The sequence below is a fragment of the Ruditapes philippinarum genome, unplaced genomic scaffold (genome assembly GCF_026571515.1).
Source record: "Ruditapes philippinarum isolate M1 unplaced genomic scaffold, ASM2657151v2 ctg4186_1_1_1_1, whole genome shotgun sequence".
Lineage (NCBI taxonomy): Eukaryota > Metazoa > Mollusca > Bivalvia > Venerida > Veneridae > Ruditapes > Ruditapes philippinarum.
Window position 1 is genome coordinate 47,254 of NW_026862349.1, and position 72,089 is coordinate 119,342.

The 72,089-nt window shown below is 33.4% G+C and overlaps 3 protein-coding genes across 9 annotated transcripts; 1 reads left to right on the top strand and 2 right to left on the bottom strand.

Moving 5' to 3' along the window:
- The first annotated feature begins 3,263 nt into the window (after positions 1-3,263).
- Positions 3,264-14,694, top strand: LOC132718768 (calcyclin-binding protein-like). The gene is made up of 5 exons (XM_060702492.1): positions 3,264-3,314; positions 7,734-7,950; positions 8,864-8,960; positions 9,266-9,379; positions 13,460-14,694. The coding sequence occupies exons 1-5, from the start codon at positions 3,264-3,266 to the stop codon at positions 13,602-13,604; spliced, it is 624 nt and encodes a 207-aa protein (XP_060558475.1). The 3' UTR covers positions 13,605-14,694.
- Positions 14,695-17,331: 2,637 nt separating this feature from the next.
- On the bottom strand, positions 17,332-51,739 carry LOC132718772 (uncharacterized). 7 transcript variants are annotated; one of them, XM_060702495.1, is made up of 13 exons: positions 51,672-51,739; positions 50,228-50,401; positions 32,109-32,183; positions 30,472-30,637; positions 27,518-27,595; positions 25,099-25,278; positions 24,788-24,913; positions 24,022-24,137; positions 22,530-22,571; positions 21,401-21,546; positions 20,281-20,459; positions 19,880-19,957; positions 17,332-19,233 (listed from the first exon to the last, which is right to left on the bottom strand). In XM_060702495.1, exons 2-13 carry the CDS (start codon positions 50,393-50,395, stop codon positions 19,079-19,081), a joined length of 1,509 nt encoding a protein of 502 aa, XP_060558478.1. In that variant the 5' UTR covers positions 50,396-50,401; positions 51,672-51,739; the 3' UTR covers positions 17,332-19,078. The 7 variants fall into 7 exon arrangements, with proteins under 7 accessions (XP_060558478.1, XP_060558479.1, XP_060558483.1 ...); XM_060702496.1 differs by lacking the exon at positions 22,530-22,571 and having other exon boundaries at positions 51,672-51,736; XM_060702500.1 differs by lacking the exons at positions 50,228-50,401; positions 51,672-51,739 and adding an exon at positions 48,057-48,089.
- A 6,368-nt stretch (positions 51,740-58,107) lies between these two features.
- LOC132718773 (N-glycosylase/DNA lyase-like) lies at positions 58,108-67,420 on the bottom strand. Its single transcript, XM_060702503.1, has 8 exons — positions 67,324-67,420; positions 65,836-66,020; positions 64,021-64,556; positions 62,764-62,880; positions 61,545-61,689; positions 60,957-61,006; positions 59,976-60,023; positions 58,108-59,520 (listed from the first exon to the last, which is right to left on the bottom strand). The coding sequence occupies exons 1-8, from the start codon at positions 67,407-67,409 to the stop codon at positions 59,446-59,448; spliced, it is 1,242 nt and encodes a 413-aa protein (XP_060558486.1). The 5' UTR covers positions 67,410-67,420; the 3' UTR covers positions 58,108-59,445.
- Positions 67,421-72,089: the final 4,669 nt, after the last annotated feature.

Genomic DNA, 72,089 nt, shown 5'->3' on the forward strand with positions numbered 1-72,089 from the left:
CTTGCCAAATTTCAAACAAAGTTCGTGTATCCATTATTTTTATGAAAGAACTCATACCTTTCTATTTAATACAGTTTTGAAAGGTTGTATTACTTTTTTTCTTCAGCAGAAAAGTTATAGTTTGCTATTTTTCTTACTTGAGACTTTTTGCAGAATAAGTAATGTCCAAAGTAAGAACTGTTTTCACGAAAACAACAGCAACTTTTATCGAATTGTATTGAGAGAAATAAGATTATTGCTTGATATCATTACACATTATAATAATGCCTATTAGTAAAATAATCCTTAACAGAAGTCCAACACGGAAAACATGAAAATGTTGCAGGCTCAGTTTGACTAAACCTGTTCATGGACGGTAGTGGTAACAGTAAGCTACCGTCCACGCCTCTTAGCACCGGCTTCAGCAGAATTCACATTAAACATGAACTGGCACACTTCAGATTTTTTTAACATCTGTGGACATGTGTTCATATGGCGGTTATCATGGAACCTTGAATGTGACACGTTATTGCCATTCTGTGAAAAGCGGCATATTACCCACAGGTTAAAATTTGCGTGTGCCCTTAGAAACGAGAATACAATGAGTGAAACTAAACAAAATGAAATTTTGAGAGTGGATCGGATGTCATGAAGCCTGCATACCATAGATAAGCTGTCAAAAGACACAATTAACAGGCAGGCAATACCCTAAGAATTATTAAACAGTATTTAAGTGAGCAATACTGCAACCTTAAATTTTATTTTAAGTTGGAATTTTCCATCTACCATAATGTATTTTGTAAGTATTTAAAGGGGTTTATAATTATTTTCAATTTTGTTGTGTTGGAATTTCTTAAGGGATTCTGTTTAACTCTATATTGTTACGTTTGGCTTTCTTGGATTTTAAGTTTCAACGACACTGAAGTCATGTGAAAACATTTTTGCTTTAGTGTAAAGAAAGACCCCAGATACCCTTTGTGAAACATTAAAGACACGAGCGGGCACCTGACTAGAACCACCGACTTTCCGTAAATTAGCTTGATAGATTCCTCACATACAAAGAATCCAAAGTCATGATTGGATTTCAACTACAGCAGTAAATGAAATATGATTTGAAGTCGACGGTCATATCCCGACTCTGCCACTATTATGTACCTCCATCAGGTTCACTAGAGAAAATATTGTAATTGTCTGACCTTAATTTATACTCTTTAACTTTCAATATTATTTTCTTTTTCAGAAAATTGACAACTGCTATACAGGATGTCTGAAATAAAGAAAAACGACTTTTAATTTAATAATGACAAAATAATCGTAACTTCAACAAAGAAGCATTCGAAATGACGCCATAATCATGATTTGATTTGAATGCATTTGGTTCGAGATGAGAAGGGTCTTTAAACATTGCCTTTTTTCAAAATCTATGTTTTGGGTTTTCGTATCCCCGATTGCAACCGAAACCATTGCACAACTTAATTGGTAGAAAGTCATGTAAATTTCATCACATTTAGTCAAGTAGTTACTGAGCGGATGAGATTGCACACACATATGTACGACAGACGGACGAATTGCCATCGGGCCAATAAGCTCACAGAGATTTAAGTCTATGTAACATTCATACATTTTACCTAGTATATATAGAAAATATCGAAGTCTAAACTGTAACCGAAATCTGGGTATAAACTGTAACAAAATCGGATACAAGTCGCTAGGTCTATGCTGTAACCCTGCACAAATTACCTCGCTCTATACTGTAACATTGTTTATTTTTTCAAACGCATTTAACGAACAGGAAAATAGGTTCAACTGGTCATTTACTTTTATAAACGTTTCCTAACATAAAGGACTAACATTTTGCAGATTTACTTTTTCTAGGCATGCATAAATAATGTCGAAATTGCAGAAAAATGCCTTGGTCTCCCGATTCAAATTTTCAAACTGTCAAATCTGCATATTTATGAGACAATATAGCGATAAATCTGCGGTGCAGGGTCTGAAGACATATATGACCAGATACCGGATTATGTTCCTTACAAGCAAAGCACAAAAACATCTTTTAGAAACTAATCTACTTGTAGTATGGACAGGAATAAAAAATCACCTGCCTGTCCTCCCAACAAATAATCCTCCATCTTGAAAATTCTATACTGTAACCGAAAAACGCGATACTGAGTCTTGAAATGAACTTAATTTCTAAAGGTGGTTATTGACATTAATTCATCGCCAAAAGCGATCAGTTATAGAATTTATAAAACATGTATTTCTGACGATGCTATTTGTCACTGAGTATGCCTCATGCATATAAACGCGCATTAGCAAATTTTAGATTCAGTGGCCATGACTTGAAAATTGAAACAGGAAGGCACTTAAATATTGACAGAGAATTTAGATTTTGTTCATTTTGTCTTAAACGTAATGTGTATGTTGTTGAAAATGAAGTGCATTTTTTTGATTGACTGTCAGCTGTACAACAAACTTAGAAACAAACACTTCAACTTTTGTAATTGGAATGTGAAATATTGTAAACAGTAATGAACGCTTTAATACTATAATGTCAGAAACAACGAAAGACAATATCAAAAAATTAGCAAAATTTATCCATGAAGCAAATAATTTAAGAAAACTTCAAATAACTGAACAAATTTAAACATGTGTAGTGTAATGTTTATAATTTATATTTATGTGCCATGTATTTCAGTTACTCCATTTGTTGAAACGAACGTTTCTTTATACATGTAACCATACCTCTAGTTATGTTTAAATAATATACTTAAATTAATAGTTACCTCTTCAACACTGATATTAATCATATTGACATTTGTACATTATATGTTTAATTAATATAACCTTTATTTCAACTTAGATATTCAATATTACTATTAAACTACTTACTTGTAAATATACTAGCTCTTATGTTTATTATATATATTAATATCTCACTCTTTGTTAAATTGAAAATCTGATTGTATTTTGGGCTGAATGCCTTATATTACGAATAAACACATTGTCATTTTTGTTTTTGTTGTTAAATATCTTTAAAATATACAGAAAGTTAATTAATGTAATGCAAAAAATATGTGATTTAGTGTCGGAGTTATCTTCCCGACCAGTACAGTATGTTTCCAATCAAATTGACTAAATCCATTGAATTATACCAATCGCAACTACTCGGCCCTTTCCGTAAGTCTTCGGATAAGGACCGAGGCATGCAGTTCCGAATGTGAATTATACGACCTAGTCTGGAGTTCCTTCCCCTTTCGCTACGCAAAGCTAATACTTGTTAGATGCCGGGAACCAGAATAGGTCTCAACCCGGTACGGAATTACTACCAGAAAGTAGTTCCTTAAAATTTTGAAGTGGCCCAATTTAAGTCATCTCTAGTTAGATTGGTCATAATTAAAGTGTATAAATTTATTGCATGTGTGTAGTTTTTGTGTGTTATATGATGACTTTAAAAGTTTTTTTTGTGTGTATTCTCCAAGAACTCATTTGTTGGTGGAAGGATTAAAGATGTACTACCCCAAACTCTAGACTGGTCCCCTGCGCACTTCTAAAAAGTTGGATGGGAACCAAAATAGGGCAGGGAACCAGATTACCCCAAACTCCAATCGCAACTACTCGGTCCTTTCCGTCAGTCTTCGGATAAGGACCTCGAACACAATAGTATGAATACACTCTGCCAGCCCGCATAGCTCAATCGGTTAGAGCGCGAGACTTGTAATCTCGACATTGTGGGTTCGATTCCCGGGCTGGCCAACTAAAATTACTAATCAGTCTTTCGGATGAGACTTTAAATCGAGGTCCCGTGTATGGGTGCTTAAACACTTGGCACGCTAAAGAACCAGGAGAAGCTTCTGGAATTGGGGCATCTTTCTGTATCTGTAATTGCACTATTCAAAAAAATAAAATGACTAATACTCTTCTGGAGGACTCGCCCATATGGGCAACCGGTGGCGAGTATAAATAAACGCAAATACACACACACAATGAATACACAGAACGGACGCGGTATTTCGGTCTAACCTACGCTAAGAAACTAAACATGTAAACAAATAGTAATTTTATGCTGGGAGTTGTTTACAAGTTTATTTCCAATACATGTTGTAAAAGTCCACCTAAAATAAGTGAATGCATAGGTACAAATGCAAACAATACATTATACGGCACAGACATTAGATGTCAAATATATACATTTGTTTTACATTATCTCTGTTTCTGTTTACATCTGGAACCACGTGGTAGACCTACTTTTAATCCGTATTGTTTCCGAAGTTAATATTATAGATAATAGCCGAGGCAGTTCCGAATCAATCTCCACACAGTGATCTCCCCTTAATTCTTCCGAATGCCCAAACTCCACAGTTATTACCTCCCTTGGCAGAATTGTCAAACTCCTCACAGTGATTACCTCTCTTTACAGATTATACTGATAAGGGGAGATCACTGCGTAGAAGATTGCAGAATTGTCTACGCTGAAGAATTAAGGGGAGATCACTGTGTGGAGATTGGTACTACCCACCAGCAGTCAGGAGTTTTTTAAAGTGGTGAATTAAAACAGTGTTACAACAGAATGAAGATTTCTGAAAAAAGTAGATGGCTAACCTATTATATTTTGGGTCTCATATTGGACTTAGATAGTGTTAATGTTTAAGACAGTATATAATTCATCAAGAACAGTGGAATCCAGAATTAAGCCCCAAATATGACTGAAAAGAACAAATAAACAAAAAATTACGGGGCCCCCTTGAATAAGGGCCCTTGGTTTTCCGATTTCATTTAAAATTTTTAATATGGTTTCACAAAAAAAGAAACATTTTCTTGGCAAATAAATCCAAAAAACAAAAGGGGAAATAGAAACAATTAAATTAAAGGGTCGTTAAATTACTCATCTTTGTGAAAGTGAAAAGCGCAAGAATTTTTCACATTTTAAAAGGCATTTGAAAGGGGTTTACTTTCCTTTTGTTAAAAACAAGTTTAACCATTTCACTTTTTCGTCAAAACTCAATATCGCGTTATTTAAATTCACTGTAAATTGCACGTCCGCTATTTTTCGTTTTCACAAATAATTTATAAAAAAACAAATATCCCTCATTTCAAAACCCCGGTTTGTTTTTAAAATTTTTTGGGGAAATAGTGAAATTTCAGGGAACTTTTAAAAATTTCTAAATAAAAAAATAATAAAAAATAACCCCCCTATATTTTGGGAATATTCATTAAAAATATTTGAATTTCAAGTTCCTTTTGCCCTTCCAAAAGCTTTCCCACCTTTTCTTTACCCAATTTAAGACCCAAAAAACGGGTTTCCAATTTTAAGGTCCACGAAAACTGATTTTAGTAATTTGGGAAAAACGGGGAACAACCCACAATTAAAAAGGGGAAGATTCAGTCTTTGGGGGCCCTTCTAGCCGATGGCTATGGCGGAACCCCTACAAACCCTTCTATTTCAGTCGGCCATTTCCCAGCCACAAATGATAATTTGTTTTCCCTGCCTAAAAAACCACCAAATTAATTCCCTTTTAAAAATAACTCAAAGAAGGACCTTTTTTAAAAATTTTTGAATTTTTTTACTTTTTTTAAAAAAACGAAAATTTTTTACCTTTGTATAAATTTATTTCTTTCATAATGCCCTATTTTAAAATATTGGTTTTTTTAAAAACAAATTTTTTAACAAGTAATTTTAAACCAGGTGCTTTTTTTAAAATGAAAATAATCTTTAAAAATCGGTAAGGAATATTGGTTTTTTGTTTGATTCCTGTTAAATTCAAATATTAATTGGAAAACATTTGTGTGTTTATTTATTTTTAATGTTGTTTTAATTTTATTTGAAAATCTTTTACACTAAGTTCGCTTATAACACATAACGGTCTGATAGATATGGAAAGCGATGTGCCACGAATTCCGCCAAAAATTAAATATGCAAACATTGCGAAAGTTGAAAGTGGATACCATTTTTGGGAAGTTATGTAACACTTGTATGATAATAGGGATAAATTATAAAATTATTCTTTAAATTTGTGCATTAATCGAGCTATTGTATTTTTGTAATGAGATTACAATAATAATGTAAAAACAATGATAATATTTCATAGTTTGTAATTTGTTTGTTAATAACTTATTTGTTTGATTATAGTTTGTAATTTGTTTGTTAATAACTTATTTGTTTGATTACTCATTTCTGACTGTGTGATAATCATTCATAGATACAGGTAAACTATTGCCATTTAAGATCGTTTTGATATAATATGTCTTTTAAGAGATACAAGTAATATTAGTGTAATAATTTTGTTCATTTATTTTTTTATTATATTATTTTATTATAATTATTAAGCCATAAATATTTTCTCTGTATATTTCATAGAAATCAAATGAAAATATATCAGTATGGTATACATATATATAATTATATATAATTATATATATATATTATATATGTGGTACGTAACCTATAAAAATGGTACGTAATTCCTGGTACGTTACTTCCAGTAAACTTTGAGACTTTTATCATTTACATTGGATAATTTAGCATTGTTGCTCACATGTTGGTGTCTCTATTGTAAAAACATCTACCCATCACGCCATGCACTCTCTGGGAACAGTTGAGAGTTATAAAGGTTTCAAACACATACATGTGAGTACAAAATGTAATTAAGACAAACACTATGTTGGGACCGTCTTGCACAATATATCATCTGAGCAAGTGCTGTGAGTTTAACAGAATTCCCACAATTCATATACCACATTGACCTTATAGAGTGTCAGGTGAATGGATGGTAAAACTCGGCAGTCTTTTCATTCCGCATAGCGTTGATTTTTTTAATCCAGGAGACTGGCCTTGCAATATTTCCCCGCAACAATCTTGACATCGAATCTAATGGTCATCTATCTCTCACAACTGATTAAGAAATCCTGTAGGTTAAGTATATAGACGTTCATGCCTCATGGAGAGAGAAATTGGTAAATACTGGTTAGTTAGCCATTGAAGCCCATAAGGCTTTTGATTAGGTCGATCAAAATGAATGACCAAAAAAACCAAGCTTGTCTTGATATAGCCTGACACACAAAGCAGGATAATAGGCGTAGATTTTGTCATCTGATTGTCTCTCTGAGCTTTCAACAGGACTAAATTCTTCTGCCTTCTACTTGGTTTTGTACAATCCAATAATCAATTTCTGATTATGACTGGGGGGTTATATTTAGGTTTCATTGTAAATTTTCTGATTATGAATGGGGGATTGTATTCAGGTTTCATTGTAAAATTTCTGATTATGACTGGGGGATTATATTCAGGTTTCATTGTAAAATTTCTGATTATCTGATTATGACTGGGGGATTATATTCAGGTTTCATTGTAAAATTTCTGATTATGACTGGGGGATTATATTCAGGTTTCATTGTAAATTTTCTGATTATGACTGGGGGATTATTTAATTATATTCAGGTTTCATTGTAAATTTTCTGATTATGACTCGGGGATTATATTCAGGTTTCATTGTAAATTTTCTGATTATGACTGGGGGATTATATTCAGGTTTCATTGTAAAATTTCTGAATATGACTGGGGGATTATATTCAGGTTTCCTTGTAAATTTTCTGATTATGACTGGGGGATTATATTCAGGTTTCCTTGTAAATTTTCTGATTATGACTGGCGGATTATATTCAGGTTTCATAGTAAAATTTCTGATTATGACTTGGGGATATATATTCTTTGTAAGAGTAATTAGATATAATATAAATGTCAACCTTATTTATAGCTTAGATTAGATGCAGCGGAGTTAAAGAAGTTACTGGAGTCAGCCGAAAGACAAAAAGTGAAAGATATTCTAACTGTAGAACTTCGGAAGCTAGAGACAGAGATTTCTCTCAAACAAGATGCAGTAAAATCAAATTCTGATCCTGAGACTACAGGGCAGTCTTTGAAATCATCTACCACTCAAACACGAGTACCTACAGTCGATGTAAAAAATTATGGTATGACTGTTATAATTACCTTAAAGATGTATTGGAACTATCTCATCTCTGAGTATTATTATCACAAAAATTTATTGAAATCAATAACTTTCTTACTAAATATCTCTAATTTGAATAAAGCAGAGTACAAACTCTGTGTGGGAAGCTGCATTTCCTATTAACAGGTCAAGAAAGGTTGACCCTCTCTTATTACAAAACTGCCAGAGAGTTCTTTATTTTTAAGTTTTATATTTAAAACTGATATTTTGTTGAATCATCCAGCCTGTTTTCTTTGACATAATTACATAATTGGTAACTGCCAGCTAGCTGAAACTTATATGGGACGCGCCATGACAAAACCAACATAGTGCGTTTGCGGCCAGCATGGATCCAGACCAGTCTGTGCATCCGGCAAGTCTGATCAGGATCCATGCTGTTCGCTTACCAACCCTATTACAATTAGAAAAACTGATAGGGAATAACATGGATCCTGATCAGACAGCATGGATGCTCAGGCTGGTCTTGATCCATGCTGGTCGCTCACTACATGTATGTTGGTTTTGTCATGGCGCTGCTTATATTTGAAATGTTCATTTGTCACTGAATTATCCCACTTTATTTTCTTGTTTAATTTGTGCTGCTATGCTTTATCGACATTGTTGTTTTACTATAAAGATTGAGAAAAGTTGAGGGTGTCACTGTTGTTTATCAGGAAGTGCTTGTATATGTTAGGGGCCAAAGGGGTGTGGTCAGTAGGAAAATGCCTTGGCATTAAAGATATAAAGTGCCCAAAAAAATCTTTATTATACTATTTTGAATATATGTATAACAATATTTAGCAGTCATATATATTTCAACATATAAGGCATTGTTCAATTGATATGGGTCTTTATAAAAAAATAATTTAATATTTATTATATTTTGTTTTTTTTAGCTTGGGACCAATCAGAGAAGTTTATGAAGATATATGCCACAGTACCAGGAGTTGAATCTGTGCCAAAGGAACAGGTTACATGTAATTTCAGTAGCAGGTATTCTTTTATATTTATCCTGAAACACATATGAATTTCTAAAGCATAATGAGCCTTTAAATACAATGCCACAAGTACAATAGAGGTAGGCTAGCTGGCACATAAAATGCCTAGACTATATAATTTGTTGTAAGCTATACTATAATTTGATATTGTAATTCTGTATTCCCTTGAACTACCAATGCCTTGTTGGAGTTTGAACGTGGGGAAAGTCTGTTTCACAAATTTTGCTGAGTTAGGGTTTATCGTTTTGGTATGTTTGTAAATATCATATTATAAGTTAACTATAATACACTACACTTCAGATCATTCAGTCTTCGATGTAACAGTGTGAATCAGAAAAACTACACATGTGAGGTGACCACATTGATGGAAGAAATACTACCCAATGACAGTTATATCAAGGTAAATATACTTAAGTATCTGAGCAGCAGAAGTGTTGTTTTTTAGTGTTTACTTATATTATGTCCCTTTTACAACAACATCAGAGTAGACATTTTTAGTGAACAATTTATTAATGCAGATTTTATGAACATGATGATATGAAAATGAAATATCTTGTTGTAAGTTTTCCACGAAAAGTAGCTAAATACCTTGTTAATGCTTATCTTAAAAGAAAGAAACCCTTGTTAAATCGTTGAAATATTTATCCTGTAATATTGATGATGTGTACAGTATAATAATTTCATGTGATATATTTATAATGTATATATGTTTCAGGTGACTTATTGGTCCATTGGGCCGGGTGTTATGTTAAATTATTTAATTTTGTTATTTGTAAACTGTCATACACATGTCACTATAATAAAATATTTACTTACTTACTTATATTCCATTTAATATTCCAAAATGTCTATGAAATATAGCATGATAATATGCTGTACCTTCACGGTGTCACTAGTTTTTTCATTTTTCTTTTTTCAAAAATGTTCACTACCTTGCAATTTTATGTTGTGAGTGTAGTAATCAGTGTAATGTTCAGTTAATCTGTGTGTCAGTTAATGTGTGTAATGTTCAGATACTGTTGGTGTCAATTAATCGGTATAATGTTTATCTGTATGTCAGTTAATCAGTGTAATGTTCAATTATTCAGTGTGATGTTTAGTTACTCTGTGTAATGTTTATATGTTTGCCAGTTAATCAGTGTAAAGTTCAATTATTCAGTGTAATGTTTAGTTACTCTGTGTAATGTTTATATGTTTGCCAGTTAATCAGTGTAAAGTTCAATTATTCAGTGTAATGTTTAGTTACTCTGTGTAATGTTTATATGTTTGCCAGTTAATCAGTGTAAAGTTCAATTATTCAGTGTAATGTTTAGTTACTCTGTGTAATGTTTATATGTTTGCCAGTTAATCAGTGTAAAGTTCAATTATTCAGTGTAATGTTTAGTTAATCTGTGTAATGTTTATATGTTTGCCAGTTAATCAGTGTAATGTTCAATTATTCAGTGTAATGTTTAGTTAATCTGTGTAATGTTCATATGTTTGCCAGTTAATCAGTGTAATGTTCAGTGAATGGGTGTGTCAGTTAATCAAAGTGTAACTTTCAGTGTACCGATGTGTAAGTTAATCAGTGTTATGTTCAGTTACATTTAATTTGTGTGTCAATTATTCAGTGTAATGTTCAGCTAATCTGTGTGTCAATTAACTAATTTAATGTTCACTTATTAGCATAATGTTCAGTTAATTGGTTTCAGTTAGAATAATGAATTAGCATAATGTATGCAATGAATTAGCATAATGATCAGCTATTGATTAATTTGATGTTTAGTTAATTAGTGAATAATTTAGTCGTGTAATGTGGTGAGAATTGGTTTAATGTTCAGATAATTTATGTTCAATTATTAGTGTAATGTTCAAATTATTAGTGTTCAATTAAAGTCCCTTATGTTTTTGTTTGTATTTTTAATGTATGTATATAAGAAAAATATTATTTAAATTTGCAAATAAAAAATTTTCAAAATCCAAAAAATTGTAAAAGTTTTTGTCAAATATTTTTGGTTATATTTAAAAAAAAGTTAATGCATTTATTTTTTATTGGAAAAATTTGATTGGAATTAAAGAAAAAAATTCATTACCCCTTTTATTAGAAAAAAAGGGAATTTCTTTAAAATTGATTTAATTAAAAAGGAAAAATTAATTTACATAATTTTTTTAAAAAAAAATGAAAAAAATGTTTCAATTTTTAATTGTGTTATGTTAGTTAAAAGCTAATGTTCATTTTAAAAAGGTGTTGTGAGTGAAGAAGCGTTTTTTGTTCTTTTAATTGGGGTTTAAAATTTATATTAAATTTTTGAAAAAGTTTTTTGAAAAAAACGAATTTAAAAAATGGTTGTTAGGAAAAATGAAAGAACTAAGTGCATTAAATTTGGTTTTGTGAAATTATGGTTAATGTCATTTAAGGTTAATTTAAGGAAGAAAGGAATTTTTAAAAATTTTTTGTAAATGTTTTAATGAAGAAGGTAATTTTCTGAAATTTTGGTAAGTGAAAAAGCTAATGTTCATTTTTGGGTGTAATTTAAATAAGGCGTTAATGTTTCATTAAAAATTGGTTAATTATTAAGAAAGGGGAGTTTTTCAGTTTTAGGTTCTTTTAAAAAAATTAAAGTTAGGATTGAAATTTTTAAAGGGATTTTAAAACAATCTGTCCTTAAATGTTGAAGAAGAAAAATTTTAAAAAAAATGGCCTATGTAACCCAACAGAGAAAAGAGAAAGAATTAAAACCATAAAAACCTAAGGTACATAGAAATGCAAAAATTAAAAACTTCTTAAAAATTTGATTTTGTAATTTCCCCCTCCATGAACGGGAGGGGGACTATAGTTTTCTTTTTTCCCAAAACTTTAACTCAGAGTTATGGCCCTTATTAGTTTGCAGTATCCATATAGAAAAATATTTTGTTTCCTCGCTACTTCTCTGTTACTACTGGCTGGAATTCATATATGCATATAGTCGCCTTGTTCCAGTCAGATACTTATAACTCAGATTTATGGCCCTTGATTAGTAATGTAGTATGCATACATCTCATTGGCATTTCCAGATTTTACTATTTAACACAAAGTTATGGCCCTGTTATTGCCCTGAATATTTATCAAGTTCAAAGAATATTACTGTTTATGCCATGATAATTGATTAATATATAATAAAGCCTTATGTCTTCAGTTGTTGTGTTAATAATAACCAGTACTCGGCGGGGGATATAAATTCAACGAATTTGCTTGTTGTTACCGTTTTTCGAAGGTTAAATCTCATAAAGCACAGTATCAGAGCTTTCTGTCAAATTATTAGTGGTCATTTTGTCTGCATGACGAAATAATTTAACTGTTCTCCACAAATCTACATTTTTAGCTCAACTATACTAGGTAGAGTTATTGTAATCAACCTGGCGTCGCTGTCACACTTTGGATAAGTTTTTGCTTGCAAGTTGCTATCTCCAAATCTACTGACGGAAATGGGTTGAAAATTCACACATATATTTGAAAGTACACTAGGAGGTTACTGTCCAAGGATCATAACTCTAGTATGGACTTTGACAGAATTATTGCCCTTTTTGAAAATTCTAAATTTTCCAGTCTCAGTCTGACAATAGTCAAGAAGGCAGTCCTACTGATAGCTCTTGTAATGAGATATGTTAAGAGATATGTGTACATTATTCTCTAAAGAGGCTTCAGTCTGTCTCTATGGGAATCTGGGCCACATTGGTTATACTTGTACACAATATACAAGAAAATAAAAGAAATGGGACATTAACCTTTTAATGTGATATTGACCTTCAAAGGATGGGACTTGAGTCTTTAGAGTACATGTACAATAATATAAACATACACAATATCTAAGAGTGAATGGTTGACTGTCTAGTGAAGGTGTGTGCCTCTCTATCCATGATATGAGTTGCATCACGACAAAATTAACATAATGGGTTTGCGACCAGCATGGATCCAGACCAGGCTGCGCAAGCGCGCAGTCTGATCAGGATCCATTCTGTTGGCTATCAGTTTCTGTACATGTTATAGGGTCTGTAAGCGAATGCGCAGGCTGGTCTGGATCCATGCTGGTCGCAAACCCATTATGTTGATTTTGTCATGGCGCGCCTCATATTGGGATCATGGGTTTGAGCCCTACTAGGATTTCAACCATCTTTCCTCTAATAACACTAACTAATGGTTGGTGCCAGGAAGTGGACTAGAGAGTGATTTATATAAAATACAAGCTTACTTCACAATCAAGCTTAAATGTATAATATTTAAACTAAACTACTTCCTATTCTAGTTTCTTATTCTATGTTTAAATGCAATGGAGATATTTGCTTTAAACATATTTATTTAAGCTCTATTGCGAAACAAATTCTTGCAACTTATATTAATCACTTTCGAGTCTGATTCCTAGTAACAACCAGTACTAGTGTCATATGAAGAAACATGGTTGTGACTCGATTAGGGCTCGAACCCATGACCCGTAGGCATTATTTAAAACAGAGGGTGATTTCTTTATATTTATATAGGTCAATAGACAAGGACGCCGACCCAAATGATAGTATGATGTCGTTGATGAAACAGATGTACGAAGACGGGGACGATGAAATGAAGAGAACTATTGCTAAGGCTTGGACCGAATCGAGAGAGAAGAAGCCTGATATGGCTTTATGAAAACGTGTATAAACGTGAAAACGTGTATAAACGTGAAAACGTGTATAAATGTGTATAAACGTGAAAATGTGTAAAAACTGTATATAGTATAATTGGAATACAAACTCCTGAGGTGTCCAACAAAAACTGGTTATTTTGTATATCAATACAATGAAATTATATGCACTTACCATATACAAAAAATAACTGACATTACATCTTAGTTTATCACTAACTGATTGTTTGTATAAAACTATACAAGAAGATTGATTGTATATACAAATGTTCATACAAATTTGAGCAATCAGTTTTTTTTTTATTTCGGCCCCGTGTTCACAGAGATTTCAGGATCAAGATCAGGATCACATATAAAAACTCTAATATTCTTCATTGTTTATTTTCAGATTAAATATCTTATATTATTTGATTAAATTGGAATTGCAATAGCAAAGTTTATAAAATTTTAGAATAAATTTATTGTTATTTTTGCAAGATGCTGGCATTTTAAAGTTGATCCAAATATTGATCCTGATCCTAAAATTGATCCTTATTTTGATTTGAATATTTTTGTATTTGTTTTGTTATTTGTTGATTTTATCCCAAAATATTTTGGTTTCTTTGGAAATCAGCATTTTTTTTACATTTTGAATATTTAGCATTTAATTCTAGCAAATCACGATTAATTTTAGCAATGATAAACAATGAAAATAAAATCAGGATCACTTGATCCTGATCATGATTTTGTCTTAGTGAACACGGCGCAAGTTTATTGAATTGATAACTTAAAATACCTTGGATTTTACTGCAACTTTTGAACAGTTCCAGAAATATTTTAGATTTTCAAATTTATATAAATATCGTAACTAAAAAAAAAAAATTTCATATTTATATGATATGGAGATAGTTTTTGTGAATCTTACATATTCCTATTTCATGTCATTTTATAATGTACCTTGCATTGATATCTCAAGCATATAGGATTTTGCACATTTTTCCTCAAGGAATTTCTCTTTGTCTTGTAAACAGATGTAATATTATTTTGTTTTCGAACTTTTTTACTTGATTTTGTATACATCAAATTGTTTTTTGCAATGAAGGGTGAACAAATTTATAGATTTTAGAATTATTATTTACATTATTCTTTATAGGCTCACATGCAGTGTCTTTTCTAGGATTTGAAAAACATGGGGGATTTTTATCAAAAAGTGTGAATAGATTATATTTGTTGATCTTTTGTAAAATTTTCCCCCAAAAGAAGGGAATTCTCAAAAATATGAGTGAATCCCCCACCCCCTCCTAGAATAGACACTGCACATGGCAAAAAAATGCTCTAGTGAGCTTTTAAGGATTATTTGGCTGTCTGCCTCTCTGATGCTCATTGGCTTATATTTATGGAACTGAACTTGGCAGGAATTTGCCCTACCAAGTTGTTAAAATAATGCCATTCCATGCAGAATTCTTGTTGCCATGGCAACCTGCTGCAAAACAAAAAAAAATATTTTGTCCAAAATCACAAGGCCTGATATTGTGATTATAGCATGCATAATGCTGTACTCTACACAAGTTTTTTATCCCTCGCCAAAAGGCGGCTTGGGATATAGAAATAGTCTCCGTCCGTCCTTCCGTACGACTTTTTTGTCTGCAGCATATCTCAAAAAGTATTTGAGGTATCAACTTGAAACTTCTTAGGTGGATAGATCATATTGAGGAGGAGTGTAGTGCACAAGAATAATAACTCTACCCTGCATAATTTTTCAGTTATTGCCCTTTGTTATTTTTCATACTTTTTGTCTGGAGCATATCTCAAAAAGTGTTTGAGTTATCAACTTAAAACTTCATAGGTGGATAGATCATATTGAGAAGGAGTGCAGTGCACAAGAATGATAACTCTACCCTGCATAATTTTTCAGTTATTGCCCTTTGTTATTTTTCAAACTTAATTTTTGTCTAGAGCATAACTTAAAAAGCTTATGTTATATCAACATGAAACTTCATAGGTGGATAGATCTCACTCAGCAGGTGTGCAATGCACAAGAATGAAAACACTTCCCTTCATAATTTTTGAGTTATTGTCCTTTTTTTTTTCATACTTAATTTTTCACCTGAGTGGAGCATAATTCAGGGTCTTTGAGATGTCAACATGAAACTTCATAGGTGGATAGATCTTATTGAGGAGGAATGAAGTGCACAAGAACGATAACTCTTCCCATTATAATTTTTGAGTTATTGCCCTTTGTTATTTTTCATACTTTTTGTCCGGAGCTTATCTCAAAAAGTGTTTGAGGTATAAACTTGAAACTTCATAGGTGGATTGGTCTCATTGAGGAGGAGTGCAGTGCACAAGAATGATAACTCTACCCTGCATAATTTTTTCGGTTATTGCCCTTTGTTATTTTTCATGCTTAATTTTTGTCCAGAGCATAACTATAAAAGCCTTTGAGATATCAACTTGAAACTTCATAGGTGGAAAGATCCCATTGAGGAGGAATGCAGCACACAAGAATGATAACTTACCCTGCATTATTTTTCAGTTATTGCCCTTTGTTATTTTCAGCCATCAGTATTCACATAGGCTTCAAATCTGTAATCACTTCAGCCATCAGATTTCATTACCAAAAGACCTCTTACAATTGAATTATTCTGCTCTACTACATATTATATTCTTCCAATGTGCAAACACATTCAGCGAGGGATGAACATGTTGACATGGCTCTTGTTTCAAAATTATGGCCCAACAGTCCCTCTAAGGATACATACATTTACTATTTAGAAAAAAAATGTCTTAAAAAAACATAAATCTTATTATTTTATATGTATCGTTGTATAGTGGTTCTCTACATAGTGTGTTCAAATTATGCACCTAGGGTCAAAATTGGCCATTAGGGGGTCACTTAGTTAACATAGACTTGCATAGGGAAAACTTTTTTCTTGTTTGGCTATACCTTGCGTGGTGTTTAGATATTTAGTATGTCACATTGCCTTCCCTCCCCCCCCCCCATTGTGGCCGAGGGGTTTGCCTTTGCGGGTTGATGCATCGGAATGGCAGCCACCGTTTAACCCTGCTGATCCTAAGAGGCAACTGAATAGGCTCGAATTACTGGAGTCTGTCACTCTATGCAACTGTAAACTCCAGCAGGTGAGATGGTTTTGACCCTTGGTGTTGCTTCAAGTTTATAACAATCGGCGCCATATGACTTAAACTGTGTTGGTGGGCCGTACAACCAAACAAGTACATTGGCTCTGCCCTTCGTGTCATCTAATGTGCATATACATTTACATGTACCTTAACATTGAATCAGGAAAAAACATCGAGTTTTTTGTTTGACATCAGATATTTAGTGTGTAACATTGCCTTAGCGATTGGAATAGGTAATGGCACAAAACTACCTTTATAATAGGTCTTAGAAAGTTTAATCAGGTATTCTGATAAGATCTGATATTTCCGGACGTATGCCTCTTGAGTTTGCTTATTTTTTCTGAGCGGCTTTTTTGTCGCAATTTTCCGATTGTTTTTTCCCTTCCTCTGCATGTTTGACAAATCTCACCTCCTCTTTGAAATAGATAAATATTTTACTGGCATTGTTCCTCAATTGTCCAGATTTTACTCTGCGCTCTTTCTGTCAGCCTTTCTGGTTTGTGGGACTGCCGGTCTGATATAAATCCGGTTTCCATTGAATAAATTATGAAATTACTTGGGGCCAAGGTTAGCGTAAATGCTGTATGTCGTCAAAGACAAAGAACACGTGTATAATTTGTTATTTAGATCTATATTTAAACTTAATCGACTTCAAACAGAGTAAAATTATACATAAAGAAAGATACATAAAATTTAAAAACGGTTAACAGCTAACAAGATTGTAAAAATGGAATGTATTCAGTAAAAGTAAGAATATATATTTACAAAAATAGATACATTAACAAATCTGCATGCTTTGATAAACCTTCGGAATGCATGCATTAAATCAATCGCAACTTATCGACTATTTCCGTCAAACTTCGGACAATGACTACTGGTTTCTGTAATGACATTGGTTAAGATGATATTTTCATTACAGAAGTACTGTTCCTTTAAAATCACTGTAATTTTAAAGATATACTATGCTCATCTTTGAGTAAAATACTTGTATCACAGAAATTTATTGAAATACAAGAAATTCTTACTGAATATGTCTAATTTGAATCAAAGAATGAATAAATTAACTATGTAAGGGAAGCTGCATACCTAATTATGGGACATGTAAAGTTGGTCCTTTCTTAAATCAAAAAGAAAGAAAAAACTGCCTTTTTTAATGACACTATACATATTGTAACCACATATAATGAACATAAAATATCTTCATTGTGTTAAGTCAATCATCTTTACTTTAGACTGTGTAGCAATTATCAGTATTTTCTAACATAAAATTTGAGCATTAGTATATCTTTGTGAAAGTATGTAACGACTCTTATGTACAAACTGCAGTTACAACAACAACAACATCTACACAATCGTCTGGACAAGATTGGACATAGCCAAATGATTTTCAAACATACAGAAGAAAAATGGCCACCGCTAACTATGAACCAAAGTACAAACAGTAGGCTTCCGTGTTTGTTTGTTTTTTTGTAAGCAAAATGTGTTAAAACCAAAACTATCCGATTGTGAAAACAGAATATGTAAATTAATTATCGAACGAGTGATCAGAAGGTTGTAAAATTATTGTAACAGCAAAAAAAATCGGAATTATAATTTGTAAAAATGCACAGATGCGTAATTAAAAAGCCATACTGTAATTAGCATCAGTCAAGATTGTCAGAGCTAGGTAGACCATACTTAACAAATGGTGACGGAATGCTATAAAAAAATAACGGTTTTTACATAAGCATTCGAAGAAGTATCAAAATACCATTATCCGTGGAAGTTCAACTAAAAAGTTTATTTTTGTTACCAAAAATAAAATGTTTGAAATTTTTAACAAATTATCTTGAAAAAAAGAGTCATTTTCTAATAGCCGAGATTGTTTTGCCAGTTTACTTGTCGACTATATGGACAGCGCCATGTCATGAACATTACCTACTGGTATTGGTTTTCCCATGATTTAGATTAGAAACAACATCGCTTTCAAAATTATGAAAGCTCGCCGATGATTGGCTGTGTGAAAGGTCACCGGAAATGACTACGTATTTGGTCACGGTCAGATCTAAAAGCGTAGTGTTATTCAAAGCAGATTGAGTTAGGTATAGATTAAAACTAGTCGTATATCAATTTGGTTAAAGAGAATGCGAGTGCAACCGAACCAATCTAGTAGGGTATGAATTAAAATCGTTCTTGATTTGCTTAATTAAAATTAAAGGAATACACATGCACACAAACTGTCAAATATATTGCATTACCGTATTGAATAGACATACAAGTAATGATTATAGATATATGTAATCAGTAAAGATTATAGCATACACGAAGATGAAATATGTACAATATCGTTAACTTTGAACTGTTTTGATGATATGCTATTTCATTTCTTAAGAGGTGGCACATTTTCAACAAAGTGGCCGACAAGATTTCCTGCCGGTCTATAATTAGCAACAACGATGACTTTGCCCCCGGACGTTTTGGCTTTTCCAATACCCATTTCTTTACTGCCTTTCCATACCATCTGCGTGAAATGTCCTATACAAAAAACAACAACAAAAATATTGAAGACACCTCTAGTCACCATAAAACAAGATCAAGCATACATGTATATTTAAGAGTTATACTACATTTCAAACATAATTTATAGTCTGTTTCTAAAATATAACCAATATCATAAGCATTAATCATCATATTTTATTATTTATTATGGGTTATATTATGGCATAAGGATATGATATTCTATATCTAGCCGACCACGTGACATTCCTTGCATTTCAAGCACGAATTGGTCACGTGGGGCATAATTAGCTTTATCACGTGGAATATTGATATTCGTATGTTATAAGTTCCCTCATAAGAAAGCCGTCAGCCTCGTTACTAGGGTTTGAAATCGCAGACACAAGGGGAAAATATTTTTTTAAACATAAGTTTAATGGCATTAGCCATCCGATCACCATTACAAGATAATTTTGAGTTGGACGTGTGTATAATATTTAGCTAATGAAACTTCATAAATGTTGAAGCACATTCAATATCCGGTTTTGATTTTTTTTCAGGCTGAAAAAAAAAATCTCATTAAATCAAACTTATTAAATAGTATCAATTTAGATAAAGGAATATAAAACATGAACTTGAATGGTCACGTGAATATGAAAAGAAAACAAAAATACGAGATAGATACCTGATCCTAAAGTTCTGGGTTCTGAATGAAAGTCATGTTTGCTTATTTCACTGTACCATTGTTCACATGCCTCTCGTCCTGTAACAACAGAAAACATGTTGTTGTTGTTGTTGTTATGTTTATGTTTTATGTTTATAATTGCTTATGTTTGACCAGGTTTGTTTTCCTTTTTGTTCAAGAATACCTAATAAGCACAAAGACTATCACAAAAGGTTTCAAAGGAGGTGTTACTCTGGTTAGGTAATGAATTCTATTTTAAGTTTTTCTTAGAGAATGACCGATACAGTTGTTGTAAATCGGATAGTGTTTTACACACAGGGTTGCTCTGTAGCGGTTACACTGTATACATAAAAAATAAATTACAAAGAAATCATATACAACAAAAGTAATTAATATTTCACCTGTGTAATCAGCGCCTGTTGATGACCACTTACAACAAATGTTCTCTCCTATTCTTTCACCCTTATGTACACAATCACTATGCTTGAAGTCGTTATTAGCAGCTAAATTCTCCGCCCATTTCTGGGCGTAGTCCGATAGGTCTTTGGTATGCTTCAGTTTGGGTGCGCCGTGTTTTGCACTGCAGATATATGATCAACAAGTTATTTCTATCAAACCATGTTACGGTAAGCATCATTAAGCTTATTTATTTCCATAAACGAATGGGTTTACCTCTAACCTGCTAAATTTGTTTCATCGATTTGCCCCGCTATGAATTTGAAACGCTCATTTGAAAATTTTAATCGCTTCAGAATAAAGTTACAAAAATTGAGCTATACCCAATGTATAGAGCCTGGCTCAAACTGCGCAGGTGTGCTTGCAGGCCTGCCTGGCTGTGTACCACTTCCGGTTCCGGCAAGTTAAGGATAAATCCGATGAATTTGCTTTCTAATAATAAGAGGCTCCTACTTAAAACCAAACATGATAAACATTCGTAAAAGAATTCTGTGCAAATTAAAGTCGGAGCTATAAGAAAATCTGCCACTATTGCGCAAATCAAATTTAATTCAATATTTATTGCATTTATCATTGTGTATTCATTCATACATGTATTTATAACCAACAATACATGCAATAATGCAATTAATATGAATTCTAATAATCTCGCTGTATGGTGTAGATCAAATCATCAACAAAAGCACACATTTTAGGTTATGGAAAATTTCATAGAAAAACTAGCATCGACGACCAGACTCCACTGAAAATAATGTTTCGACATAGATTTGATTCCATTTGATGTACATCTATAGACCAATAACTTGTGTGGAAAACTTCAGATCATTTTATCACCCCGTTTTTCCAGATGAATCATTTGAATTGTGAAAAATGACCCTCAAATCGGGCTAAGAATAACACAAAAATGATTTTCAATTCATTTCTTAGTATATTTCTTCATTATCTGTTGCGTATCTCTCTCATTTAAGTACATCAACTGATCTATGTAAAAAATTGAAATTTTGTATTTTTATACTTTTAAACTTCAGTGGAGTTCCTTTAAATTGTATTATATATAAATCTTACCGAAGTTCATTATGAACTTTGACGGCGTCGTCAATAAAGTCTTTGATCTTTTGCGGCTTCTTTTTCTTTGATTTTTCATCATCCGAAGACGATGAAGATGAACTAGAATCCCTTTTTTTGTGTTTACTTTTTGAATCTTTCTTGCTCTGAAATGGAATTATGAACAATATACCGAGAATATTAAAGTTTTTTTTCTTTAAATACAGGAATTATAATCATCGAGTGGTATAAAAATAAATATTTCACGGTTGCCAGTAGCCACAAGTGAAATATGATAATTATGCTATCCCAAGATGAAAATAAATGCTCTATTTATAGAAATTTCCGTTTATTACAAACTTTTTCTTCTTTTGGTCTTAAGATTGAAAGACTGACCAGACCACTGTCGGGAGCATGTTTTGTTCTTAATGCAAGTTAATTGATAAAGCATTTTGACTTGCATTACTCTTTTTTAGTTCTTTCATTTGAGTGTTCGGTGCAGCATGAATGAATATTCAAGAAAATATGCGTACTAGAAATTTAAATGTTGTTGATGTTTTTCCACTTACACAACATTCATGTCCGGACTGTAACTTTGTCATACATAGAAGGATTTTAAAATAACTTGACATAAATGCCACCAAGACCCATTTCCCTACCTGCCAAGGTCAAGGTCACACTTATAGTTTGAAAGTACTCATTCTCACAAGTACACATTCGTGTCCGGACTGTACATTTGTCATGCATTGAAGGATTTTAAAATAATTTGGCACAAAATGTCTGCCACATCAAGATGCAAGACACATGTCCCTACCTTTAAGGTCAAGATGGTATGTTTGCTATATATAGCACTTCATGTAACAGAACAATTTTAAGTAATTTTTTACTTTTATTCTCTTTTTTTGGAAAGTCGCCATTTCATCTACAATGTGTTGGTGCAATATGAAACACGACATCAACAACAACAACCGTGAAACGTAAAATCAAGTACAACCTTATTCCTATAATATTTTATCAAATGGTATAGAGAATTTGGAAACTGTTTTGTAAAATAGCAAATATTTTTTTAAAAAATACACGCACAAATAAAACAACTGCAAGAAAAAAAGGAGAAAAATAAGGAGAACATAATGCGGCGGTCAAACTATACCTTTGAGTCATCGATACTAAGTTTTCCAAAGTCATCCGTTCCCTGAATAAAGAATATATTTTGATAGTGTAAGCTAATGGTACATGCATGACAAAGTATGAAAGCTAAAGGTGGGTAGTATACAACTACATGTATATCTATGTATATATCATGCTACAACTTACGCACCATTCAACTGTAACATTTGCCCCCACCCCCACCCCACCGCATTCCCACGTAAGAAAAGCCTCGGTACTGCGGCCAGAACGTATCCCAGAACCACCGTATTGACCTGGTAGAGCAGAATAAAAATTAAACTCCGGTCATTTTCCATCCTTTACCCCCACGCTTCCTCTGGGGTAAGGCATTAGTTACAATTGAAAATGTGCAGTACCTTTATTCGTATGATATATTGATAATTCTATATTATTATATACGTGCACATGAATATTCATAAAGATAAGAAGGTTTTTTTTTGTCTTTTTTTTAAGATACAGAGTTATCAGAATCATTATTTTCACACATTACTTGTCCTAAAAGAGTTTAGGAGAAATAAATTATTAGACAGTGCACAAACCTATATCTGTATGTAAATAAGTCTCTGGAAAGTGTGGGAAAAACATACATAATTAGAATTACAATATTCATATCAGCCAAAATTACGTATTTACTCCGGATCCCACTTATGGATAACACAGGCATTAGGCACATTTGTCTTGCCAATAATGGTCAAATTTTCATAGAATCTTAATCTTTATATATAGTAAACGGGTGCTTGATAGTAATTTTGTTCATGATTATCAAGGGGATATTATTTTATTATAATGTATTCATTATTGGTAAGACAAATGTGCCGAACGTCTGTGATGGAGAATTAAGCCCTAGTTAATTAAGCCCGGCCATGTACGTGAGGACACGGCATTAAAATCGTCGTGACTTTCTCCGCAAGGCGGTTTAAAATTTAAAAAGGTAAAATTAAGGCACTGTTGTTCGCTCTTTTAGCGCGAAAACAACAAGACAGTATCACACAACTTATTTCCTCCGGTATTCACCCGAACCCGTCCAGGGATAGTTACGGGGTAACAAATGCCTGGTGCAAATTGAAGTTTTCTTTATTGGCGCTGAATAAATGTAAATAGACAAACTTGAGAAAGCAATTGCTGTTTAAACGCTGCCACATAATTTTGACATTATTATATAAATGTCATGTAACCGTGTGTTTACTAATATGTCAAGATCTGCCTACGACTAAAGTTTGAAAGGATTTTGACTGATCAAATAAATTTTCGGACATTGTCAGTTCATACCTAACGAAAATTCAGGAAATATAAAGGGACGTAACCCTAGCAAAATGTTACCAAGAGTTACATGACTTCATATTTGCAGTGACGTCATATTTAAGTGTTTATATTAAAAGAAGGACCACCATGCACGTGCTACATATATTATACATCGAGCTAGTACCGATATATAAGTACATGGGAAGTTATATACATTATGTACAGATTCGTACCTTGCCAAATGGATCGGAGGAGGAACTTCCGGATGTGGTTGTCTCCCTTGTCGTGGTCACTTTGGAGCCGTCTGCTTTAATGATGGTTTCCTCAACAATTGTTTTTGTCACCCCGCCTAATTTACAAATAAATTAAATTCAAAACTTTTTGAGTTACATTCAAACGTCTAAAATAATGAATTGCTGCGATAAACCATGGTTTATCCGACCACAACAACAACAACAATATAAGACCATGGTATCATGACCCATACTTGGCCATGGTCATTACAAGATGTTTGTAGATATAGTTAACTTTTACATATATGAAATATTTATAATCGGGTTATCATATCTGTTCTTCCAGGTTACATCTATGGTAATAAAGAAGATATGAATTCTGTTCTTTTGCGGTTTTTTAAGATAAAAAAAAACACTTTTTGAATTATTTTTGTTATTGTTAATGTTGTTGTTGGGGTGTTGGTGCTTTCATTGATGTTGTGTTGCTATTTAAAAACTTTCATTAATTAGACAATGTGTATTCCATATCTGTTTTATATATAATAGGGTGCCCGTTTGACACGGCCCTTCAAATTTCCAAAAGGCCTGATTTAACCTCTAGGATTTTTAACTGAAGGGTCAAATTTTTTTCAAATCGCGGGGATTTGGCTTTGTAATTGGCAATATTTAGTCGATACTAGTGAAAATGGCATTCAGGATTCCGCTACTACCGAAACCCTGTTTAAGTTATATATATATGACAAGACCGGCTAGTCTCTCCCCGTACCTTCTGTAATTGTTCTTGTTTTTGTGGTTTTTGTTTCTCTACCGCCTCCTGTGGCCCCACCCATATCTCCAAAACCACGCCTTCCTTCCTCAAACCGACTTGAAAATGGGCTCGAGCCACTAGAATCTAAAAATATGAAGATATTGCTTTAGATATTGCTTACGATAGAAAGTATGTATATTAGAAAAGTATGCTTTAAATATTCTAAAATTGATATTTACCCTTTCTCGGTATCTTATAATGATTTTACTATCGCTTATTATATCTATATTCAACTAAAGAAAATAACATTCAAAAAGCCTAGTCCTAACCTTTCTGCACCGGAAGTATGATTTTGCCATCTTTTGGCGGGAGGACATTTTCTCCAAATTTGCCCATCATGTTACCAGCCGGTCTGTAGCTGGCTACAACAATTGTTTTACCATCTTTTGCCACGGCTTTGCCCACTCCAAATTCCTTGCTTCCTTTCCATACAACCTGCGTAAAATGACCTGCAAAAAATAATTTAATCCATTTAAAAACCGGCACTTCTCCGTGCGCAGAACGCGCATGCGCAAAATACTTCTTCCGCTACTCTGGAAATAGCGTAAAATTGCACGACTTTATTGAAATTCAGGTTAATATGTGCAGTGTACAATGTGTCGAATTAAACACATCTTAAGAAAGCTTTTCATAATTTAAATTTAAGCGCATATTATTTAAGTTTGATTAATATTTTAATATCTATTGATGTATTGTTACATGTTACAAAAACACACACCTTAATTCATAATATGTAACGAGAGATATTGACCCATGTTATATTGGCAGTTTTGTTATAGTTATTTACATGTACATACAGTTACTATTTTCAAACATTTGTTATTATTATATATATTTTGTACAATAATCTAAGATTTATGGAGATTTTTATTGGCATGTGAGACCATAAAAAATGTTGTACATTGTATTTTAAGGTACTGTTCAAATAAGACATCTTGATTTTTTGTGTTAATGATGTCTTTAATACAATCCCATTGAAACCTGTCTCGCTGTACAGATAATTTATAAATTTATCGCAAATGTCCGTGACGTATCTTTAAAGTTGTAACACTTGTGATTTCATCTAATAACCATCATTGGTCATATCCTGTTATTAAAGTGCTCACAGAACGACTAATATAATCTGAAGACGAGTTTCCCTTAAAGGGACTCAACTGAGGTTTTTGACATGACTGGATTTACAATAATTTTACGAGATATCGAGAATGTGTAGTCAAGACCAATAATTTGTGTGCAAAATTTCAGATCATTCGCCCTCTCTTTTTTTCTTTAAAACAATTTAATTGTGAAAAATGCAACCCCCCAACCGCATCTCCCAAGTTGAAAAGCGTTCACTCAAATCGGACTAAAAATAGCACATACATGTATAATACGTTTTTCCTATTTATTTCTAGGTTTATTTCTTAATAATCTTTTGCATATTGTTCTGTTTTAAATGACCCAGCTGATCTTTGTAAGAAATTCAAATCTTTTGGGCATCATTAGTGAATAGAAAAGATCATTAAGCGTTAAAGCTGCATGCCTCCAGACGAGCCAAAATATTTCAAGAACTTCAAATTTGAGAATAATGTACTATTAGTTTAAGAAAAGTGAAAAAAAATCCAAAACTAAAGTACACACTTAAGTACACACTTACAATTACTATGTACGATTTATGACTGATATTGCAGTATTTATCACCATATTTCTACTGCGTTACTAACGCAGTAAGGTCTATTTTTCATATTTTGAGCTATTTTTTTGGTAATTTACATTGGTTACAAGTGCCGTTTACAATGTAGATAGTATTTTCTTTGTTCAATTTACAATATTTTACTCTTTTAATACATTTTCATTTTTTTTATAAAAATTAGCAGAAATCTGGAGGCGTGCTGCTTTAAGACAGCTGTTACCGGCCGACAGATATAGACAAAAAATCGATGTAGAATAAAGAAAACAAAGACTGTAACATATTGTCCACACTCCACAGACACAAATCTAAAACTGTTATATTTGTGTCAGTTTGCCACTCTACAATGATAAAGATGGCAAATGTATGATTAAAATTAATAATTAACTCTTTATTATTCATCACCAAACGTTACTTGACGGCCCATATAAATCTATATAAAAAGGGGGAGCGGGTGTCCTTCTAGTAAAGGTGTCTGTTTTGGAACCATTGTGGGGCTCATGGGGTCACAGCAGTGTTTTCTTATATGTCACTCCGAGAAAGGTTGTAAAATAAGTTTGCCCAAAGTAAGATTTTTCGCCTTGTTTATCCGTCCTCCTTAAAAAGTTCTTCCTTATTCGATAAAAAAACATGCGTGAAGAATGAACCCCAAAAAAGGTGGAAAATGCGGGCCCTCCGTTGGGGCTATGACAAACATTGGGGTGATTTAAATATTTATGGAAAATTTAAGGGTTTTTCAGAATAAAAATGAGTTTGGATATAGTGGTATTCTAATCAGGCTAGGCACTCAGAAAATGTTGTTTGTATTTAAATTGCCAGTCCAAAGTAGCGACTCGTAGAAAACAATAACCGTATTTTCTTGTGTTTTTTGTTGCCTCAAGTGTTATTAAAAATCGGGCAAAAAATCAAATTTACAAAAGCGTAAGAGTCTATGAATATTTGCAATTACGAACAAGCTGTGTTTAGAACTATGGAAGAAAACGAGGGACAGTAATAAATATCTCAATGCCGTGTTGTACCTGTACTTAGTGAACTTGGTTCACCTCCGAACGTGTGTTGCTTCACCTCACTATACCATTGGTCGGTGGCTTCTTGTCCTAAAACGAACAAAAGTTCAAAATTTAACTTCAGTAAAGAGCTTTTTAGCATACACATATTTTAAACAAAAAAGCATTCATACATTCAGTGTATAATAGAGATTAAATATATGATTCATGTATAGGTACTTTTATTTACTTCATTTACAAACCAGTGATTTTTTCCTGTATTTGCCTTAGCCCAAAATAGACAAATCTTTCCCCAAAAATGCATATATTTTCCCTTAAAATGCCCTACTTAATAGCAGCTGATTTATATCGGCTGGAAGACAGACAGCTGTCCCTATAGATAACCTGTGCTATGTACCACGCATGTTAAATTTAAATGAAATTGAAACTTTTATAAAAATGTGTGGATAAATTCCATTCTCGTTTGTTGGAATTTGACTTTCCCCTTTTCTGATTTATCGCGCTATATTTTCCTCTTCATAAAGCCACAGTTTTTTTTGTAAATTGAAAAAAAACTCACTGCACTGAAACAACAGACACCGGTCAATTGCAGGTATATGTCATCATACAAAATACAATATCATAATACAGACTTGAACTTGTGTATGTGAAAAGATCATAAAAACAGAATGCCGTCCAATATAGTAACCTTAATTTTACATCGATGTCACTGTATAGAACCTGTATACTAATAAATTGTTTGTAAGAAAATGTGAGAGTCCGGGTAACTCTCGGAACGATTTTCCGACGGTCTCGGGTTCGAGTCACAGCCAGGCAACTTGTCATATTTAGCGCCAACTTGGGAATCGGAGATGGTGTTTAGCTTCGAGTCAGTTCATATTCATTATAGAAATTCGAGGACGAATTTCAATATTAAGATGGTGTAGAATTGACTACCTGCAGGAGGGAATTATGTGTAGCCAGATTGGAATCATAGACAATGATATGCTAGCAATATCTTATGTGAAAAGGAAAGCTTAATAAGTTTTCGATTTACTTTATTTCGACACACACAACCTTTACGGCAGTTTAGAAAACGAAAGGCATATGCTTACAGGAAATTACTACATGAACGAATTGAATAAAATGTAAACTCAATAATTCTGTAGATCTAGATCTTAAAGATAAATCTTAATTTATCAGAAAAAAATACATCGTTTACAATAACATTTGTGACTTTATATTTACTTCTCTTTCCTCTCAACACCCATTCACATCCGATCGTTCACGAAAGCAACATTTTTATAGCCTTAAAACACATTTTAGTAAGGTTCTGGTATTTAGTATGTAGCATTCATAAAAAAGATTGATTTACCTTTTCTGGGACGAATATTGAAGTTTAAGCTAGTTTTCTTCATAATTTTACAAATTTATTTTCCAATTATTTTGTTTCACAACAGGTTATATACACATGTATGTTCTTCCCAAAAAATAATAACAGGAAGCATTACACTTAAACAACAGTAGTATATAGGGTAATAAGAAAGGAGGACATAAATTCAGTGGTTTATGGTGAAATATGTTTTGCGTGACACACATTTCGCGTCGTGTATGAAACATCAGTTTTTACGTACATTTGAATCATTTAACTAAGTAGGAATGTATTTTTTTTTATTAATTTCGGTAGATATAATTGAAGTGTGACGATTTATGAAGTATGACAATGTGTTCTAAAAATAAACTGGTTGTGGTGAAATTTAATTATACTTTACTTTATTTTGAATTTTCTCCCTTTACAGCGTATTACAGCTTCTATATACATGTATGTAGCTGATTCACGGACAGTGTCTGACTCATTTGTGACGCTTTGTTTACATGTTATATTCAGTGCTTTTACATGTAAAATGCTTTTACATATAGTTTGTACTGTTTTCGACATGTTAGGCATTTACTTTCAATTGTGTTTTTACATGAATAATGTAAAACGTTGTAACATGCGCTCATCTCAGCGTATTTTACATGTAACACGTGCTATGAATGCGGACACAGGCATTGCTTTTCATACGTTTTTACACGAAGTGCTTTGATCATGTTTTACATGTTTGTTTTGTTGGATATTACGCCGAGATTGTTACACATTTTTGGACATATCTCATCGCATTGTCCACCTAACCGGTTTTCCTGACTACCTATCCAGTAATCCACAGACACTTGGGGTATGGAGCTTAAAACGCCTTTAAAATCCAAATAAAATGTATATTTGTCAATCCCAGCACATGTACTGATCATATATATAAAAAAAACCTAATATAAGCAGTTTTGAAAAAAATCATATTTCAACGTCTATAATAATACATTATGTATAATACATTTTATTTGGATTTTAAAGGCGTTTTAAGGGTTGCAAATGCCATTGAAAATGTGTTAATTGTTTCCTTTCGGTTACTTCACAATATTATGCTTTTAAATACATTTTCAAAATTTTCAAGAATGTCATGAATCTGGAGGTATGCTGCTTTAAATGTAATATATGCGTATTTTCCATGTCATTTGTCCTCATTTTTACATGTAAGCTGTACAGAAATTTACATGTAACTCGCAATGCGTTCAACATGTAGTATGCACTGCAAATTACATGTAATATGTCCTAATATGTCATTTAGTAATTTATGAAATATATAGAATGTCAAAACAGGTAAAACGTTAATCAAAAGTTAAAATACAATGTATAAGCACTTTGCGTAAAGCCTTGTCAGAAGTTAATTGCTCAATCAATCAATCAATCAATCAATCAATCAATCAATCAATCATCAACCAATCAGTGCGTTTTCTACATGGAATATGTAATATGTTACTAAAACTGTTTTTTTTTTCCCAACGGACGGTTACCTGAGGTCTTTCTTCACCATTTAAGCTAGAAAAATAGCTCTATTACATGATTTACGGCGTTAAAAATACTTTAAACGTCAAAAAGAAGATAAACATACCGGTGTAGGCGTCGGGTTGGGAAGACCATTTCATGGCAATATTCTCCCCCAGTCTTTCCCCTTTGTGGTCACAACTACTGTGCTGAAAGCTGTTGGTAGCTACAAGATGATTGGCCCATTTCTGCGCAAACTCCGACAAATCCTTCGCGTGCTTTAAAGGCGACGCCTGGTGGGAAAATATATTTATTTAAAATGAGTTTTCAATTGGAGTAAAATAGCAATATGAATATTGCTATCATAGGTAAAAATGTCTCACAAAATGTACACATTCCTTTTCAAAGTAATTACGATGGTGCAAAATTGCATGATAAACACTTGAAAACAAGTCCAGTAACAGAAGATATTAAATTTGGATAAAATATGGGCTCAATTTTTTTACCATGTCATTATATATATTTTCCCTTCTTTTGGCAACAAATTAGGTGTAATCTATTTTGGACTTTCAAACATTCAAGCCATGTGAGGTGCCCTTGCTGACTTAAAAAAGGGGCGGTTACAATAGAATTATCATCTATAAAGATAGAGGCAATAACACAAGTTTACCAATGAGAACTTTTTCTCATTAAAGTTTTGGATCAATACCTATACTTAGACGCTTGTAGAAACGATTATCACAATTAAAGTAGGAAAATATCGCTTTGTTTCGCCGATTCTTACATTTTTCATCTATAATTGTATACATGTATAAATTGGCGTTTTATAGTTCATTCCGTTGGTTGAAAATGCGATATTTTAATATTTAAGGTCTCACCCCGGTACGGAAAGTAAGTAACTTGAAAGTAGTTCTTTTAATTTTTGAAGTGGCCCAATTTAAGTTCTCACAAGTCTGATTGGTCATAATCATAATTACAGTGTATTAATTGCATGTGTTTAGTTTTTGTGTGTTTTAGGGTGACTTTAAAAGTTTTTTTTGTGTGTGTGTATTTTCCAGGAACTCATTTGTTGGCGGATGTACTATTCTTCAGCAGTCAGGAGTTTTCAAAGTGGTAAATTTAAACAGAGTTTAAACAGATTGAAAATTTCTGAAAAAAAGAAGATGGCTAACATATAATATTTCGGGCCTCATTTGACTTAGATAGCGTTGATGTTTAAAGTTGGAGACAGTATATTATTCATCAAAACAGTGGAATCGAGAATTTAGCCTCAAATGTGACTTAATTACTACGAAAATTCACCGGGCCGAGACTTAATCATTCAAGTGTCTTGCCCGGTATGTACCGGAATACGGTTTTTGGTAAGGTGTTCCATCTCACTCAACTTAAAGGGACTCCACTGAGATTTTTTTTTTTGACTTGATGGGGCTGAAAATATTTTTTTCCAGATAATTGTATCATTTGATGTAGGTTTAGACCACTTATCCGTATGCAAAATTTCAGATCATTCACGCACTTCGTTTTTCCAGAATAATTATTCAAATTGTAAAAAAATACCCAAAATGAAAAGCGTTTCTATACGAAAAGATAAAATATAAAAATATATTTCTGTTTAAAGTCACCCAGCTCATTTATGTAAGAAATTCAAATGTTGTGTTTTTAGGCTTTTAAACTTCAGTGAAGGCCGTGAGTTTTTGTTTATAAATGAATAGATAAAATAAAAAAATCAAGTTAATAACTCAAATAAAGAAATAAAGCACTCACTTGATGTCTTGAGCGGTACTCATTATGGGCCTGCAACATTTCGTCTATGAACTTTTTATCCGCCATCGTGATATCCTGAAAACATGACATTGTGATACATGTAGACTATCTATATAATATTATTATTATCTATTTCTATTTCTGAAATAAAAATAAGTTTGATATCATTTAATACCTTCTTTTTTGAAATTCCAAGAATTAAAAAGATGAGGTGGCCGACAATTAGCAATATAAGGGATTTTCCAACTTCCTGTTTCCAGATTAATTGTCTGAAATACCATTGATTGACGGCAGTTTGTCACAAGGGGCAAACTTTAACGGAATATAACCGATTATATAACATGTATTATTAGTCTATACAGCGATTGTTCATATAACAATGCGGTTTCCACATAAATATACTACGTGTATAAAGAACATGCAGGTGATCTTTTAAGTAACTATGGCCGGTGTAAACGGGCTGTCTTTCATACATATGATGGCCAATGTCTTTATGTTTGTCTTCAGATGCTTACTTTCCTACACAGGTTGTTTTTCAACTGAAAATTAAGTTTTTCTTAACGATAGTATAATCCAGAACCTTTATCAGTCTTGTCAAATTTTATACAGTACACGTTGTTTAACTTTGAACTTACAGGAATCGGTCTTGTGTTTTGAATAAGCTCTGTAAAGGAGGAGTGTTCTTTCCCAAAAGTGAGAATGATTCACTTTATCTTTTCGCGTATTATAAAAAATATTGTTATTGTAAAAAATCGAAACCAATTTTGCTAATATTGTTGCATAGTGTGTGTGTGTGTGTGTGTCTGTGTGTGTCAAACCTGCAAATACAGGCCTTCCAAAAGAAAGACCGCACATGGCCTTTATAGACAAGCGGTCTTTATCCAAAGTTTACTGGTTTTTTTATCAATGAACGTTTGTCAGAGAGTGGTCTGTATTTGCATGATGGTCTTAATTCGGAAGTGCTCTTTAACAAGGGTTTGACTGTACCTACTTAACATGACGTCTGGCGTTCATTTATTTAGCAAAAAAAAAAACAACAATGGTCAGATTTACCTCGAAATATGTCTCAAATCAATACATTTCCAGACAAGCGAGACATTATTGGTCAAAATGAATCCCCCCCCCCGCCGCTGCAGACATTATTATTTCACTATTGCTATAAAGACGTTGTAAATTTAGTGTATATTTACGAATGTCTGGCTGTGCTTAAATTTGTATCGATCCAGACAATGAAAATTGCATCTTTATTCACAGTTTCTTTCTGATTCATTTACATTATACATGTTGGGGGGAAATGACCATTATGTGATTTGTTAATAACATCATTTAAGTCATGACTTTTCAGTCTTGTTTTATAATTATTTCATACCTAATATTTTTTGTTCAAAAGTAACATACAGATAATTTCAAGACAGAAGATTTCACAAGTTTGATATGTTTGTGACACTTTATGTTAAAGGAAAACGTGACATTTCACTGCGAGCGTGACATTTTTGAGGTTAGCGTGACATTGTTAAGTCGTCACTGGTATATACAACGTGAAATTAACGGTTAACTAACAAAATTGGGGATGAGTGTGAATTTTAACAAAGGCGTGACATTTATCGGTAAGTGTGACATTCTAAGATAACGTGACAATTTGAAGCCGTCACATGCAATTAACGGTTACATGGAAAGTAGACAATGGGTGTGAAATTTAACAAAAGCGTGACATTTATCGGTTTGTGTGACATTTCAAGATGGCGTGACATTTTCACGATGTCAAAATAGATCCCACACAAGAGACGCTGTGAGTATTATTAATAGATAATGCGTAGGTGTAGGATATTCTTATTTTGATCTATGGGGTTAATTAAGTGATTCCTTCTGATACATTTCCTTTTTTACTGAGAACATGGCAAAACAAACACCAAAAAACTTTCAATTTATCTGAGACAAAAGACACCTTAAAACGTGTCAGTGAATGTGTAAACCCTTTATTTACAAAATATCAACATTTTTTTAGACGTAAGCGATAACTGATGGCAGGGATATGAAATGTCAAAAAATGATTAAAGATTGGAACATCGAAATCTTCGTTTCCTTGTCAAATTCTTTTTCAATTTTAACCTTTAATCTTTATCAACTGGTAGAAATATTTTATGTAAGAGGCGACAGAGGTATTCGGGTCAAGACAATAACTTATAATAGAAGCTATAAAATTATGGTGTAAACTGATAAAATTCTCAAGTGATCAATTTATACCGGGCTGATAAAAGGTTGTCATCGGAATGGCAAGGCCATAACACAAGGCAATAAGCCCATAACTCACTCAGTGGCGTAGCCCAAAAAAAAATTTTCCCTCCCTTAAAATGGGCGCTTTTGTTTTTCATAAAAAAAGCCCCCAATTTTTGGTTTTAAAAATAAAAAATACATTTGTTTTGTTTTTTTGGGAATCAGATTTGCCTTTTTTTTTTCAAGTCATAACTGTTATCAAAGGGTTTTACAAAAAAATTTTTGATAGTTCCAAAAAAGAATTTGAAATTTTTTCAAGAACACCGGGACAAATACAAAGATATGAAAAATTAATAAGAAATAATAAAAAAAAAATGAAATTCGTATGTTTCTATTCTGAGCCCATTTGAGTGAAAAAAACGGAAGTTTTCAAAATTTTGGAAATTTTAAATTGAATAATTTTGGGCAAAAAGGGACGAATGTTTGAAATTTTGACATAAGTTTTTTGGACTGGGCCTACATCAAAAAAGAACATAAAAACTTAAAAATTTCCAGTCCCCTCATAAAAGAAAAACCTTTTCCCTTTTTAAAGTCCCCTTTTAAAAAATGATTTTGATTAAAACGCGAATTTCAAAAAAAAAAAAATGAAAATTGGGGGGATTTTTAAATGCATGTTTGATACATATCAATACAACAATAGGTTTGATATAAGATATGAAATTGGCCCTGAAACTTAGTTTGTTTTAGTTTTACAATTTTATTATAAAACGATTTGATTATATAATACATCTGTATATACTTTTAACAAGGCGTTAATAAATTACTCAATATTTACAATGTAGCTTAATTAGTCCCTCTTGAATAACTTCACCCCTCTTTTAATACAAAAGCACATGTATATGTCACGTTACTCACGTAAGCTATTGATATGTAAGTTTGACGTGACCTTTACTAAATGCCGAAGCATAAAGGATTTGCAAAACTTTACAAAATTTTAGATTGTCTTGATTGTATGAAATAAAGGAAAAATAGCTTTTAATAATAAGGGAGCAAAGTAAGTTTACATGTACGTATATAATATCTACATCAAACTATGAAATATCACTCCTACAATTTACGGCGATTATACAGCACAACTCCTGCTTAGCGGGCAACACCTTTTCGGAAATAATTGATTGTTGCTAAGTGGCGTTGCTTTAAAAAGGTTAACTTTATTGTGAAGTTTTGATTTGGGGGGTTGATACGGTGCCGCTGTTATAAGGAGGTTAATGTTTTATAGAGGGGGTCGTTTTACAGAGGTTACACTGTAAAAAAGTCATAATAGTTAAACTTCTTAAAAGGTTGCTACGTTTTTGGGTTGGAATTTTGGTCACAACTATAAGGTCATTTTCTTACGAATGGACACCTCCTACTGTAGTTCATTTCATACATCCGGGTGCCACTAAGAACGTTAGGCCGAGCAAAGAGCAGGGTTGCATGGGAAAACTATGGTGGCTGATTTGGTATGCTTTTATGCGTCGCGTTGGTGCTAGCGACAACACGAAAAAGCGCCAAACGGCGCGATGTCGCGCTGTCGTCTTGTGCGCTAGCGACAAAGCGCCAAACGGCGCGATGTCGTCTTGTCGTCCTGTTTCTAGCGCGGCACTCCTAACGGCGCGTTGTCGTGCGGCGTGTTGTCGCGATGTCACATTGTCGCTCGGTTCAAATTGAAGGAATGGCTTATAAGTCAAGCGACAGGCCGGGCAATATCGTGCCGCACGACAACGCGCTGTTTGGCGTGCCACGCCAGAAACAAGACATCAGCGCGACAACGCGCTGTTTGGCGTGCCACGCCAGCAACAAGGCGACAACGCGCCGTTTGGCGCTTTGTCGTGTTGTCGCTAGCGACAGGACGAGAAGACGAAAGTCCGACAACACGCCGTTGGGCGCTTTATCGTGTTGTCGCTAGCGCCAACTAGACGCACAAAAGCGTACCAAATCAGCCACCATAGAAAACAGAGATTATAAAAATATCATTAGCATGTATTAAGGCTGTTATTAATATTATGTTGCATGTTTTAAGGATAACTGAATTCAAGTAACATGTGACAATATGTTAATACATGCATGACTCAAGTTTGTATCAATAGTTACATGTACACAATTTACAACATCTGCCGTTTACATCACCAGGAAAACGAATCCAACTAAATGTGTGTTATATATTTGATATTGTATTATCCAAATAATCTATATTAATTGTATTGCATCCGTAATATGACAAAAGGCTTGCAGGTGACAGGTTCTAACGTTTTCCTTGTATGCAACGGGACACTTAGATGAACAAAAACATGCACCCATACTAGCATATAATATTTACCGCAAAATAAAAAAAGGAAACTTATTTGTGATGTCTCCGCAATTAGAAATATTAAAAACCTTTCATAAATGATATTTTTAAATGATCCCACAATTGAACTGTGCCAATTTGCTTCGTATAAAATCGATAACTTTTGATCTCGACAACAATTGAAAAATAAATTTGAAAAATTTGCTTTTAAATCAATAAATGTGTGGAAGAAAAAGCAGTTTTGATAGACTAGCATTGAAATAGATTTCCGTTTAAATTAGTATTCCACTTAAATTTTGATTAAAGAAATCAATCCTAAATAAAGGATAGAAAATATCCGAGAAAATAAGTGAATTTCCTTACAACAGTTAATTAATATATAAAAGATATGTGTTGTAATATTATAATTCTATTTTATTAAAGTTAATAAACTAATTTGAAAATACCTTACTGCAAGTAAGATCCAAATATTTGCAAATATATATATGTATGTATATATTAACTTTATCAAAGTTGTTGAGTTAAACAGAAATCCTTGTAAATTTCTGATTTTATAATAATAAAGTCCACTTCAAATGATAAAGTATTCGCTTGTTAGGATGTATAAGAAGTATAGGGGTCACTTTAACCCCACTTACTGCGCATGCGCAAGATTAGGATGGGTGCATGTTTTTGTTCATCTAAGTGTCCCGTTCCATACAAGGAAAACGTTAGAACCTGACCCGTGCAAGCCTTTTGTCATATTACGGAATATGAATATACATGTAGTTTGAATGGTATTACGCAACCAATTGTTGGTTAGACACGTAATCAAATAGTGTGTATTATATAATTAATCTTATTAGACGCGTTTTATAACAAAGGGGTTAAGAATACGAACAAAGGTGTATTTTTAGTTAGATTATTTATATTAATTAAACGTGTATCATAATTATGGCAATGGGGGATTATTTAGAAATGTTGATTAAAATTATAGATAATGATTGCTGTTGGAGAAAAAAAAATAGAATTTTTGTACCGGCAAATTTCTATAAAAACCCGTAATCATTATGTCAAATTTGAATAAAATAAAAGCGTTATATTTAAAAAAAAAGAATAAATATGGATGAAAGATTGGTCAAATTTGATATCAAATGTTATCTATTAATATTCAGGATAGTGATATCCCTCATAAATAGATTCTAATTCTAGGTATAAATGATAGTTCTAAACTACTATACTTTTCGATGATATTTTAGCAATTATATAAACGTTTTGATTATGTCTAATTTGTAGAATGCGTTTATATTTTCTTGTAAGAGAGCAATTAAAGTAAATCTTTTTATCATAAAAGTGCAACAATTAGTTAATTTCCGGTATCAGTCATAATTACAATGGAGCTAAATTTATCCCTCTTGAAATAAGTTTACTCCCACTTTAAATACAAAAGCACATGTATATGTCACGCAAGCTATTGATTTATTAATAGTATACACACAATATAAGTTTAACGTGACCTTTACTAAAATGCAGTACCATAAAGCGTTGGCAAAACTTTACAAAGTTTTAGATTTTCTTGATTGTATGAAATAAGGAAAATAGCTTTAAATAATAAGGAAGTAAGATAAGTTTACATGAACACATATCATCTACTTCAAACTATGAAATATCACACCTACAATTGACGGTGATTATACAGCACAACTCGCTTTGCCTTGTTGTCGCTAGCGACAGGACGACAAGACGACAGCGCGACATTTTGCGCTTTATCGTGTTGTCGCTAGCGCCAACTAAACGCACAAAAGCGTACCAAATCAGCCACCATAGAAAACAGAGATTATAAAAATATTATTAGCATGTATTAAGGCTGATATCAATATTATGTTGCACGTTATAAGGATAATTGAATTCCAGTAACATGTGACAATATGTTAATACATGCATGACTCAAGTTTGTATCAATAGTTACATGTACACAAATTTCAACAGCTGTCGTATTTATCACAATGAAAACAAATCGAAGTAAATGTGTTACAGTAAAGTCTCGCTTTTTACGACCGACCCTAAATAGCGGGCAATTCGATATTACGACCGCCTCAAACAGTTATGTTTCAATGATCCCAATCGCTAATGATAACCTCCTACTCAAAATCATATATTATGGTAAAAATTAGCAATGGTCTCCAAATTTGTTTGTTCCGTTCCATACAAGGAAAACATTAAAACCTGACCCGTGCAATCCTTTTGACATATTACGGAATATGAATATAGTTTGAATGGTATTACGCAATCTATTGCTGGTTAGACGCGTAATCAAGTAGTGTTTATTATAGCGTTGGCAAAACTTTACAAAGTTTTAGATTTATTTGATTGTATGAAATAAGGAAAAATAGCTTTAAATAATAAGGAAGTAAGATAAGTTTACATGAACACATATCATCTAAATCAAAACTATGAAATATCACTCCAACAATTGACGGCGATTATACAGCACAACTCCTGCGTAGCGGGCAACACCTTTTCGGAAACAATTGAATGTTGCTAAGAGGCGTTGCTTTAAAAAGTTAACTTTATTGTGAAGTATTGTCGCACGGTTCAAATTAAAGGAATGGCTTATAAGTCAGGGCGACAGGGCGACATCGCGCCGCACGACAACGCGCCGTTTGGCGTGCCACGCCAGAAACAGGACGACAACGCGCCGTTTGGCGCTTTGCCGTATTGTCGCTAGCGACAGGACGACAAGACGACAGCGCGACAACGCGCCATTTTGCGCTTTATCGTGTTGTCGCTAGCGCCAACTAGACGCACAAAAGCGTACCAAATCAGCCACCATAGAAAACAGAGATTATAAAAATATCATTAGCATGTATTAAGGCTGTTATTAATATTATGATGCACGTTATCAGGACAATTGAATTCCAGTAACATGTGACAATATGTTAATACATGCATGACTCAAGTTTGTATCAATAGAGACATGTACACAATTTACAACATCTGCCGTTTACATCACCAGGAAAACGAATCGAAGTAAATGTGTTACAGTAAAGTCTCGCTTTTTACGACCGACCCTAAATAGCGGGCAATTCGATATTACGACCGCCTCAAACAGTTATGTTTCAATGATCCCAATCGCTAATGATAACCTCCTACTCAAAATCATATATTATGGTAAAAATTAGCATGGGTCTCCAAATTAAGACCGACTCGATGATAAGACCACTTGTATCAGGACCCCAAAGTGGTCTCAATAACGAGACTTTACTGTATATGCATTTGATACTGTATTATCCAAAAAATCTATGTTAATTGTACTGCGTCCGTAATATGACAAAAGGCTTGCACGTGACAGCTTGTATGCAACGGGACACTTAGATGAACAAAAACATGCACTTATCCTAGCATATAATATTTTTCGCAAAATAAAAAAAGAAACTTATTTGTGATGTCTCCGCAATTAGAAATATTAAAACCTGACATAAATGATATTTTTAACGTATATTTGTAATATGTCTCGGTTTGGCACATCACACAATAGAACTGTGCCAATTTGCTTCGTATAATATATCGATAACTTTTGTTCCCGACAACAATTGAAAAATAAATTTGAAAAATTGCTTTTAAATCAAAATCAATAAATGTGTGGAAGTAAAGCAATTTTGATAGACTATAGCACTCAAATAGATTTCCGTTAAAATTAGTATTCCACTTAAATTTTGATTAAAGAAAATCACTCTTAAATAAAGGATAGAAAATAACCGAGAAAATAAGTGAATTTCCTTAAAAAAATTAATTAATGTATAAATATATGTTGTAATATTATAATTATATTTCAAGTTAATAAACTGATTTAACAATACCTTTCTGCAAGTTAGATCCAAATATTTGCAAAAATAAATATGTATGTATATATTTACTTTATCAAAGTTGTTGAGTTAAACAGAAATCCTTGTATATTTCTGATGTTATAATAATAAAGTCCACTTCAAATGATAAAATAACACTGTCCGGGTTAAAGTGAAATGTTCGCTTGTAAGTGTGTATATTGATCACTTCGGCTTTCGTTTCTACATTATCTATCTAATGCCGAGAGAATCCCGCCAATAACCCAATATGAAATTGTATTGTAATAAAAAAAAAACGTTTATCACACATAAGACAATTGGTCATAGAGTAAATAAAATGGTCGCCACGTCTTTTAAAATGACTGTTACGTGGTTGTCCAAATATGTCAATAAAAATCATAGCTGTTTATTTTGGGTAGGGCAAAATTGCAAAAAAATCTGAAGAAAAAGAAATCCTACATTAAAATTGAAAAAAAAAGTGTTTGAACATAATAAATTCTAAGACCCTCCTTCAGTTTTATTGGAGAAGAAAAAATGCAAAAATGTGTGTTAAGTGTCATATAAGAAGAGAAGTAGTTGTATTTTAACTTATAAATATGTCAAGACGAAGAACGTGCACGTGAATTAAATTATATATATTTATGTTATTTATTTATCTGAACTTTGATTAATTCCGGGATAGCAGACTGTAACCTTAGGTATATAAACTGAGATGAAATTATAAATAAGCCGTGTCACGACAAATCCAACATAATGGGTTTGCGACCAGCATGGATCCAGACCATCCTGGGCATCAGCGCAGTCTGATCAGGATCCATGCTGTTCGCTTTCAGTTTCTCTACTTGTAATTGAGTTGGTTAGCCCTGATCAGACTGCACGGAGGCGCAGGCTGGTCGGGATCCATGCTGGTCACAAACCCATTATGTTGGTTTTGTCGTGACACGGCTCATTTATGTAGTAGACTGAGAGCACTGTGAAAAAGTACGAGTGACAAAAAGACTAAGCATAAGCTATTAATTTTGTGTATAATATTATGCATATAAAAAATCAAAACAAAACGAAACAAAAATTTCCCCAAATTACAATTACGTTTTCACACCAAAAAAATTGTAAAAATTTTAAATTTAAATTTTAGACAAAATAAGAAAGGAAAACAATTCTGCATTCTTGGCAAAGGGTTTTCTTCCCGATAAAAATTTCCTTTTTGTATTAAAAAGCTATGGAGGGCGGGCCCAAAATTTTTTGATTTTCCCCCCATTTATTCGCTTTCCCTTTTCAGCTGCAAAAATAAACCAAATGGGCTTACGGGTTTTAAACTTTAAAGGAAGTTTTCAAAAAAAATCGATATACGAAGAAGAAAATAAACATTTATTGATGCCCAAATTGCCCTTTCCCCCATAACGCCCCTGTTCGGCCTTTTTCCCTCATCCTTTGGACTTGAAATCGCAAAAGTTTCGGGGCCTTCGATAATGATTATTTTGAATAATACCGAGGATGTTTCCGATTGGTTTTATGAGGGCGTACCGATTGACGTGTGATGGTGTTGGAAGTGTTTATCACGACAGGAAGCCACATTGACTTTACCAGAGCTCAGTTCAGTCACGGGATCTTTCCTGGGCAGGCAGTTTATTAGTACTAGCTGCCTTCACGTTCGCAATGGAATGATAACTTCTGTCTTCAGGCCAGAGCACATGTACAGCATTTCATGCTCAATCACAAAGAAAGTGACTGGCACCGTACCGGGAATCGAACCCGGGTCGCCCGATTCACAGTCAAATGCTCTATACCTACTGAGCTTAATTTTTAGTTTTTAGTGTAATTGATTGATATCATGCAATAGAAATAATTTTTGTTTTGTGCCACTGTCCATTTGGCTGCACGACGGTTTCGAGATTGCCAATGTTGTAGTTTCAGACTGAATTCCCTTTGTTCGAATGAGCGCCGATATGACTTGGAGCAATAAAAGCAATCTGTTCTTCTGGTTGCATTTAAAATACATCACAGACACGGAGGATTTCGACTTTGACCGAGCCTAGACGAACTCTAGAGGAAGTGTCATAAAAATGACGTTAAAATGAAGAAATTAATTATATCCTTAATAAGGATTACTAAAATGTTACTGATGGGTACCGTAAAAGCGCCACGGTATTTAAACATAGCTTTTCTATTTAGTATGTACTTATCAAAGTCCGCATGCCATTGTTTTTAAATTGCCCACATTGACCTGTTACTACCCTCACAACATTACGTCGTTAAGATAACCTAATCTGAGTAAATATCAACAAAAGTCCACTCAATAAATATTTGGCCTTGGCGTGGGATGATAGGCTTTGATGTATTATTAAGTATCGATTCTAAAAAGCGTGAACATATTCGGCTCATTGCGGGCGCGTAGCGATACGCCACACATCAGTAACTGTTTAAAGCTGCACGCCTCCAGATGAGCAAAAATATTTCGATAAGATCAAACCTGGGAAAAATATACTCAGATTTTAGGAAAAAATTCAAAATTCTAGTAAAAAATTACATGTCATGTGCGATTAATGACTGAATTTTCCCGTATGTATAACTATATTTCTACTGCGTTACTTACGCAGCAAGGGCTATTTTTACATATTTTGACCTCTTTATAGTAACTAACCTAGGTTATAAGTGTCATTGATAATGTTTAAATTGCATTCTTTTGGTAACTTTACAATAATATACTGTTAAATACATTATCAAATTTTCAAGAAAATTGAAATGAATCTGAAGGTGGGCTGCTTTACTACTTTACACTTAGTGCTGCTTTGGTATCAATATCTCACTTTTGTATAAATATCTTACTTTGATATCAATATCTCTATTTTGTATATGTATCAATATCTTACGTCGATATCAATGTCTAATTTTGGTACCTATATCTTATTGAACAGACTACACTTTGATATATGAAACCGTTACAATTCAGTTTTTAAAACATCATCAAGCCTATTTTTCTATTGTTTCATATGTGTTTACTTTTTTTATAAATGTTTTTTTCATATACCTTTGAACTATTGAATTAAAAGTTTTTTTCGATCAAAACAAATTTATAAATTTCATTGGGGTGGGCCCGTTCATAAATGAGGGTAATTGATTATTAGCCTTTAAAAAAGATGAATAGCTTTAAAAGGGGATTATTAAATCAATTTTTAAGGAATTTTTTAAAGGGAACCATGCAATATTTGTAATTTCCAAAGGGATTTCTTTAATTTAAATCGATGGTTTTTGGGTTTTTTTTTTCTGATCTGAAATCCCAAAGTGCTGACTTTTTATTCTTTATTTACTCAGTATTTGTCCCGGGTATTCTACATAGTTTTTTTTAAAAATAATGAAAAATTCATACTTTTTTCCTTTATGATACGTGCATAATGAATGGCCCCTTCATTAATTGATCAAACACCAATGGACATATTTGATAAAGATACATTTTTTTGTTTAACATTGAAGTACAACATATGGACAGCTGATTTCGGAAATTCCCTCCCCATCTCTCATCTCTTGTATAATTTTCACTCTTACAAAGTGTGGAAATATGTACAAATATATATTTCACATTTTATTTTTAAATTCAAACGGCACGACTGAACTTACTCAATTTTCGCGGCTTTCCCACTAGCCTATTAGTACCCTTGCTTTAGTACTTCAATTACTATATGTGGAACGATAACAATTGGAGTGTGCCTTGATTATTTGGGTAAAATCGTCAAAATAATACATTTCACTTTATAGTGTCAACCATCTCTTTTGCTATAAAAGTATCTCTCTTAAATAAATATACATCCTTTAGATCAAGATTCAAGATTCAAATAACTTTATTTGTGTTCAAAGGCCTCAGGCCCAAAATACATAGCATACATACAACAATATAGTAATATGGTTGCGTCACCTTAACAATGTTTATTAATGCGTAAAAAGACTAGTTGTTTATGTTATCCATTAAAACATATACATAAAACATAAGCTTCCTTAATGTGATTATATCACGTGTACCTATTAATACATAAAAATCATGTAGTTCTTTTCCGCCAAAATACCAATTGAATAAATACTTATCACGGATTTGTTTGTATTTTTTTACATATAAAGAAAGCATGGAATTCACAATCTATACTATCATTACAAGTTGTACACAAACGTTTTCTTCCCTTTGGATATTATTATGTCTGCCTATTTCTATACCTAATTTATGGTTGGAGCAACGAAAATTACAAAAACGCCTTTTTATGTTTAAATGGTGTTTCTATTAATAAGTATCGTTCAACATTTAAAAGTGATTTAAATTTATTATAGTGAAAACATCTACTAGAATTCGTTATATTTTCATACCATTGTTGAGTACAAACAATCAATAAGTCTTTGTTTGAAAAGTTTAAGGAACATATTCGTGTCACCAATTTCTTGAGATATCCAGACAAAACCAAAACCATATCTAAACAGTACATGTTTAACTTTGGTAACCCAACATATTCGACCTACATCGTCTAGTGACTTCAACATAAAATAACATTGTTTAGGATATCTAGATGAAGGCATGGTCAGAAGTTTACAAAAATATCGTATGCAGTTTGTCATGTACGAAATACTTAAGGGCAATCTACCACATTCCCCTAAAACCATAGCTGTATTTGTAGTTTTTTTAACAGATAAATGTTTTCGACAAAAATCATTATGCACATATTCAATAGTTTGGCTATATTCAAAACCCCATATTTGTGATCCATAGCATAAAATTGGTTTAATCATATGATCAAAAATTTTAAACAATTCATTACTTGGAAAATGACCGAAAGGTTTCTGATAAGCATGCCTTAAAGGAACAGGTCCAAATGCTTAGAAACATAAAAGTTAGATTTCTTACAAAGATCAGTTAAGACACTTTAAACAGAAAATATGCCAAAGATAATCAAGAAATTTACTTAGAAATAAATTGAAAATCGTATTTGCTCTATTATAAGTCCGATTGTAGTGAAAGCGGTGTAACGCTTTTCAATTTTTGTCAGTTTCCGCGACTAGAATATTGTTTCTGGAAAAAAAGGGAGTGAGCAATTGATCTGAAATTTTGCACACGAGCTATAGGTCTTGACCTTCATCAAATTTAACATTAAACTCGAAAAATTATTTCCAACCTTGTGTTTTAAAAAACGTCAGTGGAGTTCCTTTAATATTATTGACTATGGCTGACATGTTTCGGAGCATGCTTCACATGTATTTAACATGTGTGAAATTTGAATTCCGCTCCATCTCTCCGATTTCAAATCAATTTTGTATTTTGTAATCTTTACCAAAACCTCAACTAAACCAGATATCAAAAAAAAAAGATAAATAAAAAAAAAATGTAAGAGGTCATATAAATTATTGTTAAAGTTTTAGGAAAAGAATGGTAAAAGTTTTTTTTTGTTATAGATATTAAATTGTTTGTCTTTTGAAATGTAAAATTCGTGTCGGAAAGTGATTACCTTTCAAAAAGGCGAGTTTATTTACATGATAAATATTTGCGGTGCAATCAAAGTTAGCCTATAAATTTTTATGACCTCATTTAGTCTCGTTCAAACAAAGAGTCCATCAAATTTTCAATTATCCCTTGAAAATCGATACAACGCATGCGCTGACTATGTCTGGTCAATGAAACTGCTAATGCGCAAAGGACACATTAAATTTCCGAATCTAATTTTCTTTCATTCTAACCTCTGACGATGTGCTTATTTTGAAAGAGGGTCCATGCATCTATATATTAAACAATGCTCATAATTTCATAAAGTCTCACTCTTTAATTTTATTTAAACTTCTTTTGTCCCCATGGACAAGAATGCATGTTTCTGTAATGCCACAAAAAATCCTAGTGTCTGCATTTGTCAAAAATTGTGGAAAATGCCTCGTATTACACAAATCTCGCGAAAATGCTTTTGTTTGTTTGTTTGTTTCATTTTACGCCTTTCGCAGGGTATTGGTACGCGTTTAACTTTTGAGGCATGGAGGAGCACGTGACCTGTTTTCGGTACATGGAGGAGCATGTGATCTGTACACCGTACCTGATTGGTTTATTGACCTTTTCGAAAACCTAGCTAATACCGTTTGCCGGTACGTTACGGATTTACCTCTAGGGAATTAGTCCGAATAGCACCTAATTAACAACAAAAAACTATTACGTGATATTTCTAATTTTCTATAATTATTTTACCGTTTAAGGTGGTAAAACTTGAATGATGTGTTTGAAAATTATCAATGTTTCTTTAATATCTATCTCAACTTTACAAACAATAAATTGTTTATACTGAAAATCTACAAAATTAAAATATTCGTAGTGGCATCTGCCATACTAAATAGAGATATTTTCAGCGTAAACTTGTGTGTTTACTTTAATTTTTTTGCTCGGAATTATTCAGAAAATGGTCAATAAGAAATAATTGTTTCATGTTCAACCTTTTCCGGTCTCAGGTCTTCAACGGTCACCAGTTTCCAAAGACTTTTTTCTATATTTATCGATTATTGTCAACTGTATTCCTGATACAAACGTTTATTTATACCCCAAAACAATGTTAAAAATAGTTAAATGAAATATCTTTATATCATTAAAAAATGTTGCCCGCAGGAAACCATTTTACTTGTATCTATATAAGCGGGTAGTTTTACCAGTTACAACAGTACTAGACTACCTTCCTCCGCGCTAAACTCGCGAAAATGTGAACATGTGAACTACATTTAAATAAAGCTCCGAGAGCATTGATTAAACAATTGTGAAATTTCGCAGATTTGTTCGATCATAGGAGTCGATGAAAAGTGCAGGATATACAAAGTTATCCGATCGACTTTACACGTATTACTCCCCTTGATTATTAAGCCACGCGCTTTTTTCAATAAGTTGCCTCCCTTTGCTATCGTTAAAAATGAAATTTATGTGGGTCAAAAAAAATATCCTTTGCAATAAATTTTCGACAATGCTGTTAATAAAACACTTGATAAATAATCAAATATATTTTACAATGAAATATAGCTTCAATGCACTGAATGAAAAGCGGGGCGTTCTACTTGTCATGTACTTCAAGTAAGGAGAGAGAAAACAACACAACAAAAAAACGTGCAACGCTTTTTCTACCCTGAATTTGCTTTTTTTAATCAAAACCGCCAAAAAATTTTATTGATAACCGGCGAGGGGTTCCGAATCTGTATTCCTTGAGGTTTTTTCTGGGAACTTATAATAGCGCATTTTACTCAAGGAAGCTTTTAACATAATGGCGAATGCTAGGGCATAAAACGCCCGAAGTATCTGCTGCCCGGACGATATACAATGACCACAATGTACATTGTTAAAAAGTGATAGGACTGAAATAAAAATAAAAGTAAAAAAACAAAACAAAGAATAACAGAATACAAGTGTTTGATCAGACACTGTACGTAACGTTGACATTAGAATTATTGACCTTTAAATTAACCTGCCAAGGGGAATGTATTTAGTACCTAAAAATCACCCCAAACTTGACCTTTGACCTAATAACCTCAATATTAACATATATACTTGTTTAATAATAATAATTATAATCATAATTAAAATATACTTACTGCTTATAACTAAGCCTGTGCCACAAGACTTAAAACGTACGTCAGGATATAAAGAAATTCACATTTTATTTTAAAATACGAACTGGATTTAATTTTTTCGCCCACATACAATTATCACATTTCGCCTTTTTTTCAACTGATTATGCTAATTATATATACGTCTTTGTTAAACTGAACTTAAATAGGATATGTGTTATCTGATATATTATGTATAAATAAACATCGCATATGTTCGTTGTGAAAGGGTGTTAAAGGAAGTGAAATATAGGAAGAATATTCAAAAGAATCCACCCCCTTCTTTGCCTGTTAAGATTTTTAGAACAGTTATACATAGAAAATATTAAAGTGGTAATTGCACTGACTTCATTAATTTTCTTAAAAGTTAAGTGCCTTATTTCAAATATCGCCCGCCCTATTACTTAACGTGGACTTGTCCATTTAGTAGTAATGCAAAAGAACTTTGTGTACAGACGTCAGATATACAGGTTCGATCCCTGCATGTGGCAAATATTTTCAATCTACGACAGGGCTGATGGCACTGTATCTAATGTTTCACGTCCTTCTAAGCTGTTTTAAAGAAGTTGGGTGTATGGTAAACGTCATTGACCGTTTGGGAATGCAAGATATAGTGATTCTCTATCCCAGAACACAAATAAGTCCTTGAGCGCGCAGTGTTAAGCACCCATTCGCGGAACCTTGGTTTAGGGGGCGCGGATGGTACCTTGCACAAACTATTCGGCGTGGATGGTACCTTGCACAAACTATTCGGCGTGGATGGTACCTTGCACAAACCATTCGGCGTGGATGGTACCTTGCACTTGTCACAGTGGCACTATCGTCCATGAACAGACTCAACCAAACCGAGTCTGCAACATTTTCAATTTTGCCGTTTTGGGTGCTCGATCATGACAGATTTTGTTTTTCTCTGTTTTAAAGTATTATCCGAAATGAAATTATTGTTCGAGTAGTGGTGGTGTTTGTGTGTGTGTGTGTAGGGGGGGGGGTATGTTTGACTTTCAAGAGGCATTCATTGTGGTGGAAAAAATGGCGATATTCTATGGTGGCTGATTATGAACGCTTTTGTGAATCGTGTCGGCGCTAGCGACTTTCGCCTTGTCGTCATGTCGCTAACGATGCACGCTAAACGGCGCGTTGTCGTGCGGCGTGTTGTCGCGAGGACACATTGTCGCTCGGTTCAAATCGAAGGATTGGCTTGTGAGTCAAGCGACAGGGCGACATCGCGCCGCACGAAAACGCGCCTATTGGCGTGCTTCGCTAGAGACAGGACGACAAGACGACAGTGTGACAACGGGCAGTTTGGCGCTTTGTCGTGTTGTCGCTAGCGACAAATCGAAAAGGCGATAACGATTTAGGTTGTGTTGTCGCTAACGAAAACGCCACGCGCAGTGTACAAAATCAGCCACTATAATAATTATCCAGCAAAGAATGTATTAACATTGCGATAGTGTACGGGGATTTATTAAAGACATTCTTTGACATGTAACAATAAATGAGCCGTGTCACGACAAAACCAACATACTGGGTTTGTGACCAGCATGGATCCAGACCAGCCTGCGCATCCGCGCAGTCTGATCAGGATCCATGCTGTTCGCTATCAGTTTCTCTACTTGCTATAGGATTTGTAAGCGAACAGCATGAATCCTGATCAGGCCGGTCTGGATCCATGCTGGTCTCAAACCCATAATGTTGGTTTTGTCGTGACACGGCTCAAATGTGCTTGTCAGTCTCTCCGTATTTAAGTAGTCCTATCTTTTCAATATCCTTATTAAACAACGCATTTTTAGGTTGCTCATAATTTCTAAACACAATGAACATGTTTTATCTTATGTGAACGTGCAACAAACAAAACGTTTCTGTACTATATCTTATGCTAAGTACTTTAGATCTAATACAGACATTTCTAACTTCTGATCGTGTTCTAGTAAGAATATTGCATAACAGTACAAGTATGATTTTGATATAAAGGGACTTTTACCAAAAACACGATACATACATATTCCATTATCAATAACGTCAATTTTTTAATGTTCTAGATCTATACGTCCTTACGTTACGTAAGATGACGTTAACGCAATAATAAGCGGCAGTTCACTCGACTCGTTACGTCATTGAAAATGTTGCTATAAAATGTGTTAAGATATCTCTCTTACCAGTTTGTAAGCCTCATACTGCGCGCGTCGTCTGCACCATGACGTGTGATTTCGTGGCCCGGAAGTGACGTCAAGAGACGGATCCCAAAGCCAGGGAGGCAGCTCAAAAACAGCAGCAAGTGCCTTGCATTTTTCACAAACCCTCACATCTGTTTCTGTGACTGTCATCTTTGCCTACATAGAGAGATATAAACGCATGTTTTAAAGGCCCATTATGCCCCAAATATGCGTTTAAATACTATTGTCCATAAGCTTTCTATTTTTGATATCCGGTTAAATTTTCCAAAATGTTACTAATTGGCCAATTACCTAAGCCATCTTTTCTTTTGTTGCTTTTTGGCAATAAGTACAGTTTAAGTGATACAGTATTTTTGTATGGAAGTCAAAATACTACTTTGTTTACATTTTGCTCATTTTGTGAGCAATAATATCACATTCAGCACTACTTTCCTGAGGTGATATGCATCGAACATTCTCTAAACTATTACCTAAACGTTAAAAGATTCTTTCTTGCCCTTTTAACAGAAGGAATTATTTATTCGTTTCTGAGGCATAATGTGCCTTTAAAATCGATTTATTATTCTTGAATATTATTACATCAGAGTAGATATAACATTTAATTAAAATACAGACCTATTTCTTGATGCAGACTAAATACAGAAGTGCTTAAATACTAAATTGCGAAAGTAGTTACATGTAGGTCAAGTTTATAATTGTACAAACTTTATATGCAGCACTAAATGACTTTTTTGCTATTATTTTTGTAAGTTCGTAATATTGCGCTAATCCAATATACCCCGGTAAGTTCTCGAAATATTTTATAGAACAGATGCCGTTTTTGGGATCCAGTCCGTTTTGTGTCCAGTGTCTGATAATTAAACCAGTTATCATGGATGATAATTGTTGGCTAAGATTGTTCTTGAAATTTGTGAAGTTGCCGACCACGGCTTGTTTTCATAATCGTTCAGGAAAAGAAATTTTCCCCATTTCATAACGCCAAAGATATCAAAGTACTGTACAATAGGGAGAAACTTATCCATGTGTTTAGTATGATAATATAAAAGTTCTCGATGCAAATTAAGTTGTAAAACATAATTATTCTTTCTTATTCATGAAACATTAGCATGTACATTTGCATACATCAACTTGATAATGTACCAGTTTAACATATAGAAAGTGAAAACATGTAAATTTTACGACAATTTAAAGCACATCAACGGGTTTAAACATGTACTCGAGCCCGTGTAACGAAGCTATTTCTTACAAATACTGTATCTCAAAAGTTTTTCGCAAAATAGAAAGTCATTTTGTTAAACATATAGCTTATAAAACTTTATCATTTTTGCTTACTTAATTTCATAGAGTCATAACAGCTTAAACTTGATATATATAAAGATTAAACATATCTTAGTTTCATGAAATACACTAAATCGTTTTAACTTACCTCTTATTAAGTATCCCTACGAAGATTAATACCTCAAAATAAAGAAGGCGTTCACAACCGTAGCCGTACAATGGACGTGTATGTAACGTATAAAAGTAGCTAAATATATAAGTATTTATATATATCACCCTGGGGCAATGGAGCATAGGTTTTACCTTTTTCTTGATGTACCTAATTTTAGAGCTATAAAATGTAAAGAATACGTCGGTATGCTTTCACACTAAATTTAAATGTATGCTGGATTAATCATAAGTAAGGAAATGAATTAAATGGTATCATAATTCAACCCATAGCATGCATACTTGCGGTAAGTGAACACACCCATGTGACCAGTGCAGACCACGATCAGCCGGCAAGATCGACCGGAACGAACCGTCTTATATCATGGCCTGCACTGTTCGCTTTTCAGTCAGTCCTAATTTTGAAATGTTCCCTGAAAATGATGAATGGTTTTGTCCAAAGTCAGTACTAATTTTGAAAATTTCCCTGAAAATGATGAATGGTTTTGTCCAAAGTCTGTTCTAATTTTGAAATGTTCCCTGAAAATGATGAATGGTTTTGTTCAGACTGAATGATGGACAAGTCCATTTAAGGTATTTAGCGTGGTAAAAGATTATATAGATTTTCCCTCAACGGATGTATTAAATAACCAGTTTCTATGTTACTGCATATTTTGAAATTTTCCCTAAAAATGTAGACGGAAAGAAGGACAAGTCCATTTAAGATATTTAGCGTGGTACAGGTTATAATTATATATAACGGTTGCTTCAGCTAACCAGTTCCTATATAACTGCAAAACATGGTCTGACATACGATGGCTATTTTAAATTTATGCATAATATTATGTTAGCTTCATACATATCTTTTCTTGTTAGTTTTTGTATTTTTTCCGCTTATCCTTCAAATGATAAGAAAAAAGTGCAAAATCATGACACTTTGTGAAGACTTTAGATATTAACAGGGGGTATGTATTTAATCAAGTTATATTTTTTTATACAAATTTTATCGTCTGCGCCGATAATGGGTATCAGTTATTATCAGGAACGCCACTTTGGGATGACAGACTACATACGTATAATTTCTTTGACCAAGGACATCTCGCTAGCAAATGGTTCGTCTGCTTCGGGGAAAAAAAGGCCGATACCAAATGCACCTGCTTAATGTTGCAAAACAACTTTTTATTAATATCGACAACTTTGCAATAATTGATAAAGGAAGTGACTCGACACAGTGAAAGTATACTGTAGTGTAAAAATTAATTCTATATTTTTTTTATATATTATACATGTATAGTCTATATATACTGTATCTATACTTTTTTTCTAGAATTACTTTTTACTCCATCCCAACAGTGTCGAGTCCTTATGGTCGTATGTACATTTAATCACAGTCCACTACTCGCAAACTTTAAAAAAAAACCCATATTTTCCCACCATACTATCTATCTTGTGTGGTATGAACATATTTATTGAAGCTCACTTACGAAACAAGTTCTTGCAACTTATATAAATCACTTTCAAGTGTCATATGAAGAAACATGGTCGTGACTTAAGAAGGGCTCGAACCCATGATCCCTGGGCTGAGAGGCAGACATTTAACCACTACGCCACCGCCCCGTGTATGGTGTATTAGTGAGCCTACTGACCAACGCTTTCATAGCCCCAATGTCAAAACGGGGACATAATATAACGGGACACGCAACTGGGGATAAGCGCCGCGTAATCTTTTCGTGCAATCAGGCCGCACACATAATTTTGATCGCTGTGATATCCCAGGTCCTTAAAGCCATGCAGCCCATACGAAATTGACCCTGTACTACAGTTGTACTTGTCAATGTATACGGTAATAAATGAGCTTCATGCTGGCAAAAACTGTCGTCTGCTTAAAATTTCGTCTGCTTTATTTTTTTTTAAATAATTTTATCAAATTTTGTCGAACTAGAAAAATAACTGTTAAACAACTTGATAAACATGAACTTAAAAATGCTCGGCTACCAAGATATTTGCAAAGAGCTATTTGTTGTCGCTCAACTAAGAGTCACGAATAATCATATTTTTTCCTTTTTTAAATTTATTCATCTTCAAAAAGACCATGTTTCTGATGTACGTCTTCTAGGCTGGTACCAAGCCCTTTGTAAAAGCTATTGGCGTCACTCTTAGCAGCCCAATGGTTGATTTACCATTTCTTTTAAATTAAAAAAAAGGGCTAAAGCTAAATGAAGGTTAAAATGAACGCTAAAACGGCGGTTTAAAGACTTTACAAAGAAAAAGTTTTGTTAATTTAACCATTCTTTAACTGAGCTGACATCAACTGTAAATTGTGCCCCACTTCTTTCAAATTACACTTGGATGTCACAGCGTTGCCACTTTCAGGCAGCCATAAATAAAAATAAAAAATCATTGACCTTTCTTGTAAACTGTTGTTGGGCGAACCACGAAATATAAAATCAATTAAAGCATTAAATCATAATACAGGGCTATATGAACATTGTTTCTTAATCTTAACTTGGTTCACTTTTATCACTGTCATTCAAATATTTACTCAACACTCGTTTTTTTGAGATAAATAAGCTTTATTTTTAACAAGGAATGGACCACCTGTCACGTAAAAGCAATTAACCAAAAATCCCCGGTGAATTTCTTAATAAAAACCAAAACATTTTTTTTCTATACCCACATTTGAAACTATGGGCCATTTAGGTCAGCGACTTTTTTTGACAGACGCATTTCATTAGATAATTTGCACATCGTTTCTTTAGGTTAAATGCTTTTATTGCAGAAATTCATTGAAATCTGCTAAATGCTAACTGAATGTGTCTAATTTAACTAGAACTGCCACTATCATGGCGTGAATACCCCCGCATACCACTTTGTCAGAATCAACAGTGGCCATTTAGAGCTCAAGGACAACCTCCCTGCCAAATCTGAGGTTACTAAGCCAGTGCATTGCTAATTATGTATTCTACATGCTTCAAATGTGAAAATGTCAAAATCAATACATTGCAGACAGGACATTCTTTAGCAATTGAGAAGAAAAGCTTTTTTTTGTCAAGGTCCCTGTGACCTTGACCTTTGACCCAGTGACCTCAAAATCAATAGGGGTCACCTTATAGTCATGATCAACATCCATGCCAAATATGAAGACTGTGGGTCGAAGGAATCTTAAGTTAATGGGTGGACAAACTTTTTGAAGTCAAAGTCCCTATGACCTTGGCCTTTGATCCAGTGACCTCAAAATCAAAAGGGGTCATCTACTAATCATGATCAACATCCATGCCAAATATGAAGACTGTGGGTCAAAGGAATCTAAAGTTATTGGCAAGACCAACTTTTTGAAGTCAAAGTCCCTGTGACCTTTGACCTGGTGACCTCAAAATCAATAGGGGTCATCTACTAATCATGACTAACCTCCATTCCAAATATGAAGACTGTGGGTCAAAGGAATCTTAAGTTATTGGGCGGACAAGCTTTTTGAAGTCAAGGCCCCTGTGACCTTGACCTTTGACCTAGTGACCTCAAAATCAATAGGGGTCATCTACTTATCATGACTAACCTCCATGCCAAATATGAAGACTAAGGGTCAAAGGAATCTTAAGTTATTGGGCGGACAAAGCTTTTTGAAGTCAAGGCCCCTGTGACCTTGACCTTTAACCTGGTGACCTCAAATCTATAGGGGTCATCTACTAATCATGACTAACCTCCATGCCAAATATGAAGACTGTAGGTCAAAGGAATCTTAAGTTATTGGGCGGACAAGCTTTTTGAAGTCAAGGCCCCTGTGACCTTGACCTTTGACCTAGTGACCTCAAAATCAATAGGGGTCATCTACTAATCATGACTAACCTCCATGCCAAATATGAAGACTAAGGGTCAAAGGAAACTTAAGTTATTGGGCGGACAAGAAAAAACCGACGGACGGCAAGCTGATTCCAGTATACCCCCCTTACAACTTTGTTGTGCGGCGGTATAACTAAGAGAATGCACAAACTGTTTGAAAAGCTGCATTACTTGCAAATGAATGTTTTATTTCGTTATTTGACCTTTGACCCCTAAGTGTGACCTTGACCTTTACCAGACACCCAAATTTTTTGCGCGACACTCCACCTCACTATGGAAAACATTTGTTACATTAAAGTCCCTCAACGCATGTGGAAATTACTCTCCGGGCACGGGTTTTGCGTTATTCCATAAGTGTGACCTTGACCTTTGAGCGGCGGACCTGGGTTTTGCGTGTGACACACCTGGTGAACATTTGTACCAAATTATTTTGTAATTCTTCCAGGAATTACCAAGAAAAAGACCAGACAAATCCAGATGGATGCATACATGGCCGTGCATACACCGAACTATACACCAAGAGTGGCGACAAAGTCAAGCTCATCGCAAGCAGGCTTGACAAAACTGAGACTATAAAGCTAATACAAGTATAAGTACTTTCAAATAATTATATCAAATCAAAGCATAATAAATAAAGCATTAGGGAAGGAAGTGTTTAATATCTGTACAAACCAAGGTGACTCACATATTAGCCGTGCCATGACAAAACCACCATAATGGGTTTGCGACCAGCATGGATCCAGACCAGCCTGAGCATCCGCGCAGTGTGATCAGGATCCATGCTGTTCGCTTACAAACCCTATTACAAGTACAGATACTGATAGCGAACAGCATGGATCCTGATCAGACTGCGCAAAAACAGAGCAAAATCAATAATGCTTACTAGTACATTAATACAGAACTTAATGCAATCATATTAAAGGGACTCCACTGAAGTTTTTTGACATGGGGGGACTGGAAATAATTTTTTGAGATTAATGTACCATTTCATGTAGGTCTAGACACATAACCTTTGTGCAAAATTTCAGATCATTCACTTGCTCTGTTTTTCCAGAATAATTATTCAAATTGTAACTTAAAAATGACCCAAAACTGAAAAGTGTTGCAATGCTTTTCATCCAAATCATATAAAGCAAAGCAAAAAAAAACAACTAAATTTTTTAATTTATTCTTTAGCATAATTATTTGCATAACAAAAACTGTCAGAAGACAGTAACATTCGACTATTCAAAAAGTTGTCACAAGTGTGTTTCATTGAGTATAATAATGCTTACCAATATGAAAACATAAAATTGTCCGAAAGGGTACAAAGGCTTGTTATTAAGATGTTTTATCGAGTTAATCACTGCTTTATTATTATGAATGCATAAAATTATTCCAAAAAAGGCACAAACCCTTCAGTAGTTATGGAGATATTTGCTTACATGCAAAAACTTAACCAAGAATTTCTAAGTCAAAAAAGGGGCATAATTATGTAAAAAAGCAAATCAGAGTTATGGGACTTGTGCCAATCATCTTAGATAATCACAGAAAACAAGTGTGTGAAGTTTCAATCCATTCCCTTCGGTAGTTATGGAGATACCAACTTGCACGCAAAAACTTAACCAAGAATTTCTAAGTCGAAAAAGGGGCATAATCATGTAAAAAAGCAAATCAGAATTATGGGACTTGTGCCAATCATGTTAGATTATCACAGAGAACAAGTGTGTTAAGTTTCAATCCATTCCCTTCGGTAGTTATGGAGATACCAGCTTGCACGCAAAAACTTAACCACTGGGACGCCGACAAATGGGTGACTGCATTAGCTCGATTATTCTGCGAATAGTCGAGCTAAAAATCTTTTATCTTTTTGTTTAAAGTGCCCCAGCTCATTCATGTAAGAAATTTAATTATTTTAGACCTCTGAGGATCCCTTTGAAAAAAATAATTAGCTCCCAGAAAAAAATAATTCATTAGACACATTAGAAACAGAACAAAATTATAGCATATTTTTCAGCTAGCTCCATTTATTCATGAAGTAAATTAATCCACTGATTAAAACTTGTTGCTTTAGTGTAAAGTTTTACTCAATTAACATAAATTTACATAGGCCTAAATCTATTTGTCAAAACAATGAATCTTACAAGATTCTATTACAAAATGGTTATTATTAATTTATATAAAGCAATTTTAATATTAACTTCATTAAAAGATTTACAATACATTAAAAAAACCCATAAAGAATAAGTCACTCTATAAGAAGATTTGAATGTATCATGTACAATGATCATAAGTTATAACACAATAATAGCACAATGATGTTAAATGATTACATATTAATAAAATGCCCATATGACTAAGGTATATGAAAACAAATTATGACCAACTTGGCATTAATGACTTTAGCTGCCATTACCATGATAACAATTTTCTCATTTTCTAGCAAAAAACTGTAATGAATGTTTGAATAATATGACCTATCAATCCACTTTTTTGCTGTAGATTTTGTACTGTTCTTAAAGGGACTCCACTAAGGTTTCTCGACATGTCAGGATTTTAAAGATTGATAATCCATTTGATGTAGATCTAGACCAATAACTTATGTGCAAAATTTCAGATCATTTGCTTCCAGAATAATTATTCAAATTGTTAAAAATGGCCACAAATTGAAAAGCGTTGCAACGCTGTTATCTCAAATCGGGCTAAAAATAGCAAAAATACAATTTTCAATATATTTCCGAGTATATTTATTATATTTTCTTTGCATATCTTTCCCATTTAAGTGCCCTAGTTGATCTATGAAAGAAATATTAAATTTATATTTTTATGCTTTTGGACCTCAGTGGAGTTCCTTTAAGAATTGTGTTTGAGCTATACTCATTTTGCCTTAGATTTCAAGCAAATATTTGGAAATTAGTCTGCAATATGCTAATTCAATTTTAGATTTTTTTACACTATACCTTGTAAATTTGCCTGTAAAAGATTCATTTTACCTTAGATTTTCTATTGCTTTTCATTGGAAATTGTCTGTTTAAATGGTTTTTTTTTAGATTTCTAAAAGTTTCTTGTAATTCTATCAGCCATATCTCATTTTGTCTAATATTTCTAAGTGCCAGTTATTTTGCCTTAGATTATATACAATTCCTTGGAATTTCGTCTGTCCGATGTTCATTTTGCCATAGATTTCTAAATGTTCCATTTTTATTTTGTCACTGTATTGGTTCAGCTGCCTGAGCTATGTATCTGTTCCTTGGACAAATTTTCATCTAGCTTAAAATTTATAACAGTTCCTTGTTATTTTATCTGCCTGATTCTACTTTTTCCTTAGATTTCTAACAGTTCCTCGCTTATTTTCCTTAGATTTCTAACAGTTCCTCGCTTATTTTCCTTAGATTTTTAACAGTTCCTCGCTTATTTTCCTTAGATTTCTAACAGTTCTTCGCTTATTTTCCTTAGATTTTTAACAGTTCCTCGCTTATTTTCCTTAGATTTTTAACAGTTCCTCGCTTATTTTCCTTAGATTTCTAACAGTTCCTCGCTTATTTTCCTTAGATTTTTAACAGTTCCTAGCTTATTTTCCTTAGATTTCTAACAGTTCCTCGCTTATTTTCCTTAGATTTCTAACAGTTCCTTGCTTATTTTCCTTAGATTTTCAACAGTTCCTTGCTTATTTTCCTTAGATTTTTAACAGTTCCTCGCTTAATTTCCTTAGATTTTTAACAGTTCCTCGCTTATTTTCCTTAGATTTCTAACAGTTCCTCCCTCATTTTCCTTAGATTTTGAATTAATCTTCGTTGAATTTCATTAACGAGGCTAAATCAACCTTTTGCATTCGTTCCATGGAATTCTGTCTGTGAAAACCCTCATTTAGCCTAGGATTTTGACTGTTCCTTAGCACAATTTTCATTTTGTTTAAGGTTTCCAACTGTCCCTTTACATGTAATGTGTTTGATCAACATTCACTTTGATTTAGATTTCTTTTTTTCCTCTTTAGTACTGTCCTTGCCTTTTCTCTTCACAGCCTTTTTTGGGGACTGAAAGCACAATATTTAACATATGACACGAAAAACTTAGAACTTAACTTTAACTATTATATATCTGGATCATTAGATTAGATTATCTTATTCTTAATAGTGCATAATTATTTCCAAGGGACACAACTGCAAATGCATCAATTTTCCTTTGCTTCTTAGTTACTTCCCTTCTTTATTTGCGTTACTCCTTTTAGAAATTCTGATTTGAATATGGTGTCTTTCCAGCTTATATGGTCAAAGAAAACTGCTTTTGTCCCTTGGTGCAATATTTCAGGCAAAAGCAGATATATGAGTGGAACCAAAGACCTCCCAGAACCTCCCATGCAATAATGCCTAAGTCCCTGGCAGGGATCAAACCTACATCAGCTGGAGGCAAGTAATCTAAAGTTAGTATCCTTAATCACTTGACCCAAGAGGCCCCCTTTATTTAGATATAGATATTATAAATCAGTTACCTCTTTTGTTCCATTTTTAAACTGTTTCAGATCAGCAGTAAATAGTACCTGTTTTCAAATAAACAAAATATATTTCTGTTACTTTATTATTATAATGTTTAAGGAAAAAACTGTGATGAACTGACATTAAAATTAAAAAAAAAAATCCCAAGCCAATAGTTACAAGTTTAAAAAGCAGCCATTTAATGTTTTGATGTTAGAATTATAATTATGTTTAATATTATTTTAAGTGTGAAGCTGCTCACACCGTGTTTCTCCAGGTTTTGAAATACTGTACCTATTTTTTAATAAGAAAGGTGTGAATACAACTTTGACAACATTATTTGAGAAAATACTAATACTGGCTGTTTTCATTCACGCTCATTAAGGTCTATAACCCTTAACTAACATACTAATTTCAAACCAATATCAAACATCAGAATCTGGCACTTTCACTCATTTAATTGGATAATAAAATCCAATAAATTGCATTATCAAACAGAAATTCTAAGATTTTATAGTCATAGTTTGATAAGGCACTAATATTGAGTTTCTAGCATACTAGTATTGAACAAGCATGATTTTATTTGGTTTTACTGAGGATCAAAGAAGAACCTCTGAATCATATATACATTGAAGAGTGTTAAAAGTGTACCAAACTCTTAAAACGAAGGATAAGGATTTCATTCCCAGTAAAGTTATATATTCTTTTCCTGTACCTCAAGTTTTATTGGTGAAATTAGAAATCCCAGACAGTGATCGTCTGGCTCAACTTAAAAGCCCTATTGGGAGAGGTCCACAAGAAGGGCTCGGACATTAGCAGAAAAGGCAAGCAAAGAAATTGCAAACTTGGTGCAAAATGGTTGTTACATGTTCTTAATGTCATATCAGTTACAAATAAACATTTTCTCGTTCAGCCCTCAAAATATAAAATGTTCAGTAAATATTCAATTGTGGTCTTCTATAATCATATATATTATAGTAAATAACTGATTTACTTACACTATGTGCCCAGCCTGCATAAGGGCCCCACAAATCTCTAAAGTAATCTCCTGAAAGTACATTATAATATTACAAACTGATAAATATTTCTTATAACAAAATAGAGTAAAACAGAATCCCTAAAGAAAGCCCAACACAGCAAAATTGAAAATGTTGCAGGCTCGGTTTGATTGAGTCTGTTCATGGACGTTACTGGAAAGTGCAAGTTACCGACTACACCCCAATTACTTCAAGCAATTTGATCAATAAAATTGCAATTTAACACTGACATGTAGTAGAATATTTGCTCTTGGCTAATTGAAATTTTAAGTCCTGAAATTATATAAGGATCTTACACTGGTTGCCAGTTAAGACCAGAATATCTAGCTCAAGGGTAACTGTTTACAGTAGTAACAAGGCTCTGCTGAGTTATAACAATTATAAGAAGCCTTTGTATTGATAGAGATTTTAAATTTTTTACAAAAAAAAAAATTATCACAAAATCTAGTTTGCTGCTTCAAAATTAATGCAGAAAATTAGATACATGTAATAGATTTAAAGCGGAAAAAAACCCTACGTAAAAGATTTACACGATGGGGAATACAATACCTATCTCTTCATACAGCTTCTCATTTAGTGACTTCGCCTGCTTCAATTTAGGCATGTAGTCCCTGGCGGCAATCTGCCATACATGGGTGTCAACGGGGATTGAACCTGGCTGGTCTAAACACATCAGAGCTACACAATCTGCTACCTGCAATATGTTAAATATGAATGTGTTTATATGCCTATCCTTCAAGCATGAGTATATACATGTTTCAAAATTTTCACCACAGAATGATCTATATTTAAACCAAAAGAATAGAAAAGAATGCAAATAGTACAGAAAAAGAATACTAGTACACAACATGTACATCATTCACACACAACATATGTATACCAGGTCAAAAATAGATCTCCCAAGTATTTTTCTTACTTTTATATAATAGCATATTGTATGAAGCATCAAAATTGTCTTACCAATACCTTTAAAGCATTCTATTTCACATGCTTTGAAACAATTCTGCCTAGATATCACTTAATAAACACAATGTCACTAAAGTGACCTTTACTAAGCATATACACAACACAATTTTACTTAAGTTACCTTAATTCGAACCAACACAACAAAATTACACTACAGTTTTCTAACCTAACACCATATAGCACATTCACAGCTTCAAGGAAACACACCTTTAACTGAACTCATCTAGCCATCGCACTAACCCAAAACAATCACACTTGAGTTATTTAACCTAAGCACTTACACAACACAATTTAACTTAAATTATCTTACCTAAGGACTTACACAACACAATTAAACTTAAGTTATCTAACCTAAGCACTTACACAACACAATTAAACTTGAGTTATCTAACCTTAGCACTTACACAACACAATTAAACTTGAGTTATCTAATCTTAGCACTTACAAAACAAATCAAAACATGAGTTATCTTAACCTAAGCACTTACACAGCACAGTCAAACATGAGTTATCTAATCATAGAATTTACACAGCACAATTAAACTTGAGTTATATAACCTTAGCACTTACACAACAATCAGACTTGAGTAATCTAACCTAAGCACTTACACAACTTAATTAAACTTGATTTATCTAACCTTAGAATTTACACAACAATTAAACTTGAATTATCTAATCTTACTATTCTTAGCACTTGCACAGCACAATTAAACACGAGTTATCTAACCTTTGCACTTACACAACACAATTTATCTCCAGTAAACTTACCCTAGCACAACACAGTTTAACAAGATTTATTGTACCTTGGCACCAACTCCACACAACTTCATGAGGTTTTTCTTAGCATCTTTATATTCCATGCTACGCATTGTATACAGCCAATCTTCTCCACCATTTTCTTGAATATATCTAGCCGATTGCTGGAAATATAATCATAATCAAAAACACCAAGTCAAATTCAATAAGTACTTGACAATACAGATAACACTGTGTACCAAATGAATATGAATTATTCCCCCCCCCCCCAAAAAAAAAATGTGTTTCTGGGTGGTAGCTTTCTTTTTTCAAATGCCTTACAATGTTATTAAAACTTTGGAAGAGACAAGAGCTGTTGGTAAAACAATGTGCTCAACTTTTCTTAGTGATTGATAGTAAAACAAAAGCCTTGATATTGAAAGATTTTCTATGTTCAAAAAGGGCCATGATTCTGTCAAAATCCATATTACAGTTATATACCTTGGACAGTGACCTCTTATTAGGCTCTGAGCCTCAACCCGTTCTCTTCAGTAGTTTTGGAGATACCAACTTGCACATAAAAACTTAACCAAAGCGTGACACTAACAATCTAGCAAGTACCAAAACCTCCTGCTACTCTTTGAATAGTTGACGTAAAAAATTGTTTTTAAAAATAAGATACTTTATTTCATAAAACTATATAAGGTAACACATCTGTTTTTATCACATAAACCGCAGTGCAGGAGTGTAATAAAGCCATTTAATAAAAACCATATTACACAAGTTTAATAACACTTTGACGTGACGTCATCTGCGCTATATAGAAACATAGCGTTAAAGCGCGCTTATGTTAGCCTTACACTCTAGGCGGGTCATTCAAAAATTACTCATTTCAACAGTTTACTGTTCTTATTTTATAAGAATAAAACAATATTATGCTAGTTGAATAAAACAATATTATGCTCAGAGGCTCGCATAATATGATTTTATTCAACTCGTTCAATAAATTTAGTATTAAACTACATTCATTCAATATCCTCTATGTGTCTACCCATTTTATAAAAATAATGTTCACGACATACATTGCATTCTGGTATGTTAGCATCACATGATATCATTTGGTGTGTAAACATTTCTTTCCAATGCATGTATGTATTGTGTAATATTGATTAATTGCACTAAATTGCCCAGTGACAGTTTAATAAAAAATAGTTTTAAATCGGTCTGAATATATTAAAAACTGACCGAAAATCAATAAATCAATTGTATATAAATGTAGATTATGATAATTCTTAATTGTGATTATAATATAAATGTAGACAAACCTGTATGTATTTTGCCCTATATCCAAAGCCCAACTTTCGTAAGTTTTCTTCCACTCCTTCTGCAGCTAATGCTTCAACCTTTGGAAATATATAAAATTCTTCTCCGTCCACACAATTGGAAACTAATATCTTACGTCCATAGTGCTTTGCCAACTTGTCTACCATAGAAGTAATTCTAGAAATGTTGTTATTCGACGAACAAATAAATGAAAATAGGCACTCTACAGGTTCTTGTCTAAGCATCCGAATGCCAGTAAATTCTTTTGATATCTTTGAAAAATGTTGGTCGGCTTTTGACCAAGATTTATACATTTCTTCCAATTTAATATCTAGCTGAAAATAATCTTTTAAAACATGATCATCGCTATCAGTTTCTTGTTCAACACTGGAATTGTTATGTACAGGTGGAAATGATTTAAGACAATGTGAATTCATTGTTTCCAGATCCTTCTTTACTTTTGGTATTAAATTGTCCACAGGTTCTTTCTTTATGCAGTGCATCTTGGAATTTTCTTTCTTTCTTTTCTTTGCAGGAACTTGAAACAAAAAGAACAGAAAAAAATGAAATTGGAAAAGTAATTTGCTGTCAAGTTCACTCTGTAATAGCATCCTTCTGAAATGAAAATAATAATGATCTTTTATGAGATAAAGTGTATTTGAGCCACGTCATGACAAAACCAACATAATGGGTTTGCGACCAGCATGGATCCAGACCAGCCAGCGCCTCCGCGCAGTCTGATCAGGATCCATGCTGTTCGCTATCAGTTTCAGCTTTCTCTACTTGTAATAGGGTTTGTAAGCAAACAGCATGGATCCGGATCAGACTGCGCGGATGCGCAGGCTGGTCTGGATCCATGCTGGTCGCAAACGCATTACATTGGTTTTGTTGTGACGCGGCTCATTTATTTAAACTAATTAACTAAAAGTTCAAACTAATCTATTTCGTGTCTCACTCTTAAATCATTCTCTCTGATAGCTTGGCAAAATTTTCATTCCAAAAGACAAAAGAAACATAAATATTAATATACAACTTGTACATAATTATTCAATCTGCAATTTTTGCAGTACATTTTATGTTACTTTTTGTGTAAATTTTATTATCTTAGTACAAAACAATGTTGCATATTAAGCCATGTTCATCTAAAGAGTAATTTATTAATGATATCATGTAGACTCACTATTTCTATACCTCTTTGATCTTTTTCACCTACTTTCTTTTAGCTTGCAATACCTTAAAGGCCCATAATGACCCAAAAATGAATTTATTTTATTTCTTAAATGATTTTCATTGAGATCTCCTGATTATGAATTATAAAAGGTTAATCATTGACCAATTACCTGAACCATCTTTAGCCCATTTCACCTTTAGGAAAATAATACAGTTACTGTGATTTGGTATTTTGTATGAAAGTCAAAATACTACTTTGTTTACATTTTGCTACTTATATGACAATGTCACATTTAGCACTACTTTCTTCATGTGATAAGTAAAGTTGGTGCTCATAAACCATCATTTAAACATCATAATAGTTAATACTCATGTTTGCCCTTTCTAAAGAAGGGAAAAATTATTCATTTCCGGGGCATACTGTGCCTTTAAAACTATTGATATAACTACCAATATCCAATTCAAGAAACTCATACACCATGATCCCACCCACCAACCAGGGTTTCCATGTAGAGTGCTCACTACGCGAGCAGGTCTAATTCCCTGCACAACCCCAAAGCGCAGACCCTGCCTGCGACCCTCCGCTGTATAGCTACCAATTCCTTTATCCTAAGGTTTCATAACATCTGATCAAAACGGTGTATTACCAACTGTATCCAAGTCTGGTTCTGTTTTTATCTCTTGTTTAATGTCCACAGCATCTCCTAATTCTGCCTTAACATCATCTTTATTTCTATAAACCTTATAGAACAGTTCTGTATCTGTCTGATGTAACTGCCACACTCCATTGCCAATAACCCCTGTGTAAATACCTGGCATATATTCCTTCCATCTGCAAACATAATAATCATAATCAACAGTGATTTTTCCCCCCTGTATTTTACAGTCAGAAAAAGGATGTTTCCCTTAGCCCAAAAAATGTATATTTTCCATTAAAAATGCTATTATACGGGAAGTCAAAGGCCGGGACCGCAAAGGCTTTGCAGACTTCCCGAAAGTTGAAAAAAACTGTCAGACATTCGGTCTGACAAACCACGAAAATCTGTCGGACCGAAACAAAATCTGTCGGACCAAATAAAATTGATCAAAATCAAAGAAAAACTTGTGTTTGTATTTCTAAGACACTTTTTGTTTTTTATTTTTTCGCCGTAAAAATCTATAAAATAAAAAATCGGCACAACCGTACAGCGCATTTTCATCATCTCCCCGTCATACACCAATGATTCATGATTCTGCTTCTATTTTTCATTAAATTTTGTCTCAGGACTATTCTTTTCATCCTTTTATTGCTGTTCTGCGCACTCTTCTGACGTAGATTTTCGGTTTTTCCAAGGTTTGGCACCTTTAGCGACGCCATTTTGTATACATGCGGCTTGGATAAAAGCCGGACAGTCGGACCGATCCGGAATAAAAAATTGTCGGACCTGATCAAAATTTATCGGACATGTCCGTCGGACCGACGTATTTCGGGAAGTCTGGCTTTGGCTTGCCCGGGCTATAGACTACATGTGTATATTTAAAAGGAAATCAAATAAAAATCAATTAAAAAATATATAGAATTCTCTACCTATCAATGAAATTTTCAGTGTCAGTTCTAGTTGGGCCCCGCCATTTTCAATGTAACTCAATGATAAAAGGTGAGGTATTCCAATAACGGACAATCGCAACTTTTCGGATTAATAATAATCATCGAGACGAGTGTTCCGAGTGAAAACGGAAGTGGTGCATGAAATACCGAATGACACATTTAAAACGGAGAAATAAATTATTTTTAACTTACTTCCCCGTTCATAGGCTTTGCCTAATTTCATATTATTTTCATGCTATTACATTTTCCCCCTTATGTCAGCTAGATGACAAAAAGCTGTCTCTATACACAAAGCCTCTGCTATTCACTAATCTATGAATGCTAAATTAAATTGAAATTATCAGTTGTTGGAATTTGATGTCCCCTCTTCTGATTTATTGCGCAATGTTTTCCCCTTCAGATATTATTATCATGGGGTGAATCGTCAGTGGGGCGAATCGTTATCAATTCGACATACCCGGTAAGGTATCGTTTAGTAGTTAGCCAACTAATTAATTTACATTACTATAGAATTGGTTAACTGAAATACATGTACTGTACGGTAAACCTGAAAGACTGTCCACAAGCTAGTGTGAGATCTAAACGAAGCTCTGCAATTTTACACGGAATTGTTTTCCACATGGGGGCTGCCATCTTTAGACTGCTTTAACGCCTGCAGGACAGGGCGGACCGTGAGACGGGGCGGACCATACCAGGGCGGACCGTGACTCGAGACTTGGCGGACCATATTTTGGGACAGGGCGGACCGTCACTCGAGACTAGGCGGACCTTGATTTAAAAAAGTATTTATATGTGTACTAATGTAATAATATGACTCGCCATTAAAACTGGATCGGGTTCCTCCCTGGGAAAAAAAAAAGAAATCTGCATGTTAAATGTTGACTTCTTTAACATGCACGAGTAATAATTTCTGCTCCATTTGTTGTCCGTGGGCAATTGGCAAAAAATCATATTTTCAGTTTACCACACCCCTGGCTTTTTCATTAATGGACTGAGAAACGTGCAATTAAAAGAACTACGCACGTTTATTATGGATATGCAACAAGAAAATACAACAAGGATCAACAATGCACTAACATAGTTTGCACTCTTACCCTATGCTACGACCAGATGTAAACAATACGTCCGCACAGGGCATGCGCGGTGGTTAAATACCACCCATTTCATTCGATTAAATTCTAGAACAACCACTACTTTCGGTTTCAATTTTGCTGACAAGGAACAGTTTGAGTCAACGTAAGTGTTAATTTTAATTGCAATGTCCAAAACTTGCACTACACGGCGTAATTTTCATTACATATCCGGTATTATCATCGTCATGGTAGTTTTTATTCCAGTCGGTCAAAATGACGGTACACATTTACATGTAAACAAACAGATTTAACTTCTCAGACAATTTAAATAAGGAATGGACACACGGTAAACTCTGTTGCAACGTAAAGTATATTCATAAACCTGTTTGTGAAAAATTGTCTCCGTGTTCAAATAAATTTCAAAAACGGGGAAAAAAAGCAGTCTTTTACCGATACCCTGCAACAGAACCTTATTATTCTGACGAATTAAATTGACTTTATAACGCTCGTATACAATTATTTATTGATCGATTTTCATTATATTTATTTTGTAATACCTATCATTCAATATGCAATCAAACAAAACCAAGTTTTCCTACATTCAAGGAAACTGTAAGTTAGGACGAGCTTTCAAAACGAACAGGTAGCGATTTCCAACACGCTTATCGAAACTCCAACATGGCGGCTCAACCAAGCTCATTTGCATAATTTATTCATAAACGCAGGAGCATAGAACTTTGTTAGTGCAATGCTAAGTAACATTCAGAGAATGCAGTCCCCACACTGGACTACCGCAAAGGCACTCAGTAGGGTACCCAACAAAAAGCAAGAGAGGGCACAAAAGCCGGAATATAGAGTAGTCGTGCAAATAAATGATAAGATTTGAACAGTACAGAAACCACTAAAATTTTAAAGCCGTATAAAACATATTAAAAGCAAGTGAAATAACACAATGGTATAAAATATTCAAGGAAAAATCTATTTTTGATTTTATATGCTGATGACCAAGTATTATTTGCTACAAATCCCGACACCTTACAAAGCATGCTTAAGGACATCGAAATATACTGTAATACCTTTGGACTTAAAATAAACATAGATTAAACCAAAGTTATGATTTTCGAAAGAGGCAGACCTACACATTTTGATTTTCATCTTTATGGCAAAAAACTTGAAATAGTAACGTCTTTTAAATATTTGGGAATATACCTTTTTAAAAATGGAAATTGGTCACGAACACAAAAAAGCATAGCAGAACATGCATCAAAAGCACTTTATAGACTGTTTGCTATTCTTCATCAATATGAATTCAAAACTAGTGAAAAATGTAAATTATTTGATTCATTAGTAGCATCAATTCTTAATTACTTGTCACAGGGTGAGAAAAATGTGCAGCCTGACCGGGACTCGAACCCGGGACCCTCGGAATACCGTACCGCGGATCTACCGACTGAGCTATCCGGCCGCTTACACATCTTCTCCCCTAAATAGTGAACAGTTCTGAACCGTGACATACTTTTCGGAGGTATGGGGAAATATTGAAGGTAGTGATATTGAAAAGATTCACACGAAATTTTGCAGAAAAATCCTAGTTGTTAATATATCAACAAATCTGACAGGATTATATGGAGAACTTGGTAGAGAACCAATGAAAATTGTAAGACAAATAAACATGATTAGGTATTGGTTAAAAATTCAAAAATTAGAAGACAACAAACTAATAAAACAAATGTATAATATGCTATTTAAAACTAGATGCAGATAACAATATAACTTATAATGGCCAAAACTGGACATATCAAATTAAAACAATATTAAACAGACTGGGTCTTTCAGATATGTGGAACGATTTACATAAATATCAACATATTCCTGTTTTTGAATTTATAAAACAAAGAATATTAGACCAATATCATCAAACCTGGTTTTCAGAAATAAATAACTCTCAAAGACTTTTAACATATCGTAGGACAAAATATTCATTTTCGATCGAACCTTATCTTGATTATTACAGTTTAGAAAGACGTTTCAAAATTGCTCTTAGTAGATTTCGTCTATCATCACACAATCTTGAAATTGAGAGGGGTAGATACTATAATATTCCAAGACTAGAAAGAACTTGCAAATTTTGTCGTTCTTTACTCATTGAAAATGAGTACCATTTTCTACTTACTTGCCCGATATATATAGATTTAAGACACAAATTTTTGAAGCCTTATTATTTTACATGGCCAACGTTGCAAAAATTTGATAAGTTAATGATGTCTCAAAACAAGAAAGAAATTATCAATTTATCTAAATATCTATATTTTGCTAACAAACGGAGAACAGAATTAGAACAGTAGTAATCATCTATTTAAAATGAACCAAGAATCTCGTGTAACTAACCAAAAGCTCCTTTGTTTAAATAATAACACTTATGTATTCTTTATATGACCTATCACTACACATTATTATATTATTGTAGGCTAGAAGTAAATGTATATTACTTAATGCTGAAATAAATTGTTGTTGTTGTTGTTGTTGTTGTTGTTGTTGTTGTTGTTGTAATTTAAAAAAAGTATTTATATGTGGACTAATGTAATAAAAGTATTAAATTATTGATGTTTTTGTTCTTCGTTTTAATATTTCAATGCATATATAAAAGTAAAAATATAAAATAAATTTTAAAAGTTCATGTGTAATTGAATATTAATTTGCTGAATGGACGATGTCACTCGAGACGAAAGTATTTAATTGTGGATGATTTTGGTATTCTTTATAATATTTCAATCTAAACCTTTCTATGTAACATATGAAACATATATATACTGAACCAAAAAAAGGAAACTTTCGCAAAGTATCATGTGCCAGTTGTCAAGGGTACCACAAAGGGTACCACATAGATGTACACACTTGTATATATGTAGTAGCTCGTAAAACTCGTTTTGTTTGCAAAATCGGTCAGCTAATCCCGTATAAAAGCCCGAAATGTTTATTCAACGTAAAAATCGAGTTTCAAAAGGATTGAAAAACTGTACTAACATATCTACATTCAAACTTGGAGAAAGTTTCTTTTTTGTTTCAGTATATTAGAGTAGTTTAAAAAAAATTTCTCAAGAAATTATTTGTAACTGCGTCGACTTACGCAAGTGATAATTGACCAATTATCGGGATATAACAATGTTATTGTTTGTATAAGGCGCTAACGCTGCTAAAATTGATAAACTTTATTAAACAATTAGACACATAAAAAAACATATTTTGTTGTACAATACACGAAATAACAATAATAACGAATAACATCACATTAAAATTATTTGCAATTCAACACAATAACAAAAAAATGAAGTGAATTATTTGAAAAACAAAACTATCTTATTAAAATTTTAATAATAAGCACAGACACATGAAATAAAATGAACACTGAAATAGAATTTATTAAACAATAGGACACATAAAAGAACTTTTAAAACTTACTGTATTTTATATTTTTAATTGAATATTTGAATTGAAATATCAATACGAAGAACAAAAACATCAATAATTACATTAGTCCACATATAAATACTTTTTTAAATCACGGCCCGCCTCGTCTCGAGTGACGGTCCGCCCTGTCCAAAAATACGGTCCGCCTAATCTCGAGTCACGGTCCGCCCTGTCTCACGGTCCGCCCTGTCCGTAATTCGCTTTAACTACGATATTTGGACGCTCATAAATTAATGTTGACATGCAAGCGCCTAGATTCTTGAATCTAAATACCAGTCTAAGTTGCTTGGGAGACGTTTACAAATGGCTGCCGCTTATGTTCGAAAAGAGACAGGTGATTTTGTTTATTCCATGATTTAGATTCCCCATGCTTTTAATATTCCAAAGAGAAATCTTTCAGCTAATCTGCATTATTTTCTTTGTTTAAAAAAGAGCTTTTATTTTAGCAGTGAGAAGCTATAAAATCTGGGAAAGTGTGATCTACAAATATTTACCAAAATTTTATGATTTTGAAATTTGACATGCATGCATGCTAATAACTTCATGTATAGTTTTGGTAAACACTATTGTCTTCTGGTCGGGGACCATCAACCGAACACTTTTTGAAAATTTTCCCATGCAGATTTCATAATCCTAAAGCTAGAGATCTTTATGGACAGTTTACACTGTACAGCTAGCAAATACATATAATGCTTATTTCTGGTCATGATAAAACTTAGAGTGGTTGGACCAATGCTCGGCGCAAACCAATGCTCGGCGTAAAAAAATTTTT

What these genes read in the sequence shown, in the direction of transcription:
- LOC132718768 (XM_060702492.1), top strand. Translation starts at nt 3,264, where the DNA reads ATGCCGGGAACCAGAATAGGTCTCAACCCGGTACGGAATTACTACCAG. An exon ending in TACGGAATTACTACCAGAAA is followed by an intron (nt 3,315 to 7,733) that starts GTAGTTCCTTAA and finishes CCTTATTTATAG; the next exon opens with CTTAGATTAGATGCAGCGGA. An exon ending in AGTCGATGTAAAAAATTATG is followed by an intron (nt 7,951 to 8,863) that starts GTATGACTGTTA and finishes TGTTTTTTTTAG; the next exon opens with CTTGGGACCAATCAGAGAAG.
- LOC132718772 (XM_060702495.1), bottom strand. Translation starts at nt 50,395, where the DNA reads ATGACAGTCACAGAAACAGATGTGAGGGTTTGTGAAAAATGCAAGGCA. An exon ending in ACCAAGTTCACTAAGTACAG is followed by an intron (nt 25,279 to 27,517) that starts GTACAACACGGC and finishes TATTTTTTGCAG; the next exon opens with GTCATTTTACGCAGGTTGTA. An exon ending in CATACTTCCGGTGCAGAAAG is followed by an intron (nt 24,914 to 25,098) that starts GTTAGGACTAGG and finishes TCATATTTTTAG; the next exon opens with ATTCTAGTGGCTCGAGCCCA.
- LOC132718773 (XM_060702503.1), bottom strand. Translation starts at nt 67,409, where the DNA reads ATGGCAGCCCCCATGTGGAAAACAATTCCGTGTAAAATTGCAGAGCTT. An exon ending in ACCAGACTTGGATACAGTTG is followed by an intron (nt 64,557 to 65,835) that starts GTAATACACCGT and finishes TTTTGTTTCAAG; the next exon opens with TTCCTGCAAAGAAAAGAAAG. An exon ending in ATAGGGCAAAATACATACAG is followed by an intron (nt 62,881 to 64,020) that starts GTTTGTCTACAT and finishes TTATATTTCCAG; the next exon opens with CAATCGGCTAGATATATTCA.